This window comes from Lepidochelys kempii, chromosome 8 (genome assembly GCF_965140285.1).
Source record: "Lepidochelys kempii isolate rLepKem1 chromosome 8, rLepKem1.hap1, whole genome shotgun sequence".
NCBI classification, from domain to species: Eukaryota; Metazoa; Chordata; order Testudines; family Cheloniidae; genus Lepidochelys; species Lepidochelys kempii.
The window spans coordinates 53981099-54051799 of NC_136387.1; the positions used below are offsets into that span (position 1 = coordinate 53981099).

A 70701-nucleotide genomic window follows, 5' to 3' on the forward strand; every position below is an offset into this window, starting at 1 on the left:
CTGCCATGTAAGCTGTATAGTTCCCTCAGTACAAACTCTCCCCTTGGCTTCAATGAAGCTAGTTTCATAAATCCTTTCCTTGTGCAATGCCATTGGACTGTGAGGTTTAAACTGGATGGCAGTGGAGGTGTTTTCTGTCAAAGGTCCTTGACTCTGAAATTTACACACCCGCGGTGGTCTAACAGCACCCATGGTCTGTTGTGATAATTGAGTCTACAGCTTTACCTTCATTGTGAGTTTAAGCAGTGAGTGAAAGTTTATAAGATGTAACAATAACTTATAGCAACAAATGTTGATCGGAAAAGTATGAAAGGGAGACAGAGACTGAGTTAGTCCAAACAAAAAGGCCTCCTGATAAAATTCAAGGACTGTGTTAAGATCATGCCTGGTAAACAGGAAAAGTGTGGAACTAGAAATCAGTGAATCAAAATTGGTGTGTCGGAAACTAGGCCTAATTGGCGGACAAATTAATGAGGGGATGGGCTATTCCACCCACCACTCCCCTTTTGGGGTCCTTAAAGGAAGACTTTGGGGAGAAAAATTAGCACTGGAGTGAGCTTCACCATCATGGCTGCCACCCCAACTGTCTCCTAGGACCCCAGACCTTCCTCATCCTAAGCCTGAGAGATGTCTGAGCAGCCCAGGTCAGCGAGAGGCACCCAGATGACATCAACACCTCTACCTGCTCTGGCCGAATCCCAAACACCACCTCGGATGAAACAGGACTGGACTTCAATCACAGCACCAGCAACAACCGCAGCTCCAGTTTATCTCAGTTAACTTCTCTTTTTCCCCATAGGATGGTTATTGCCATCTTTGTTATCATCTAAGAGACTGTGAGACACGGGGCTTTGCCTTCAAAAACTCTCTTCAGCCCAAGGAAAAGGGAACAAGGCTTGTTGTTAAAATGAAAGCCTCACTTAATACTTTACCTGTCAAAAGCTTTACTGTTTTCCCTTCTTTTCTTTACCTTTAATAAGAAGTTAAAATAATTTGTAAAAGTGTGTTTGCCACGGTGCTAAGCAATATGAGGTCTCTATAGACCAAACCCCAAATGTTGTTTAATGTTGGACAGTGACTGTGCTATGTTAACCCCTTTGGCCCAAATACTCCAAGGAAATTCATACAAAATTTTTGGGTTCCCAATGTGGGACCCAAAGGGTTAAATACATAAGCAGAAGCTGGCACCTTGGCAAACAAGCAATTGTTTCCAAAGTTAGTTTAAAACAAAAGTTTGTTTTAAAATTCTTAAATGTGTTGAGTTTGTTTGAGATAAGCATGCAAAACAAACTGTTAACATTTTTGCTTGAAAAAAGAGAGGGTTAACAATTGTTTTATAGTTATTTAAAAAAAAAATCTTGTAAAATGCTTTGGTTTGTTTTTTTCCCCTGGTGTTTTGAGGTGGGTAGTTTCTGTGATTGGTAATTTTTAAGAAAAAGCAATAGTAATAATGAGTCGTTTTAAAATTGTTGAAGATTAAGTGGCTTAAGCAGACTTCTTGAAATAACATCTTGGGTAACTCTCTTCTTAATAAAATGCCAGCTTTATTCCGGCCTGCTATTTGCATTCACTGTGAATTAAATCTCAAACCACCGGAACCAAGGGTTCTTGCAGCACCAAACGGTTTGTGGGTTTTTTGGTGATTGTTTTGGTTTTGCAATGTTTTTTCCTTGTTGTTTTTGTGCTTTAGCAGAGGTTTTTCCCCCTCCCACTTTTGTTTTTTTTTATGTGGATGATTTCTGTTATTGTTCTCTGCAAATGAGACAGCAGCACAGTGCTAGTGTTGTAGCTCAGATCCCCAGAATGGGCTAAGTTTAGGGTGACCAGATGTCCCGATTTATAGGGACAATCCCAATTTTTGGGTCTTTGTCTTATATTGGGTCCTATTACCCCCCCACCCTCTGTCCTGATTTTTCACATTTGCTGTCTGGTCAACCTAGCTGAGTTGCCAGGATAGCCATGTTGTCCTCACAAAGGGTGGTGGTAAAACGCATGCGCAAGGTCTATCATAGACTAAAAATGTCTGAATTTTTACCAGCGTTGCTCATGGATGCAAAAGTGGTTCCAAAAGAACATCGTTTTGTTGCTTCTTTTTAAAGGAGGCGACACACTTGGTTAAAAATGCCCTCAGAGCTAAAGTTTTTCTCCAAGTGAGCAATCTTAACCTCTAATGGATAAAATCTTCCTGGGTTGTGTAAATGTACAGCCTTTACTGTGTAAACAGCGACGGGCGGGGGGAGGAGCTCTTTCCATTGTTACCCACCCTGGGAATACAGCCAAAAAGTGAGAAGAGCTGGTTTGTTCTTAAATGTCTTACAAACATCTGACAGCAACGGTTCTAAATTTTGTTTTCATTACAAATGAAATGAGTTATAAGTTCTTAAACGTTTCAGATGTTAACAAAGCGTACCTGTAATCTTTGCAATATTTGATCAAGTAAGATTTGCAAATCCTGAACTTGGGATAAGGAATTTGCTAACATTAAAATATATCCAAGGACCTTTTTTCTTTGCCTTTTTTGAAATGCTTAAACTAAAATAAGGTGTTTCTTTGTAATTGTGATTTTAAGAACAGATGTCTGATCCTAGGTGGAATTGGTTCATAAAAGAGAGGGATTATGTTGTGATAATTGGGCCTACACACTTACCCTAGGTGTGAGTTTAACTGTAAGAAGTTAATAAAAGTTTATAAGATGTAACAATAACTTATAATGACAAATGTTGATAGGAAAAGACATGAAAGGGAGACAGAGACTAAATTAATCCAAACAAAAAGGTCTCCTCAGATAACTCAAGGACTGTGTTAAAATCACTCCTGGTAAACAAGAGAAGTGTGGAACTAGAAATCAGTGAACCAACAACAGCTCCAGCCGGAGGTGCGGGAACTCAGGTTTCTGAGGGTGCAGAAGCACCCCCTGGCTTGAAGTGGTTTCTATCATATGCAGTTTTGTTCACTGATTCTCAGCACCCCCACTGTTCCAACACCACTGTCTGCAGCTCATCTCAGCTATCTTCTTCTCTTTTCCCAGAAAGGACAGTTATCACATGTTTGAGACTGTCAGACAAGGGGGCTTTTCCTTCTAAAAACTCTCTCCAGCTCCAGGGAAAAGGAACAAGGGATGTTGTTAAAATGAAAGCCTGCCTTAGCAATTTACATTTCAAATGCCTTCAGTGTTTTTCCTTCTTTTATTTATCTTTAGTAAAAGGTTAAAGATGTTTAATGGTGTGTGTGCCATGATGGTGAAGTCTCTGTAGACCATATCTGAATGTTATCTAACACTGTTTAATGTTGGTCAGTAACTGGGTTATGCTAACACCTTTGGCCCATATATTCCGTCTAAATTAATACAACATGCTCCAGTCCTGTAAGGAGCACCATGCATTCATATAGCTCCTTGCTGGATCAGGGTCCAAGTGTGCTGGCTGCCAGGCCATGCTGCTGGACCAAGCTTTTTCCAGAGGCTTTTCCTGAAATAGAGAGAGGGGCAAGATTGGTTAACATGGCTGTTGGGCTGATAATGACTTTCATATGTTGATTTTAAATGGATCATTACACTGGCCTTGAGGTTTGGAGAGATGCATTTCAAAAACCAGAAATCAATGCACTTGAAATATTCTGTATCATTTTGCTTGCTATTCACCCACTGAGGGCAAGATTAAAAGAAAGATGCAAAAGAATTGGAAGTCAGCCTTTAAAAACTATTCTTAAAAAGTTAATAAACCTCATGACCTAGTACTTTGTTTAAAATTAAACTCATTAATTTTAACAAAACATCAGTTTTTTAGATATTAATGTATGAATGATTGGGTAAACAACTCTTGAGCTTCTAAGGAATGCATATCAGACTGTCCTGCGAGGGAATACTTTGTACTTGCACGGTCACCTTCCAAGAATTTTTGTGCTTTATAAAAAAAATAAACAAAACTGCTCTGCCTTGTAAGATCGTTGTGAGGGATATATACGGAGCACTTCATCCAGCACTGAAATGCAGTCAGCTCTGGAGCAGAACTCAGCAACGCTATAATAGTGGATAATTACAGTACATGGCAGATTATAGTAAAATATGAAATACACATGAAAGGTAAAGAAGAAACATGGGGAGGGAGAGGAGAGCAGCTAGTCAAGACATTAAAAACCTTTGCTTTCACTATGGTTTAGCACACAGCTCCCCCCTACCCACGCATGTGATGCTGCCTGTGCTCATATTTAGCTTGTACTCACACTGCACTAGATTGCTAAGAACTGAGAAAGGATTTGCAAGTCCAAGGCCTTTTAAAATCAGTCAATAAAATAACCAGCGGTGGGGGTAAAAGGGACCTCTCTCTGTGTCTCTATTTTTCCTCCCCAGCTTTCACTCCCCATCACTCATTGTATATGATTCCTTGTTCTTGCTTCTGCCACATGGGTCATCAAAATAACTGCTTCCATTTAGGCAGGCAGGCCCTTCTCTCTGCATCTTTCTGTGAGCTAATGGCACCATTGCACGGCTCCAACCCCCCCACCCTCCAAAGCTGGCAATCTGCCAATCCATGCTCCGTGCTCTAGCAAAGAGGTTTGTGAGTTTCTGGCCCCCTCCTCTATCCTCTGAAGAGGACACCAAATTTCTGGGTGACTCCTGATCAAGAGAAAGGGAAGCCAACTTTCTGGCTCCCTCTGCCTTCATGAAGAGACCTCTCCAGTTTCCAGTCAATCCTTCGGAGGTTCCCTCCTCCCACTCTGCTTCAACAATAGGGCCCTTAAGTATAACCTGAGGTGAAAACCATGCCCTGGAGCAACTTAAATGTGCTTTCATGATCTGAACCTCTCCAGCCATTCTGGCTTTATTATTTGTGTTAATACTACACTTGCATCTATAGGCCCCAGGTGACATCTGGGCCCCTTTGTGCTAGGCAGTGTAGACACATGGTTAGAAACAGTCCCCATCCTGTAGAGCTTGTGGCCTAAATAGACAAGACGCATGGGGAAATAAAGGTACAGAGAAGTTAAGTGACATGTCTAGGATCACACAGAAGGTCACAACCCAGGCCAGAACCTTGGTCTCCCAAGTTCTAAGCCATCACTTTGCCCTCTGGGCCACACTCTATTACAGGTCTGCAAATGCTGTTACACTGCTAGCCCTGAACTAGTCCCCAGATAGAGAGACAACAGCAACAAGCTGAATGTGGGGCCTGGAACTGACCAGAGTGAATGACCCAGCCTTGCCAGCCTCCCTGGAGCAAAGGGAACCAGTGCATAATTCCTCCCCCCAAGTTTTGTTTCCACAGGTATTGGGCCAACTGGGTTTAGAACAACAAGCCGAGGAGGGCGAGGGAAAGAAAACCTTGCATCTCCCTGGCTCCTGCGTGCCCTAGTCCATAGGAACTCTGCTGGCATTGCCTAGATGGGTGGCTGCCACTGCCATCCAGAATAGGATGGCTTTAGAAACCCTGTACTATTTTTCTCTTAGATAGCAGCCAATGTTGGCTACTTGATATCAGGAAAGGCTGTGATGAGCCTCGTATATGTGATGATGGATTTTTCGTGTTTGCCTAGTGATGGCTGGGCATGGTAGCCTCAGCAAAGCCCTGGTGTTTTTGGCAAGCGGTCTTTATCTTCCACTCTACAGTTCTGAACAAATGGCAAAGCAATGAACATCTCTAATGGAGCAGGCACAGCAGCTGCTTTGTTTCAGCAGTAATCAGTGCATTCAATAGAACCACACTTTAAACCAAAACCAGCATTTGGAATAGAATAAGAGCTTTTAGAGCAGGGCCAGTCTTTGTTTGGCTTTTTGCCATCCATAATGTCCCTCCCTCCGCGTTTATTTTCTTTTAATCCAGTGAGATATAAGGGCCAGAAATGGAAATTGTTCCCCCACCTCTTTTCCTTATCCTAATTTCAAACTGTGGGCCAAGCTTTCCAATAGTAACCAGTTGTAGTCAAGCAGTCATCAAGGGGTTAACTGGGCTGCTCAGCATATTATGGGTTGGACCCACTCTCCACCTCTCCGTAACTTCCTGTTTAGTTAGTGGGCCCTCCCCCCCACTTTCTGTTTGCCCACAGCGGAAGCAGCAGCTTGTTCCCAACCTGCAGAACTGTAAGTGTAACCCTTCTGCCCGTCAGAGTTGGCAGCAACAAGGGCCGGGTTCAATATCTAGGGGTTCCATTCCAATAACACAATGCAAACCGGCTCGAGCCCCCACCCAGTGACCTGGGACCAATATATACCACCCCCGCTGGGCACCTCCAAGAGGCGATACTTCCCCTCTCGCAAGCACATAGTCTGAGTGTAGCAAAAGTCTTTTAATAACAGAGAGAAACAATGTGGCATTATGTTGGGGAAACACCACCAACAGGATTCATAACACAACCCATGAGCAAAAACAACCCCACCCCAGGCAAATTGGGGCATGCCCTTTCCCTTTGGTTCTTGAGTCCAGCAACCCCAAATCACCCAAAGTCCCAAAAGTCCAATGCCCCAAAAGTCTCTGTCCCTGGTCAGGGCAGCCCCAGAGTTCGAAAGTTTATCGGCGGAGCTTTACCTCCCAACCTGGGTGGAAATGGGACGGGGGTAAGAGGCACCTTACGTGATCTGAAGCTGACCGCCCCATAGCTCCATAGCGGCGCTCCGCCAGCCGCCCCACGAACTCCTTCGCTCAGCTGCGCTCCGCTCCGCCAGCCGCCCCACGAACTCCTTCGCTCAGCTGCGCTCCGCTCCGCCAGCCGCCCCACGAACTCCTTCGCTCAGCTGCGCTCCGCTCCGCCAGCCGCCCCACGAACTCCTTCGCTCAGCTGCCCCACGAACTCAGCTCCACGGCCCACAAGCAGCTCCTGCCATCCACACACTGCTCCGCGTCGAACTGCTTCACCAGCCGTCCCGCAAACTGCTCCACAATATATCTTCAGGCTCCCCCACTACTTAACACAACACTCAGTGATTTCAGCTCTTAGGTGAATTCAGCTTATAGTAGGGGAGCCCCAGTGCTGGTGCACTGTCAGCCCAAAGTGAGCTCAGCAGCCTATAACTAGACTTCTAATGAAATCAAAATTAGCTCTGATATTCCACAGTGGAGAGAGGGGGAAGTGCAATCAGCATGTAAGGCCCTCACCACGGGGCCCATGCCACCAAGTACTACTACTTGTCCCCAGCCTCTCTCCATTCACACAGTTTTGGAACCCATGACCCTTGCCTAGCGAGTGCTACTTAGTTGATGGTGAATCCCTCCATCATAACAAAAGGCCACGTACAGTTCCAAGCACAGTTCCCATAATCAGGGTAATAACAATTTATTCTTCCTGCCCCAATAACAGAGACACTGGGGATCCCACAGCAGCCAAAGTGACCATTTGGGCAGCTATGGTCTCATTCTAGGCGTGGTGGGTGTGCCTATGCAAATGAGATCGGCCCCTGAAGTTCTTTTCCACAACTTGCCACACCTCACCACCAGATGTCAGGGTGGAGCTCATCCTGACACTGCTTACATCCTCCCCCCAGCCGAGACTTTGTCGTCCCGACAAATCACACTCCCTTTATACCAACTCATTGGTTTCCTCCAAAGGGCCTCAGGAAGCCCACTTTAGCTTCCACAAGCCTGTGTGCTAAATGTATTGGCTCCTCACTAGTCACCCCAGGTGCATCATAAGTTAACCGTTTCACTGGTCTTATCACCCTGTCTCGTCTATTGAGAATCTCTGTTGCCGAGGTAGGGGGAACATCCTCTTGAGTGACGGATGGAGAGGCTTCCCTGGAGGGTCCCTCGGCTACTGGCGTAGGCCCCTGCACTCCTAGTTCTAACGCTGGAGGGTCCAAGGTGCCCAGGACATCCTCTACCTGTCTGTCCCCATTGTCCAATAACCTGTGTGTGTCATCACAGGGGGGTCTCATCAGCAGCACCGGGGTATCAGAAATGGGCCTAAATAGTTCCGCCATTGGGTTTAGGGCGGAAGAGGGAAAACTCTCGTTTGGTTCAGCTGATCGAGACTGAAATCTTGTCTCCATCCCAGGATACACCAGGGTTGTGTCTTCCTCCTCAGACTCACTCTCAGATGTGCAGAATAGGGGTAAGTTAGCTGCAGGGGGCCCACTGTCTGTGTTGGATGGCGGCTTTGGTCTAGCACCTCTGTTCTGCCCGGCGGCCCTGCCGTGGCCCATCTCACAAGGGGTGCTTACCAATTCCCCCACAGGGAGCAAAAGGTTTCTATGCACCGTCTTTATTTGCCCTGGACCGTCTTCAGGTTTGATCTTGTAGACTGGCAGATCTCCCAGCTTTTCCATCACCAGGTAAGGTATTGCCTTCCATCTGTCAGCTATCTTGTGTTTGCCAGCAATACCCAAATTTCGCAGCAGGACTCTGTCCCCCGGCTGGAGCTCCTGCGAACGCACTCTAGCATCATATCGATGTTTGTTGCGGTCTGCGTTCTTCCGAGCCGCAGCGGTAGCTAAGCGATAAGCATCCCGCAGCTTTTCTCTTAGTCGGGATACATACTGCTGATGAGTTTCATAGCTATCTCCATCCTCTGATACACCAAAGCACAAGTCTATGGGTAATCTTGGTTCTCGCCCAAACATCAAGAGATATGGGGTGACTCCCGTAGCATCGTTCTTTGTGGCATTGTAAGCATGCACCAGAAATGCGACATGCTGGCTCCAGGTTGCCTTCTGCTCTGGTCGCAAAGTTCCCAACATATCTAATAGGGTTCGATTGAACCTCTCGGGCTGAGGATCACCTTGGGGGTGATAAGGCGTTGTCCTAGACTTTTTAATTCCTGCTATCTTCAGCACCTCCTTCAGAAGGTGACTCTCAAAATCCCGCCCCTGATCAGAGTGTATCCGAGCCGGGAATCCATAGACTGAGAAATATTTGTCCCACAATACTCGAGCAATGGTGGTGGCCCTCTGATCACGTGTGGGATATGCTTGTGCATACCGTGTAAAATGGTCAGTCACTACTAGAATGTTTCCAACATTCCTCTTGTCTACCTCCACAGACAAGAAATCAATGCATACCAACTCCAAAGGTTTGTTGCTGGTGATGTTCTTGAGATATGCAGCCCTCGTGGGCAGAGTTTTCCTTTGAACACATCGAGCGCAAGTCTCACATTTCCTGCGAACATCTTCAGCCATTCGGGGCCAATAGAACCTACTACAAATAAGTTCCAGGGTCCTCTCCATCCCTAAATGCCCAAAGTCATCATGCAGGGCCCTCATGGCCAGGGCTCTGTACTTTTTTGGCAGTACTAGTTGTGCTCGTTGTTTTTGTAAAGGGTCAGTGGTCATTCGGTGTAGCACTCCCTGAATCAGTTTTAGTTTGGTCCATTCTCTCAATAGTAGTTTACCCTCCGGGTTAGGTGGGACAACCGCAGCTGGGCTTCGCCCCTCCCTTTTGGCAAGTAGTGTATCACGAATGTCAATATCTTGCCGCTGGGCTTCTTGCCAGTCAGCCGCATTGAGCATGGGCAAAGGAGATTGGTCTAATGCAATATAGTTCACCGAAGCAGAAGGCATGCATTCAGGGGGCAGGCCCAAAGCTTCTGCAACACATCCCTGAAAGTCTTCACGGGCCTCTGGCTCTCGGCGACTCACACTGCAAATAGCTCTCACTCCATCTGTGGGTATCACAGCAACTTCTGGAGCCTGCGGACGCCTGGACAATGCATCTGCATCTACATTGCTTCTCCCTGATCGGTACTGAATGCTGAACTCATAGCTAGCCAAGGCGGCCACCCATCTCTGCCCTGTAGCATCCAGCTTAGCACTTGTTAACACATAAGTCAGTGGATTGTTGTCTGTCCACACCTGGAACTGAGCACCATACAAGTAGTCTCGAAATTTCTCAGTGATGGCCCATTTCAAGGCCAAAAACTCCAGCTTGTGGGTGGGATAGCGAGTTTCACTATCAGACAATCCTCGGCTGGCAAAGGCTACCGGTTTACATTTGCCTTCCACTTCCTGGTACAGGACTGCTCCCAGAGTTCGAAAGTTTATCGGCGGAGCTTTACCTCCCAACCTGGGTGGAAATGGGACGGGGGTAAGAGGCACCTTACGTGATCTGAAGCTGACCGCCCCATAGCTCCATAGCGGCGCTCCGCCAGCCGCCCCACGAACTCCTTCGCTCAGCTGCGCTCCGCTCCGCCAGCCGCCCCACAAACTCCTTCGCTCAGCTGCGCTCCGCTCCGCCAGCCGCCCCACGAACTCCTTCGCTCAGCTGCCCCACGAACTCAGCTCCACGGCCCACAAGCAGCTCCTGCCATCCACACACTGCTCCGCGTCGAACTGCTTCACCAGCCGTCCCGCAAACTGCTCCACAATATATCTTCAGGCTCCCCCACTACTTAACACAACACTCAGTGATTTCAGCTCTTAGGTGAATTCAGCTTATAGTAGGGGAGCCCCAGTGCTGGTGCACTGTCAGCCCAAAGTGAGCTCAGCAGCCTATAACTAGACTTCTAATGAAATCAAAATTAGCTCTGATATTCCACAGTGGAGAGAGGGGGAAGTGCAATCAGCATGTAAGGCCCTCACCACGGGGCCCATGCCACCAAGTACTACTACTTGTCCCCAGCCTCTCTCCATTCACACAGTTTTGGAACCCATGACCCTTGCCTAGCGAGTGCTACTTAGTTGATGGTGAATCCCTCCATCATAACAAAAGGCCACGTACAGTTCCAAGCACAGTTCCCATAATCAGGGTAATAACAATTTATTCTTCCTGCCCCAATAACAGAGACACTGGGGATCCCACAGCAGCCAAAGTGACCATTTGGGCAGCTATGGTCTCATTCTAGGCGTGGTGGGTGTGCCTATGCAAATGAGATCGGCCCCTGAAGTTCTTTTCCACAACTTGCCACACCTCACCACCAGATGTCAGGGTGGAGCTCATCCTGACACTGCTTACATAAGTAACGTGTATTCCTTGGGCACCCAGCGCTCCCTTTACACAGCTGGTGATGAGGATAAACTTAAGAATGGGCGACTGAGGAGTTTACTGCAGAAAATGAGGCTTGTCAGCAGTACATGGGAAAACTAGGCCACTGTTTTCTTGCAAATGAGATTATAGAGCAATTTTCCTGAGCATCTGTGGCAGTAAAACCTACCCCCTCTCAAGGAGTTGGGTACAGCCAAGGAAATCAGAAGATACACATTTAGAAGGCCTGCAAAAGGCCTTAACAGAACACTGCATGCCAAACGCCAACCACGTTGGGACATTGCAGAGCAGAACGAGAGGGGCAAAGGAAGCGTAGCCACGTGTGTGGCAGAGTGAAAAGGATGAAAGGACTGTGGTGCGCGCAGAAATGTCCTAGAGGATGTGCCAGGTGCCACATTGGTTTCTGGTAGTCACAATGAGAGAATTCAAAGGCAGTTGCTGGCAAAGGGGAACTTAATGTGGCCCAAAGCAGTAGAATTAGCAACAGCAATGGAAGCAACGGTAGAAAAACTTACCAGCCTTGCTCTTCGAGCGCAGAGCCCAGCAACCTGGCTCATGCCACCAAATGCAAAGCCAGTGGCAAGGGAGTGGGACTCCTGAGGGGTGTTTGCGGCTGCTGAGGAGGAGTTCATTGTGCATCAATGCCTCAGGGTGGGAAACGGAGCTAGAAAATGCAACGGTGATCGTCAAAGAGCATCTCAAGCCGGGAGCGTGACCTGCCCCCCAGAAAAAAAATTAAAAAAGGAAAAGGAAGACAGCAGAGGGCCTTTTCCCTTGAGGGGAAGAAAGATACAGAGGAGGAAGCACAGTATATGCTGTCTGAGGGGACCTTACGAAGTAACGGTGGAGTTAAACAGTCATTACAAATGTAAATAGATTCAGGGGCTTCAACTACCATGATCAAGCTACCAAACCAGTAATAGGGGATACTTCCATAGGTGGGCACCCAGCTGGAGATGCACCAAACAGAAAGTGCTAAGTACTCGACCCCAGATCCTCAAAGGTATTTAGGTGCCCAGTTCCTGCTGAGATCAATGGGAGTTAGGTGCCCATACGTCTTTAAATGGACTTCTCCCCCTGAAAATCAGGCCCCTTTAAGGTGTCAGGTCGGGCTCCCAAAGTCATTTTTGAACATCTTGGCTGTAGTCCATGACCTTCCCTCAAAGCAGTGGCGTAAAGGATGTAACCTCTTCTGCCTGTGTAATACTCAGTGCCTGTCTCCAATCCCACCAGCCCAGTACTGCTGAGCAAGCAGGGCTTGAAAGCTCCATTCACAAATGTTGTGGAATAAGCCAGACATTTACACAAATTATAAGCTTGCTTGCGCTTCCTCTCCCCCCACCCCAGTTGACTTTCTAGCCCTTAACGGTTGCAAAGATACACCCAAGAACAGAACTCCAGCCCAGGATTTGGCCCCAGTGGAATGAGTTAGTTTAGAAATAAATCTCCCAGCTGGTTTGCTAGCACAACCCATTGTATTCAAGGTGTCTGTTCTGAGTTAGATGCTAGAAGCTCAGTGACTTTACTGGTAAATGTGGCTGTCATATATGATGGCCTTGTTCCTGTGCTTGCTAGTGCACACAAGGCACTTGCAGGTGACCATCAGTGCCGGAACCACCGTGCTGTCTATACCTGCTCTGAGCGGGGTTAGGTAACACGTTGGTTAACACATCAGCTGCTGATAGGCAGTAGCACTCTCCCCATTTCTTTCACTAGCCCAAAAGCTATTCTAGACCCAGGGTCCAAGTTCTGGTGTGGAGCTTGAACTGCCAAATACGTGTCCCAGAGGCCAAAGTGTTACCAATGAGCTGATGACTCATCCTTGCTGGACCTGCTCACTGTAGCTTAAATTGGAAGAACATATTTTTCTCTGAGGAAGCCTATAAATAGGCATGGAAGGATTAGATTTTCATCAGTAGAGATCAGTAAACTTTGATTTCGCCGGAGGCATGCAAACCAAAATATTTTCATTGCTAATGATCAGAATTTACAGATAGACAAAGTAAGAAAAATGCTATTTGAAAACTTATTAGAATTTGGCTTCAGGATATTGACTCTGTATATGTTGACATACATATGGCTTTTAACTGTTATAAAGCCTTGACTTTTTTGAATCTCAGTATCTACGGTCATGAAATAATTATGGCCTGACCTCCTCCACAACTTCCCACAACTGTGAAAATTTAAATAGATACAATTTTTAAAAGATTACAGATAAACTCCCATAGCATCTGTTGAAATTATAAAGAATAAAATAAAAATCTGCCACGCCTGCTTATAAACTCTAGCTGTTCCCCTTGTCCAGCTCAGTGCAAAACCAAACACTACTGAAGTATATGATTATAATTTAGAAATATATGTATGTAAAGTTGAAAGACTCCTTATGTGGTCCATAAGGGGAGACAGTTTGATGCCAGGTAGTTTCATGTTTACATTAACCATAGTCAGCTATAGCTGTGCGGCCTCATTCTTGTCAGATCTTCCAAACAGAGGCAGGCCTGGTCAGTATTTGGATGGAGACCTCCAAGAAAAATAATCCAGGCTGCTGTAGGAGGCAAGTGATGTTGGGGATTGTTTAGGTAGCCCTCTTCCCTCTGATTCAATACTGGATCGATGTCCGGGTGTTGTACTGGAGGGTGCTGTATTGCTGGAAAGGCCAACTTTTGATAAGGTGTGAACTCTCTATCCCGACCATTTGTGATCCTCGAAGATCTGATGGCACTTTTCCCCAGAGGTAGGGTAACCTCAGTGTCATGAATGTTGTACGATTATCTCCTGAAAATCCTCTTGCAATGTCAACTGGATACAATCTTCATCTTGTAGCCTGAGCAGTGGTTGCATTTCTTCAGAGCGGTTAAATTGTGGCTGTGGTCCACCCCCCGGCAGGCAGCATTTCAGTGGTGGATGAAGTGATTCCTATGGGGCAGGAGGAGGGGGAGAGAGAATAAGAGAGAACGTCTGCACAACACAAAAAAACAACCCCGTGGAAGCAAGTCTCAGAGCCTGGGTCAGCTTACTTTGGCTCGTACTACAGGGCTAAAAACAGCATGTAGATGTTTGGGCTCAAGGTGGAGCCCGGATCTGAAACACAGTGAGGGGGGAAGGGTCTCAGAGCTGGCACAGGGGGTCCCTACATCCAGGTCTGACAGGCGGCAGGCATGTTGTTGTTGGAGCCATCGGGGTGGCTCCAGATGGAGTGAACAAGGAGCCTGAATGCTTCTCTGCTTAGAAGAGAGGGTCACACCAGGAGCAGGTCAGGGAAGGCGGCCTGGTCCTTTGTGGGAAGTCTGAATTGGCAGGGGCCCTAGTGTACAGCGTGTCCCTGTTCTGAGAGTATAAACAGTTTTGTAAAACCCTAGCCCCTAACAAGCCCTCAGCTTATCACTCCAGCCCATAAGCCCAGAGCTGACAGGCTCCCTGGTTTTGCAGCTGGCATGACATCTAATCTCTTCATTACCCTTTGGGTTTTCCTTCTGATCTCTTTTTTGATGACCCTTCTGCAGCACTTGCATAACCGGCCATTACTGTCCCCAGCACCTATCCAAGAGGTAATGACAGCTTGACAATGGCCGAGCGAGGTTGCTGTGAGAGAGTGGAGTGCTTTGAGAGGCAGCTCTGTTTGGAACTTGGCTCTGGGTTAAATGGAGGGCAAGCTGGACAAAGGACAAACTTGACACTTTAACGATTTTCCCACAGTGGGAGGCTCACAGAAACCCCAGTGCTGGAGAAGAAAAGGCAAAGATAACCATGGGCCTTGCTTGCCCTTATTAGATAGCTGTCTCCCTGCCAAGCTCAGAGAATAACCTCTCTGTAGGAAGGAAAGGTGGGACCATGGCTTGCTGTGGAGGTGGGTGGGTGGAAGGCAGAGCACATGCAATTATTTTAACGCTCCCTCGCCTGGCATTTAATTTCCTAACATGCTGAAAATTCACATACATAAAGTCTAGGGAACTCAGGCTTGTTTGCGACACAAACCAGCAGAGTTCTGCTGGGAATTACTTGCCAACCAGTGTTTAAAATTTTCACACAGAGGGAGGCATGCAGGAGAAAGAGAGCGCTCAGTTTCAGATGCACGTAAAACCCAGGGCGTTTTCGGAGTGGAGGGCAGTGAGTTCTGAGGATGGGGCCCCCAAGCTCAGCGTCAGGGATTTTGGAAAGGCCACAGTCACGTTATGTTATGGTCACTAGGCTGTGCCAACCGGTTGCCACATGCAAAAAAAGTGCCACTCCACTGCCCATGCATCCTAGCACTCATCAGGGAGCTGAGTTGGAATCACTGTGTGACCGCTGTCCGGGTAAGGTGAAGAACCAACACAGGCCCAGGAAATGTACAAGACTTAAAACTGCAACTGATTCTCTCTCTCTCTCTCTCTCTCTTTCACACACACACACACACACACACAGACCATATGTGTGGAGTCTCTCTCTCACACACACACACACACACACACACACACACAGACCATATGTGTGGAGTAAGGTTCTACAGGGGGCATTATGGAAGCCCTCAATGTGCGTGCAGGCCATTCACTATGCCTAGCCCTAGAGGAAAGGGGGCTCTTTCACAGAATTTGTGCATGATTCCCAGTTGTCTCTGTCTGTGCATGGTTATAGATTCTAATCTAGAAAGGACCATTGTGATCATCTAGTCTGATGATCAGGCCAGAGAACTTTCCCCAAATAATTCCTAGTGCAGATCTTTTAGAAAAACATCCAGTCTTGATTTTAAAATTGCCAGTGATGGAGAATCCACCACGACCCTCGGTAAATTGTTGCCATGGCTAATTGCCCTCACTGTTAAAAATTTTACACCTTATTTCAGTCTGAATTTGTCTAACTTCAACTTCCAACCACTGGATCGTGTTACACCTTCATCTGCCAGATTGAAGGGCTCATTATTAAATATTTGTTCCCCTTGTATGTACTTACAGACTGTAATCAAGTCACCCCTTAACCTTCTGTTTCTTAAGCTAAATAGATCGATCTCTTTGAGTCTGTCACTATAAGGCATGTTTTCTACTCCTTTAATCATTCTTGTGGCTCTTCTCTGAACCCTCTCCAATTTATCAACATCCTTCTTGAATTGTGGAACCAGAACTGGACACAGGATTCCACCAGTGCCAAATACAGAGGTAAAACAACCTGTCAGCTCCTACTTGAGATTCCCTTGTTTATGCATCCTAGGATTGCATTAGCCCTTTCAGCCCCAGTGTCACACTGGGAGCTCGTGTTCAGCTGATTATCTGCTATGACCCCCAAATCTTTTTCAGAGTCTCTGCTTCCCCTCATAGAGTCCCCCAACCTATAAGTATGGTCTGCAGTCTTTGTTCCTACATTGTCTACATTTATGGTAAGCCAAATTAAAATGCACATCCAGTTTGCCAAGCGCTCCAGACTGCTCTGTGTCAGGGACCTGTTCTCTTCCTTATTTACCACTCTCCCAATTTCTGTGTCCTCTGCAAACTTTACCACTGGTGATTTTGTGTTTTCTTTCAAGTCATTCATACAATTCTTAAATAGCAAAGGGCCAAGACCTGATCCCTGCAGGACCCTCTAGAAGCACACCTGTTCAATACTGATTCCCTGTTTACAGTTATATCCTGAGACCTATCCGTCAGCCAGTTTTAATTCCTGTAACCTGTGCCATGTTAATTGTATAGTGTTCCAGTTTGTTGTGTATTATGCGGGTCCTCCTTGCTATGGCATTAGGACCATCTCCCAGGCAGCAGGAGCCAGCGGAGGGGCTAATGCCAGTAGTGACCCGGTGGCTGGTTGAAAGGTCTCACAGCATGTATGGCCATGGGGGTGGTAACCACAGTGGAAGCACAGCAAGCCTGGCTCCTGTGTGTCACCCTCTCCCCGTCACCTCTCAGCCCATCACCTAGATGCATGAGGGTGTCGGTTTCAGTGTAACTGTGCCTGTAATCCCCCTCCATGATCCACCAAAGGCACCCGCTCTAGGCTCCCAGCTGTCACCTCTCTTGGGAGGAGACCCACATCCCAGTCCCTCCTGACCAGGGATTTTAAGGTGGCCCAGTTCCCTGCCTGTGCTGTGATATCCCCAGCAAGCCAGACTGACGAAACAGGCCAGCGGCTGTGCTTTGCTTTCTCTCTGAGGGCGATGGCCCCGTATTACCAGCAGTTACAAGTTATCACCTAGCTTCTTCTAAGTAAGCACCTTTATTCTTAAGGTGAACACATTATAGAGAAAACATACTAAAAATGATAAAAGAACCTGCACGCATGGTCACCTCCCAACTCCAGCCTAGGACTCTGTTGGTTTCAGACCTTCAAAACCCACAATTGGGTTTCCTCTGTGGTTACAAGTTTATCCCTCTTAGACCCAGAACAGACACTGGGCAGATCAGCCATTCCTTTACATAGCTCGGGCCTTTGATCTTGGCCTCCTGTAACAGCTAATCACCAACAATGACCCTCTTCCCCAGGGCCTAACTCCAAAAGGCTGGGTGTTTTAATAACTGGAGTTTGGGAATTTGCATTAACCACTCCCTAGGAATTCCATACGGGTCTGGCACATTTTTCAATGTAGTCTTTTGAACTCCCAGTTCTCTCATCGGTCACGTCTCCCTGCTAGAGAGGTTACATACAGTCCCAACCCACAATAATACATAAACTAGTCAGGTCCTCAATACAATAGGGTATCCCAAAGACGCTGCAGGAAGTTGCCTTCTCTGTCACAGATGGCTTCCAGGGTGAGCTGGTCCTGGTGGACAACCTGCCCTTCCAGAACAAGCCCTTTAACAACCGCTTGCTCTCTGATTCTCTCTGCATATTGGAATCAATCCATTCCATACACGCCCCCCACACCCCGTCTCTAGGGGTTTTGAGCTCAGTCTGCAGCGATGCTGTGCGAAGAGCAACCAACGAGTGGCTAGTGTCTGAGTGGCTTAATCTCTGCCTGCTGGTGTCATTCTGCCCCGGGCATGACTGGGATGGGAGCAGCCAGGCCTCTAAGGGCTGGATTTGAGAAGAGCGTCTCTCCCAGTGTGCACCCAACACAGTGAGCTCTCTGGAAAATCTGGGCTACAGAGTCGCCCCCCTCCAGCAGGAGCGGGTGCCGCAACTCAGCCAGGGTCTGTGAAGCGGGCACCGTGCACAGCTGTGGTGTGAGTGAGCATCCAGGACTAGAGCTGGCTGGGAAAAGGGGGAGGGTTTTCCAGGGAAAAGTTTAGGGGGAAAATGAATCTTTTCCCTTTTTCCTCCCTAAACTTTCTGTGGAATTTTTTCATTGAAAACCCCCAAATTTGTCTACTTTCAAAACCACGTTTGCACCACCTGTGGGGCTCTCATCAGCCAGGCCCTTCGAAGAGCAGCTGGGTCCCCTACTGAGGAGAGCTGGCGAGCAGTGCTGCCTGCCGCCCATGGCACCTGCGAAGGGCCGAGGCAGCTTGTCTCCTTCCTTGGCTTGCCGAGAGCCCCATGGCACCTGCCCGCACTCCTGCCTCAGCATCCAGAAGAAGCCCCTCTCCTTCTTTGGCCTTCAGGGAGGTTCCCATCTCCTCTGGCTGGGAGGGGCTGACAGCAGCCTCCCCTCTCCTCATTGGGGCGGGGGTGGAGGGTGGGATCAGGTGCCCTCAGGCCATGCCATCTCTTAATCTCCTCCCCACTATACTCATTAGACTGGCAGGAAACAGCTGACTCCCCCTTCCAGCTCCCACATGTGCAGCGGGGGGCAGCGCAGATGCAAAGGGGGAGCCAGCTGCCCTTACACTGGGAATGGTGCCCCAGCCGTGGGGGGAGGCCCTGTTCACAGGAGGAATGGGTAGAAACTCAGGGAGCTCCTCTTTGCCTTTGCGACAGGGCCTGCCAGGGCCTGCTTAGCAATCGGGGGCTTTTCAGGCTCCCGGGGCCTCCTGCTCAGTTGGGCAGCTTGCGGGAAGGGGGAGCGCAGGCTGCTCTACCTCTGCCTGTGCTGAGACCACCCTGGGCCAATGGGCAGATTGTGCAGGGTGTTTGTGTCTCCTCAGCGCAGGGGATGGGAAGCCCCTGGTGGAGGTGAGAACAGCCCTGCTGCAAGGATGCTGCAGTACTGGGGTTCAGGTCTGTCCCAGCCCCATGCTCTTCTGCACCCAATCGCCTCCTTCCCGCCTCTGCTCTGCCCTTAGCCTACCCTGCCTGGGGCTGCTGTGTACCTTCCCCTGAGGGACGTACACCTGCTTTTTGGCCCCTTGGTGCCAGCCTAGCCAGCACAGGAACAACTCAGGCCCTGAGACTGCAACCTCCAGGTCAGAAAGGACTGAAGATGGGTCTGTGCAGGCAGCTGTTTGGTCAAAGCCTTGAGCAGAGCCGGCTGCTTATGTAAGACTCTGGCAGCGGGGCCAGCCATGCGGAAGCACATCACTCTGCCAGCAGGGCGTAATCATCTTGGATTTCTCTGTTTGCTCAGCAGCTTTCATGTGGTCCGGGAGCAGAAAGAGGGGGTGGGATTCCTGCACACTGAACTCCTCTGTTCCTCTCAGCAGGATGAACCGAACATAAAACCGCCAGCCCAACAGCCAATGCAAACCTCCCGTGCAATGCAATGCACTGCCAGACCCACCCAGGAGCAGCCACGTGGGGCCCACCCTCTCCAGGGGGAACTCAGGCTCTGGGGTCAGTCCATCCTTAGCTGCTTGACACTGTCCCACCAGTGATCCCTGTCCCATGGTTAGCCGGGCTTGGATTTTCCCATGCCTTCCCCTGCCATCTTTGCAACCCCTGATGGCCACGCACCAATAACTGGCCCCCCATTGGTTATAGTCCTGGAAGTGCAGGGGTGCAGTGCCCTGCAAGTAGTCATTGAAGCATTGTAACTGGTGGATGCTGGGGATGAGTTGTGTTCTTAGGAGGGCTCCAGATTCCTAACGGCCCAGTCTGCTTCCCAATAACTGTGAATGGGGAGGACACCCTCTGTTGGGTCAGAGGAGGGAAACCAGCCCCCACGCTGAGTCCTGGAGGGCTGCTTTAAAAAACAGCTTCGTGGAACTTTGGTCCTTTTGTGCCTGTCCTTTTTGAGGTCAGCTAGAGCACTGTGGGGTGGTCAGGGACAGGTCAAAGGCACCCAGGAATTCAATCAGCAGGTCTCAGAAGGCCCAGAGAAGGAGGCTGTGCTCTGCACAGACTAGTACCCCTATACTTGTTGGCTCAGGAAGAAGAGGAAGCGTGCGTTCCCCGTTCTGAACATAGCAAAACTCAGAAAGTCATTTCTGCAGCAGTCCCTTCAGCATGTTGTTAGCATTTAGGTCCGGATTGTGACCTGCCCCAATGTGTCCATGCTAGGGAGGCACACCCCTGCCCCCATGCAGCTGTGTTAGCATTCCCCAGAGCACATCTGCAGGCATAGTAGAGAAATGAGGGGCTCTGCACCCCGCCCGCCTGAGAAGATGGGCAGAGAGGGGAGGAAGATGGGCAGGGAATGGGCCCAGCTGTGGTCCACCCCACCCACCCATGTGCCAGCCGGCAGTGCTGAGCCAGTGTGATGGAAGCTGTAAGACGCATGCTGGAAAGCAACGTCCCTTCAGAGCAATGTGTGGGGAATTGAGGCTCAGTTCCTTCCTTTCACCAGCTCAAGCACCATGGGCTACACACTGCCCATAAACCAGGGTTGGCGCTAGGGCTTAACCTGTCCCTTAGTTTGTATAATCTCTGTTTATGCCCCATTTACTAAAGAATATTCATTATCTTGCAGTGGAGGGATAATTTCCCCAGATCTGCCCTCCTTTGAGCTCCCCAGCCCGGGTCTCACTAAGTACTGGACAGTGAGTCTGTGATTGCAGATTAGCTCCCTGGAAATCAGCTCTTTCCTGAGATGGTTGTTGGCTAAGCTCCAGAGGTGAAATCTTGGCCCTAGTGAAATCAACTGGCACCACACCCTTTGATTTCCGGAGGGCCCGGATTCCACCGCTGGAGTCTGCCTGGGTCGTGCAGGGGCCAGTGCCTGGTGGGGAGTCTGCCTGTTGCTTTTTTTTGAATAGCTCAGCGGATTTGCGAGCACCCCGCTGCCCTCTCAACTCTCATTTATTTCAGCTCCAAATGTAGCTAAATTCACGTAAACCTCCCATCAGCTCCTGTAGTGATGTATTCCTGAGAGCTGAACGCTGAGCTTTGCTGAAGTGGCCAGCACAGGAAAACGTTACTGAAGATAAAGAACTATACCCCAGTCCCACACCATTTTGCTTCGCTAATGATGCTCTTGTGTCTCATATTCTCTGTGCCACGTGGTGGCCCATGCTTGGTCCTTTGTAGGTACAGCAACACTGCCTGAGTCTAAGAAAGCTATAATTCTGCAGGTGAGCAGAACCCATCTGAAGCTTGATGTCATCCCAAAAGGATCTGCAAATGCAGCCCCTTTCACTGTGGCTGCACCCCTTCTTCAACATCCCCCCTCCCCTGCTCCAATGTTTCCGGCAAAAGAAACCTCATTGGAGTGAAAAATCCTTCCCTAAAAGAATCATTTTACTACCAGCAGGAGGTGAGATGCAAGGAGGAAAGTCAAGGGGATTTAGACTCCTAAATTCCATTAGGTCCTTTTGAGACTCCCAGCCCAAATATATATGACTGGCTACTAATATCCTATTCAGTGACTATTCATTCCCCTGCTACGCCTGCAAGGACACTGTCAAAGTATTTTTCAGAACTAGTTTTGGTTGTTTATAGTCAGGATGAGGGGGAAAGGGCAGAACATCTGAAGGCTAAGCTCAAATATTTGCCCTAGACCCCATTCTGCAAATGTTCAACCAAAATAACCTGCCCAAGGAGCCTAAATGCTACGTCACATACAAATAGCTCTGCTGAAATGTAGCCACCACCAGGTAGCATACTGCATAACAGTGGGGAGAAGGGGACATATGGCCAAGGATAGCAAGGCAAAGCCCTACTGTTTTGAGATGAGCTATAAGATTTTTAATGTCCACAAACAAGTGTGGAAGTGAGCACAGCTGAGCCTCTCAGCTGCTTATCCGAAGCTCTTGGGCTGGGGTTTTGTGAGAACTGGCTTTCTCATGGGATTTCCAGTGTTTGCTCACTGGGCTGGAATCCTCACAAGAGCAGCCTTTGCTCATGGCATTTGGGCATTTCCACGGCTGGCCCTGGTCAACGCTAGGAAGTGCCGAAGCACAGGGGATACTGTAGAAAACAAAAACCCAAAAAGGAAATGAAACCCATTCGAGCCTCCAAAACATTTCCATTTCAGGTGAGGGCTTTGTTCTTTCCTCTGTGTGTTCAATGGTTTGTCCAGCCCTTATGAATCAATGCAGTGTTATGCAGTGTCCCATCCAGTGAAGAGCTAGGATTCCATTGTAATGACTATGAAGGGGGTCTGGCTCCTGGACACAGACAACACCACATGGTTCCCTCTGGCTGTCTACCTTCCAGACTAACCAGATGGAGCTTGTGATGCTTATTGTACCCACATAGGGTCTCCCTCAGCCTGGGCCTGGACAGAGCAGTCGTGAAAGGGACTGCTGATCCCATTACCTCTGGCATATATACAAACAGATCAGTAGCAGAGGTGGACCTCCACTGCAAAGTGTAGAGTGGATCTAAACTTTCCTACTGTTCAGAGTGTTTGGATGTGGAGATTTTGCCCAGCCTTTCATAGAGATGCAGCCAACCAGGAACTTCTGATTTGGATCCAAACTTCCCCAAAGTTTGGGCTGTTTGGGCGATGACGCTGAGGGGTTAATCCAGATCCCATTTCTAATGAATGCTGAAGATCTGATTTATGTATGAATTGATATATATTAGTGATGTGGTCACGTGGAACAATGGAACAATCTGGCTGAGGCTCTAACTTCCATCTTCTCTGTATGTATATATATCTCTTCCTGCTATATGTTCCATTCTATGCAGCCGATGAAGTGGGCTGTAGCCCACAAGAGCTTATGCTCTAATAAATTTGTTAGTCTCTAAGGTGCCACAAGTACTCCTGTTCTTTTTGCGAATAACTCCATGGATTTTGTGAAAAGATCTGAAGAGAAAAAGATAGCTTGGCTTCTGATCTTCTCAACCTTGGATGGGTACTTCTGAAAAAAATGTAATTTTCAGTACTGCAGATTATGGGTTGTGTCAAGCAGGAAATCTTCTGGTTTTGAGCAAAAAATCAAGACACACTTTAAACCATGGCACCATTTGAGCTATAGACCAAACACAGACATAGCACTGAAGCAGCAGCCTTGACTCTTGTGATTATTGAGTGAATGGATTCCTTGCATTCTTTAATAGACATGAACCTGAGCTGCAAAGTGTGAACATGAGAGGAGCCTGCTCTCAGATTCAGGGCTGATCAGATCCAGGCTTTCAGTTGAGGTCAATCTCAACTGTTTAAAAATACTGCTCAAGCTACCAGCCGGAGATCTCTCCACTGCCATGTATCTAACCAGCATACATAAGCAGCTTCATTGAATTTGCTGGAAGGACTAGTTCCTCGTAAGTGAGAGGGCAGAATTAGGTTGTGAGATAATTATAATCAATGCAGTGGAACTGGATGGCTCTGGGGACTGGCTATTGGAGATAGTACTTTTTGCCTCTAGGTCACTGATCCAAGTCCAACACAGGTTGGTCCTGATTGGAAGTTGTTACCGTCTGTGGTTAAGCATCTTCGGTGTGAAGAATTGTCTACAATACACAAAGAACAGAGTCACAACTGGCTCTAACTGGCCTCCTTTTCAGCACTCTCAGCAGAAAGGCCAGAAGATAATCGAATGGGCCTGAAGACTGAGCTACTGTTCCATGCCTTGAGGTGGTCTCAGGGTTGATGCAGTGCAGTACAGTTATGCCATGCAGAACCTGTTCTGTGGAGAACTAAATTTGCCAGGTCTGTCAGCCAGGCATCTGTCACAAAAATTCACACCAAAAATTAAACACAAAACCCAGAATCCAGCCTGAGACCCCCCAAACGATGAGATGAGAATGCCTTTAAAAACTTGCAAGTTAGCACGCTACATTGCAAGTAAACCATAGGCATCGGACAAACTGGCAGGTGAAGGATGTGGGGTCTATAATATATTAATCCCATAATGCACTGGTTATTAGGGTTCTCTGTGTTCTTGCACTCTTAGTTTTAGCAACACAGCGAGGCCTTGTAGCAGACCATGTCATGGAAAACATTAAGAAACGCGTACACAGCTGCCAGGGAAGCGTGGTGGCTCTGCATGATATCTGTTCTCCACAAATGTTGGAGATGAGCGTTGGAGGAAGAATAGTAATTAATGGGAGGAGGTGAGGAGTTTCTTTCTTTTTCTCTGTGAGTGCTTAGTGATTGGTTTTCCAAGGTGAGTGTTGGTTCTAAACTCCAGATTGAGTGGATCTGCTTTGGAGCAGATACCACTCCATGAAGATGCCCCCCAAGAGCTAGAGAGATGCCTGACCAATCCATGGGTGCAATAAGCTTGAGGCTGACAACAGTCATGCCTCCCCACATTTCACCTTTAAAACTGGCAGCCACAGGCTCTGGACCCAATTCCCACAGGGAGAACAGCCCCATAACCAGAAAGGGAAAATGTTCTTCTGATTTCTTCTTGATGATGATTAATATCTCTGGGTGTCCTAGCTAGGAAAGAACATTCTTCTTCCTGGTGCTAATGTTCCCAGCTCTCGCCCTAGAGGGTTACGTGAGCCAACAGGACATTTATTTCTCTGAGAGTCTATTTGTTCAGTAATTAATACATAAAACACCCACCCCAGCTTCAAAGAGGTTTAATTAAAATCCTTTGGCTTTGGCCAGGTTGCAGGGTGAGTGAGAGGGGGTACGAGAGGGGGAGAAGGAAGAGGTCATGCTCACATGTCCTCCCAGGTGACTGACCACAGGGGTTTTCCTGAAGCAATCCAATTTGCATCTCAATGCAAATGAGTGAAGGGAAGGGAACATTTCTTAATTTTGTGGGACCTTTTTTTTCCTTTAGAAACTGAATCAAAAACTTGAATTGATTCAACTCCCTCCTCCTCTTCTTCTTCCTAGTCTCTCTGCTGCGGCCAAGCAGAAGATTATGAACTAATGAGGGGCTCAGATCCTGCCAACCAGAATTTGGGAGAGCTCCACAGGTTGTTTGTGTCCTAATGAGAAACCATGAATAGAAAGCTCAAGACCAAACACATATCTAAAATACCCTGTCCCGGTCCTAATGAGCAAACTCTGTGGACACCTTGATTTGTTTTCAAATTTATACAAATGTGCTGATTGTTACCTCTTCCCAAGGAGACTCCCAGTCACCATGACACATATCAGCCACCTGTCCTGTCTTCCCCTCTGGCCACAGGTGACCTTCCGTAAGATTTCTCATGCTTGCAAGTTTCATACTGTGATTTTTCACTGCCTTTAATTTACTCCTGAGGGCATTCTGAGCTAAAAAATTAAAAATTCTGTGCCAAAAAATTAACAATTATGAACACAATATTTTAAAATTCTGCGAGTTTTATTTGTCAATAAATAAATGCGGAGGCTCCAGCATGGCAGTGGGGAGCACAGGCCACTGGCTGCATGAAGGTGGGAGATCACCCTGCAGCCCCACCACCCCTGGGACACAGACTCAGTGGTGAGGCTGCACCCGACTCTGACTCAGCACAAGGCCTGGGCCTGCCCCAGAAACACCCTGGGGCCCTGCACCAGGTGTGAGGCAGGAAGGCTCAACCAGGCAGGATCCAAGTGTGAAGGGGCTCCGTGTGGGGTGAGAGGATCCTGTGTGGGACAATTTGGTTGCAGGCAGCTCAGTGCAGGGGGGTCTAGGTGTGGGGGGATCTGGCTGCACAGAGGCTCATTGCGGGGGTTCCAGGTGCAGGGGCCATGGGACTCTGTGGGAGCTTCCAGGTGAAGGTAGTTGGGGCTCTGTGGAGGGATCTGGTTGTGGGGGGTCCCAGTGGGGGGTTCTGGGTGCTGGGGGAGTGGGGCTTGGTGGGGTGGGGGTCTGGGTGCAGTTAGTTGGGGGTCAGTGGTGTGGTGTGGGAGTCTGGATGTGGGGGCTCAGAGTGGTCCAGGGGGTGGAGCATCAGGGGTGCGGGTTTGAGTGCAGGGAGCTCAGTGGGCGGTATGGAGGCAGGGGCTCCAGATGCAGGGGGCTGCAGATGCAGGGGTTGAGGTTCAGTGGGGTGGGGTTAAGGTATGGAGGGTTGGGGGTTCTGGATGTACCCAGTGAGGCTTGGCAGGGGTGTCTGGGTATGGGAGGTCTGGATGAGCAGGGGTTGGGTGGATGGGGGAGCAGCTCCCTGTACAGTGACCCCTCCCCCCAGAGTTGAGGCGTGATAGGGGCAGGATGCTGAGCTTCCTGCAGCAGGGGGAGGTTTCTGGGGTCTGATACAGCCCCAGACACTCCTTGCTGGGGAAGAGGAAGTCCTGTCCTCTTCTGCCTCCAGCCCCACGGGGGCTAGCAGCTGATCCCAGCTCAGGGGAGGAGCCCCTGCCTGGGGTGTTGCGTCTCCACCGGCTTTACCTCTCCACCGGCTGCTCTGGGTGCCTGAAATGTTGTGACTGCACGGCTAGGGAGTGGTGTGTGACTGCTCTTGCAGATTCCCTTTGCTTCCCTATCAGAAAGTCATTTTTCTGCAAGAAAGCAAAGAAGTCTGTGGGGGATATGAATTCTGCACATGCCCAGTGGTGCAGAATTTTCCCAGGAGTAATTAATTTAATGTATGGGGCAACCATGCAGGGACAGTGCAGAAGTGTTGCTGTGTGTTAGCTCCTACATGGGAACATGGTGTGATGAATCAATGACTATGTACATAGACACACCATGCTCACCAGCTAAAGCTAAATCATACATATGCAGAATGTGGAATACATTGTCTGCTCTCATTATAACTAAGCTTCTAAATGAGCTAAAGGAGGCTGTCAAGGAGTTATCACTAACAAGGATTGGAGCTTTCTGAGAGGATGCCATAAACCCCAAACACTTAAGCGGGTCTGATATTCCAGCCAGCACAGGGAAGTGCATGAATCATGGGATTCATGTATGACAGCTAATAGGAATTGCCATTCCTGAATAGATCAATGGTTCATCCAGTCCAGCCTCCTGCCTGAGAACCTGGTCAGGCTGGGTGCTTCAGATGATATAACTGAGAGCCTGCAGAGAGAGGTAAATAGCACAATTACAGGACACTGTTTGGATCCAAGAGGGAAATTTGTATTGGGATTCTGGCCTGTTTCTTACCCATTCTGTGCCTGCACTTTCTAAAACCCTTTCCCCATTGCAGTTAGTCTTGGGCCTTGTCTTATAGGGGGTCAGTCCTGCACCATCAAAATCAGGGGGAGTTTGATCCCAATTGGGGGCTGCTTCTGAATTGATGACCCTATAGCCATCCATGTCTTAGAAATCACATGAAGGAGGATGGCACATGGTCTGGCTAATGCGGAGCTAACTAACAGATTGACAATGAGTGTGATCCTGTGTACTCTATTAGCTTATTTCTTCAGGGTGCTTCTGCACTAATAATAATTAATAATAATTTATTATACTTAGGGCCAGCGTTTTCAAACTAGGACTCCTGTCATAAATATAAAGGGAAGGGTAACCACCTTTCTGTATACAGTGCTATAAAATCCCTCCTGGCCAGAGGCAAAACCCTTTCACCTGTAAAGAGTTAAGAAGCTAAGGTTACCTAGCTGGCACCTGACCCAAAATGACCAATGAGAGGACAAAATACTTTCAAATCTGGAGTGAGGAGGGAACAAAGGGTTCTGTCTGTCTGTGTGATGCTTTTGCCAGGAACAGATCAGAAATGCAAACTTTCCAACTTCTGTTAAATTAGTCAGTAATCTAGCTAGAAAATGCGTTAGATTTTCTTTTGTTTAATGGCTGGTAAACTAAGCTGTGCTGGATGGAATGTATATTCCTGTTTTTGTGTCTTTTTGTAACTTAAGGTTTTGCCTAGAGGGATTCTCTATGTTTTGAATCTGATTACCCTGTAAGGTATTTACCATCCTGATTTTACAGAGGTGATCCTTTTACCTTTTCTTTAATTAAAATTCTTCTTTTAAGAACCTGATTGATTTTTCATTGTTCTTAAGATCCAAGGGTTTGGGTCTGTGTTCATCTGTACAAATTGGTGAGGACTCTTATCAAGCCTTCCACAGGAAAGACGGTGTAGGGCTTGGGGGGATATTTTGGGGGAAGACATCTCCAAGTGGTCTCTTTCCCTGTTCTTTGTTTAAAACGCTTGGTGGTGGCAGTATACTGTTCAAGGACAAGGCAAAGATTGTATCTTGGGGAAGTTTTTAATCTAAGTTGGTAAGAATAAGCTTGGGGGGGGGTCTTTCATGCAGGTCCCCACATCTGTACCCTAGAATTCAGAGTGGGGAAGGAACCTTGACAACTCCTAAAATTATTTAGGCCCCATTCCTCCAATCACCTCTGGAGTCACAGGGGCAGACCCTTGTGCTCAAATGGAGCCTCACTGTTGTTAATTGAGTCTGCCTGCAGGGAACAACTTGCCCAATGGGGGCCTGAGATTGTAAGCCCTTAAGAGCAGGGACCGGTTCTTCCTAGGTGTTTGTACAGCACCTGGCACAACAGGGCCCTGATCTCAGCTTTGCTATGAGCAGCCATGTAAGAAGCAATCTTAAGAGACGGAGGTTATCATCCCCTTAAGGCAAACCTTCTCTAAACCATCACCCAAAACATACAGTGACCTCATGTTATTTTTGGAGGTTCACAATTTTCCAACTAAATATTTCCCCACAAGATTTCATTTCTGAGCTGCCTCTGCCCTCACAGATTCTGTCTGGAAGGAGAAATGCCCAAACACTGGGGGCAAGCTAGTTCTTATGGTATTTTCAGACAATCCGAAGTAATCTCACAAGGATATCTCTTCTTCCAAAACCTCCAGCCCAGGTTGGAATCCAAGTAGTTTGGCCGTGTGTAAGCATGGCAACTTTGCACCTCTGTAGTCCTGTCAACCCCAAGCGGATAAAATCATGAGCTGGGTTTAAAAGTGATATTTAAAAAAAAATTGGAGTTTCTTTTCTTTGCCTTTTGGTTTCTGAGCCTTTCGGGTGCACTCAGGTCATGTTTTCAATTTTTTCTCTGGAACCATGAGGGTTAGAAATTTTACTTTAAAAAAAAGAAGCTAAGATTCTCCCAAAATCACAGAATTCCAGGAGCTGGGGCTTTAATTAAAAACACCAAATATTGCAAGACACTCAATGAAATCATGGGCGTTGGCAACACTGAAGTCTCTGCAGCCTCTAAACTTTTGCATGCTTATGAGACAGGACCCAAGCAGGTCTTTCCATCATTTCTCTCTTCCCTGTGTTGCTATGCAGAAAAGGAAAGGGAAAGGGCTAATTCATGCCAATAGAGTCTAGTCTTGGCAGGGAAAATGTAAAGGACATTAAATAGCAACCCTGAATGAAAAAAACAAGGCACCTTCTCCATTAACCATGTCAGTGCCAATAGAAGGCGCCAACGCAGGAGCATGCTGAAGCTCTGGACCTTTAACACTGATGACTGGGAAAATTTATGAGCAATAAACCCAAATAAACTCGCCCCCCCTCCCCCGTAGGAGTGTAGTGAGGATTAATGGGACAGATCCTCAGCTGGTGTAAATCAGTGTAATGCCACTGACATCAATACAGGTACTTAGAGCCGGTGGAAAGTGGCTTTTTGAATGAAATGAACGTTTTCCTGGGAGAAAGTTTGTTTCACTGAAAAATTTTCATTTTTTTGACAAAAGCAAAAAACAAAAGCTGAAAGTGACTCTTTAGTTTGTGTTTCTCCCTTTCTTTCCCGTTCCCTTTTCCCCTCTTCTCAGTGGCAGCACTTTTGGTTTTCATTTTTTTGTTCAAAACCCGACTTTTCTGTTGGCAGAAAATCAAAGAGAATTTTTCCCAAAAAGTGTGTGTGTGGGAGGGGGAATCTTTCCACCCCTGTCCCATTAGCTACACTCGTCCCCACCAGTTATGGATATGGCCCCGTGTCTGCAGAGAGCTTGGAAGGAGGTCAGCGGTAGATATGAAAGTGTGATTGTTCTACTTCCAGCCACCACCCTAACACACAATAGCGACATTCAGCAGCACAATAGTCAGCAGGCCCCTTGTTCCCCAGAAAGATCCCCCCTCCCCCAAGTTCCTGCCATCTCCATGTCCTAAATTATGATCATAGGACCCGAGCAGCTGACACTCTGTCCCAGAACTCCGGAAGAGGCAAACTGGAATCCCAGAGCACAAAACAAGTGCTGTACATGTTCCAGCCCTGCCACCCCCCAAAACTCCTCACCCCCACCCCATTAATGTATTTCAAGTCTGCCCGGTAACAGTTAAACCGCCTCTCTTTCCCTCCACCATCCAATCAGCTTGCAGCCAGCACCCCGGGGCCTTTGTGTCCCAAGATGTATAATGCAAGCAGTTCTGGCGAAGCTTTGCAGGGAACAACATGTTTTCCTCCAGCTTTGCTTGTTTTCTTCAGCGAGGGGGAAGGAGGGGGCTGTGTGAAGTTGGAAGCAGCCCACATGTCCCTCCCCCCAGCCAGCTTCAGTCAGCCATTCTTTTGAGTTCTACACAGAAACTTCCCAATCTCCTTTTGAAATCAAGCAGGGACCGCAGCCAGATCTGTGTTCCCTGTTTATGAATTGACTCAGCAAGAGCCAGGGCCAGCACTGGGGGAGCGGGGAGGAGAGATTGAAAGAGGAAGGCAGGGATTGGCTCTCACCAGTTCTGCATCTGACCAGATCTTTAAGACTTTCCTGCCTGCTGTAGTCACCCCCCCACCACCTCCTGACTTTGCTGAACAGTCATTCTCTCGTCGCCAGCCTGGCACCGGCAGTAGGAATTGCTGCTCCCTCAGTAAACATCCCAGCATATAAACACACAGAGGGCCAGATCTTCAGCTGCTGTAAATCAACAGACTTCACCAAAGCTAGAGAGACTTACAGCAGCCAAGGGATCTGGCCTGGAAGCATATCATAGAAGTGTAGGACTGGAAGGGATCTCAAGAGGTTATGTAGTCCAGACCCCTGCACCCAAGGCAGGGCTATGTAATAACTAAACCATTCCTGACAGGTGTTTGTTCTTAAGAACCTCCAGTGATGGACATTTCACAGCATCTCTAGGCAATTTATTTCAGTGCTTAACTATCCTGACAATTGGGAAGTTTGTCCTAATGTCCAACCTCCTTTGCTACAATTTAAGCCCATTACTTCTTGTCCTAGCCTCGGAGGTTAAGGAGAACAATTTTTTACCCTCCTCCTTGTAACAACCTGTTATGTACTTGAAAGCTGTTACCATGTCTGTAGACCCAGGATCAGATATTAAGGTACACTTCTGCCTTCCCCACTTCCAATTCCTATGGCAGGGGAATGACATTCCGAGGTTGGAATACACACCAATGCCTAGGTTGTCTTTCCCAATAAACCAGAATTAGAAGTGGGGACCAGATCCTGAGCTGGCTTGAATTGGCAAAGCTCCACTGACTTCCTAGGAGTTCTGCTGGTTTCCACCAGCTCAGAATCTAGCCCCAGATATTAAGGTGCAGGCCTGAGTTCTTGTGAAGGATGAATAATAATCAGGTGTTATGAGGTACAGGTCTTTTGTGGGGAATGTGAACCTATACATACTGCATGTGCATCCAGACCTGAGCCTTATCCACCCTCACTCTATCAGGAACTAAGAGCTGGACATTTGGGAGCTGTGGCTGCCACTGATTTGGAAATTTCCACTGAAGTCATGGCATCGTATTTGCTGAGATGAGGAATTAATTGGGACTGGGAGAGCCCATATGCAACAATGTTCGTGTGTGATTGGGTTGTTTGTTTTTCTTAACTTTGGCAAGCGTAGCAGAGGGAAATAATTCTTGGATGTCAGAGAGCAGATTTTGTGTCTCTTATTTCCAGGCTAGCCAGTGGGTATGTGATCTGTATACAAGCCCTGGTGTCCTAGCTATGTGTTGATTTATGTCCCCACACCCTCCCTGTTCCCTCTGGGAGTTTGAAACAGGCTGTGCCCCTTGCTGTTCTGATGGGTAATTTAGGGCCAGTGTTAGGCAACTCCCATTACTTACGTTTGCAGGAGGTTCCGGCTAACTCCACTGAGGTGGCCACTCATTCGGGAAGTCACAGGATGTCCTGATTTCTGTGGGTCTCTCCCAGGGGGCAGTTAAGTCCCCCAAATCATTTTGGATGCCGTATTTTGTCAGCATGATGTAACGGTGTTGGGTCAATGCCTGGAGATACAAACATCACAGTTATTCTAGGAGAGGGCTGGATTTAGGGACCCAATGCTAATCTGAATAGGGGGAGACCAGAACCCTAAGGACCCTGCCTCCTGAGGCTGTTCTAGCTCTTGATCTGAGGTAACGGGCTGAGGAGGGTGCTGAGAAGGTAGATCCATTCCTGGATGATACCCCAGGAGCCTTGCGCCCTCCAGATGACGCCAACCCGACTGAAGTAGTAACTCCTGTGTACTGTGAAACAGCTACACAGGAAATCGGTAGACACATTACGTGCCGCACACAGGAAAGGGCGGGGGGAGTTTTGTAGGGGCTGCATGTGGAGTGCATAGAGAGGTGATGGGAAACCACAGTATTGCCATGTGGCTGATGTTGGGAATGACAAGAGCAGTAGGATAGGCTGTCCTCTGCCATCTTCTCTGGCTGCAGGTGGATGGATAGGGAAGGGATGTACTTGTGTCTGATATCTAACTATTCTCTCTTTACTAGTGAGCACTGACAATTGCTACATCTCTTTGCAGGCTGCAATATTGTGCCCGAGCAACAATGTTTCCTCTTCAGCAGTTCTTAGAAGTCAGTATCCATAAGTCTGTTTTCCAGTCAGCAAAACTCGGGTGCTTCCTGCTGCAATGCTCTTCCTCCTGTTGGTGCTTGTCTCTCTGCTTTCAACCCAGCACTGCCTGTTCAGATGAGCCCCCCACCAGCCAGCAGGGAGCCTCCTGCTGCGATATCTCACTCTGGTGTTAGGTAAGAGCTGTGTGTGGATTTTGTTTTCATAAGAGTGACACACCAAGAGGACTGGCCCCAGTCAGGGTGAGTGCAGGACCCAGACAGGCTCTGGTCACACATATCTTCCCCATCTCTGAAACACCCATGCCAGTCCAGTCCTGGGTTCCCTCCCACATGGCTGTTTTTGAATCTGAATCCTAACTTACAGAATGCTCCTGATATTCCAGTTCTGGGCTTCTGTGCAGCTCTGCAAAGGCTGACCTGGGTCTCTGACCAAGGACCAACCACAGCCCAGACCATGCCAGGAGAGCCCCTCGTAGGTTTTCCATCAGACCCCATATGGTACGTGCTGCAATGGGGCAGGGTGGACATTCAGTTAGCTGAGTAGATGTGCTCCTTAAAGTTGCCCGTGCTGGACCCAAACCTGCACCCACAGAAGTCAATGGGAGTTTGCTCTTGACTTAGACGGGAGCAGGATCAGGCCCACAGAGCACAAGATATTAACTAAGTAAAGGCTCCTCTGCAAGCTGAGAGGCAAGTGTCCTCTCCTAAAATATTTCTCCCCTCCCTGTGCGGCTGATGTAGCCTGACAGATGTGCACGCTTGTGTTAAAGTCACTTGAGCAGCACGCCCCCAGCCAGAAGGAGGGGCGTCTGGCACAGCCAGCTTGTGTTATATAAACTGTTTGTGTAGCATGTGCATGAGGCAGTGAAGTGGCCTGGAGGGATGAATTAGTTCAGTATGTTCCAAGTCAGCATTCCTGGTACTTCTCTGTCCCACACAAGTCCCATATGTTGGAATGTGTTTTGCCCCAGCTTTCTCTGCAAACAGGAAACAACAGTTCTGCTGCAGCCCTGTGGTGTGAAAGCTTATTGCCAGGAAGAGGAGGTAAAGTGCCTTCTTCAGTACAGTTAACACCCCGTCATATACCTCTCTTGTCAGGATGGTGGGCCTTGGTCAGCGTTTCCCCTGAGCGAGCAGGTTTCTCAAAGCTGTGCTTAGTGACAGGGTGAATACAACCTTTGCCAGCTCTCATTTTTTGATACTTGTGGGCTGTTTTCTCCTGGGTCCTGCCACTCCTGGTCCTTTTCCCCATGTTCCACCCTGCTGGTCTCTTTCTCCATGTCCCACTAAATGCCCCCTGCGCCCCCCTTCGTTGGAGGGAACATTGGCTTCTCCCCACCCCCTCCAGAACCCCGAGGATACACCCACCCCATTCTAGAACACATTTCCCCGACCCTTCACACCCACCCACCCCACCCACCATTCTAGAACACATTTCTACACACACACACACCATTCCAGAACACATTTCTACACACCCACCCACACCATTCTAGAACACATTTCTACACACCCACCCACCATTCTAGAACACATTTCTACACACACACACACCATTCTAGCACACATTTCTACACACCCACCCACACCATTCTAGAACACATTTCTACACACCCACCCACCATTCTAGAACACATTTCCCCGACCCTTCACACCCACCCACACCATTCTAGCACACATTTCTACACACCCACCCACCCACCATTCTAGAACACATTTACACACACCCACCCACCATTCTAGAACACATTTCCCCCATCCTTGAGCTCTCTCCTATTGTTCCTCATCCTTCAGCCACAAACGTTACTTTCTTTGGAACCCCTGAATGCTCTCCTGAATCAGCCAGAAGAGGGTGCTGTGAAGCAATGAGAAGCGCTCCCTCCACCTATGGACTGAACACACTGCCTGCACGTATCCCCCCCACCCCCTGGCCAGGATCCAGAAGGGAACACGAGATAGGGATAGGGACTGGGAATTCAACTGGCATTTCCTGTGGAAACACTGAGACCACCATCAAAGCTGACCCAGCAATTTCACCATTAAAACTGCTGTCCCGCTTCTTCTGCTGCCTCTCTAGCCTGTTTATGCAGTGCCGGTTGACATTGTGCAAATGAGTATGACTGAGGCGTGTTAGTGAGTGCTGGTGTAATAGTGAGATCTCACCAAAACCCAATTAACAGGAGAGAAAAGCAAGCTCAGGCTGACTCCTGATAGCAGCAAAGCAAAACAGCAGCAGTGAAAACCCCCAGCTGCTGAATCCCAGAAGCCTCTGGCCTTGGATTCTGATCTGATGATGATGGCAGCCTCTGAGTCCCATTCTTGCCTTTGTCCTGGGCTCCTGTTCTAATAGGCTGGTTTCCTGGTGTATACCATTTGCCCTGGTAACCCGACCCTGCCTTCAAAGGGGAAAAGAAAGAAAGAGCTTGAATTGCCACTATCGAGGAAACCACAGCAATAAATACCCACGGCGCTAATGCAATTCCTGTTTGTCACAACAGTATGATGGGTCAGGAGTGCTGGCCCGTCTTACCATTTTCCAGTGTAGACTGGGCCAGATGCTGAGATTCTTTTCAAGTTGCTGAACATTCCCCCTCGGCTTGGGTGAGTGGATCAATGAGCGGGAGTCCAGGGGGCAGAATCTCTCCAGCTTTTTGGTATGAGGATTACACAGCATGCATGTGCATTGGCCCAGCAAGCTGGTGCTGGCTATTTCATCACTGATGTTAAATTCTTCACTACCCGCATGCCAGATGAACCGTGTGTGCAGCGTTAGGTATGAATCATAGAATCATAGGACTGGAAAGGACCTTGAGAGGTCATGAAGCCTAGTGGTGGATCGCTGAGATGGGTCAGGGCATGGGGGAGGGACCCAGATGTTGTAGGTGTGTGTGTGGGGACCATGTCAGAAGGCTAGTATGGTGTGAGTGGGATAGGGCCCACTCTGTCATCGACTCCCACGGGCAAGGCACTTAGGCTGAGATTTTCAGTGCTTTTTTGCATAGGTCCAGGTCCTGTTCCAGCCTACTGGATGATGAGAGGAGAGTCCCTTTTGCTCATATGATCCCCTGCCTGGGCTCTCTCCTTCCACAAGACCAGGGACTCTCCCTGCCCGCGGTGGCCACAGATCAAGGCTCCCTGTACAGACTACGGCCCTCACTCAGCCTACCCACAATAGTAAGAAATCTGGGGACTCTGAAAGTTCTGGACCAGCTCAGGCATTATATTGCTAAGGCCAGGTTTACACTAGACTTATGTTGGTATAACTGTGTCAGTCAGGGGTGTGAAAAATCCCACCTAACCCCTGAGTGATGTAGTTATACCGTCCTAAGCCCCGGAGTAGACAGCGCTATGTTGGCGGGAAAGCTACCACCTCTTGCAGAGGTGGATTAACTACGCCGACGGGGGAAGAAGCATTTTAAGTGTAGACCTGCCCTAACAGGGAGGCTGGCTTTCCAGACACACTGTGGCATGCAGCATCCTATAGTGATGGCAGAAGTTATAGGCAAGGCACACAGGGTTTAATTCTGATCTCACCCCGTTTTACATCAGTGTAACACCTGTGGCTGCGATGGAGTTACTCCAGATGTACACAGTGGTGGGAGTGAGAGGAGAATCAGGTCTAACACCCTTGACCCGTTTCTCTTCTGCTGGCCATTGTCGGTCAATGCCCACCATCTTTGCTTCTTGTAACCATAAAGGGTTCTCTTTGGCATCCGGTGCGGCATGCCATGAGTGGAGAGCAAGGTCATGGAGAAGGTGATAGACCTAGGTCTGGAGAGAAATCAACGGGTTAATCTGGGAGAAGGTGAGGAGGGTGGCAGCTGAATGCAGAAATGGCTAGTGCTGTAGCTGTGGGTGACAGGAAAAAGGCTGCACCAGAAGGAAACACGTGAAAGGTTTACAAATGAAGGCAAACTTTCCCCTTCCCAGCCCTCTCAGGAGAGCAGCTGGATGGGAGCTGCAGCAAACTGGGTTTCCATGGAGTCATGTGGACAATTCTTATTCTCAGCCATTAACCCAGTTCAGGGTCCGACCGGAAGAGTGGAATCAGGGCCCATTTCTGTGGCCAGAGCCCTCCGTAAGAATGAGGTTTAGCAAAGGAGCAGTTCTATTCCTCTGAAAAGTCAGCATTGCCATGGCAACTCACTGTTCCCTTCCTGCCACCAGCTTGCTGCTGGTTGAACTTTCTGGAGAGATCCAACCTGTATTCTGGTGGTGAGATAGTGATTTAAAGGGGACAGCCACCTTGCTCTGGGCCAGCTATCGCACATCAAAAGGGGAGAGCTGGGAAACCAAACCCAGCTGTGTTTATAGTAGGGTGCCCTACCTATAAGAGTTAAATGGAATGGTACCTGTAGCAACCGTAACCCTAACTCCAAGTACCCTACCCCTAGGAACCCTAGCCCTACCCATAGGACCCCTAACCATAGAGGGGGACCCTAAGCTAGGGCAGAGAGACCTACCCCTGGGAACCCTAATCCTAGGACAGGAAGCTCTACCCATATTAGCCCTAACCCTAGGGCTGGGAGCCCTGCCCACAGAAACCCTTACCCTAGTTCCAAGTACCCTACCCAGGGGAACCCTAACCTTAGGGCGTGGAGCCGTATCCATATCAACCCTAACCCTCTCTCCAATTACCCTACACATGCAAACTCTAACCCTAGCTCAGGGTACCCTATCTAGGGGAACCCTAACCCTAGGGCTGGGAATCCTACCCGTATGAACCCTAACTCTAGCTCCAAGTACCCTACTCAGAGGTACCTTAACCTTAGGGTGCTGTGCCCTACCCATAGGAATCTGAACCCTATGGCTGGGTGCCTATACGCCAGCCCTGCACCCTGTGGTGTATTTCAGGTACAGTGAGCACCTCGGGGTGCGGTATTATCAGTTATTAGTTATTATTATTCCTGTTATTTTAGTTCCGAGGAGCCCTAGGTACAGACCAGGACCCCATTGAGGTAGGCGCGGTATCTTCTTTTGTGCACTGTCTAGCAGTGTGCCCCGTTTGCAGTATCAAGGAGATGTTCGCCATTTCACACAGTCATTCTTTACACGCTGCAGATAAAGATTTTCCATTTTCTTAAAATTGCCCCCTTTTGCAGTGGTTACAGCAGCGGAACCCACTGCGGCCCTGCCTGATAGAGAGAATGGAGCCCTGTGTCCGTGCCCAGCCCACTGAGCTGGTTTCGGTCTGTCGACTCTAGCTAGGTATCTGTGCAATGTTCCTCACAGCGGTGTCTGAGCATCCTGCCGTCTGGCTGTCTGACTGACACTGACCAGTGACTTGCTGGAGACTCCCACTGCAGCTGAAGCTGCAGAGAGCTGGGGAGGTCCAGCTGCACCCTACTGGGAGGGGAGGCCTGGCCTTGCAGAACCCTACTGGCATTGACGGGAGGCCTGGACCTCGCCCTTTGGATAAAAGAGATTTTTTTTGCATTCAGTTCCTCTCCTGCTGTACGAGGAAGGCAACCACCTTGATCCACCAACCGTGGAACTTTCCATTCCCTTCAGTGGCTTTGGATTAAGCCCACAGTGGAGGAGTAATAATTATTGGAGAAGAAGAGCCCTGGCCCTGCCCTCCAAGAACTAACCATTGGCGGGGGGTAGGGCCCCTGCTCACCCCCCAGTCTTCCCTGACACCCTCCTCAGGGCGCAGTGGTGGCAGGCCCTCCCCCACTTGCATTCTGGGAGTGTAAGCTGCTTGCTGGCAGCCTCCAACGTCTGGAGGGCTGCATGGGGAAGGCTGTCATGGGTCTTCTCTCTCCCCCAGCCACCCACACAGGGGCAACTATGATGGCTCCTGGTATAAACCGGCCTCACGGATGCTGGTTGGATCCTTTACTCTGTGAGACACAGGAAGGCACCGGGCCTGCGTGAGGTTCTTAATAACTGTTATACCTGTAAGCAGAGTCAGGATGAGCTCCACCCTGACATCTGGTGGTGAGTTGTGGCAAGTTGTGGAAAAGAACTTCAGGGGCTGATCTCATTTGCATAGGCACACCCACCCCGCCTAGAATGAGGCCATAACTGCCCAAATGGTCACTTTGGCTGCTGTGGGATCCCCAGTGTCTCTGTTATTGGGGCGGGAAGAATAAATTGTTATTACCCTGATTATGGGAACTGTGCTTGGAATTGTACTTGGCCTTTTGTTATGATGGAGGGACTCACCATCAAATAAGTAGCACTTGCTAGGCAAGGGACATGGGTCCCAAAACTCTGTGAATTGAGAGGGGCTTGAGACAGGTGTTAGTACCTGGTGGTGTGGGCCCCTTTGTGAGGGCCTGAAACACCAATTGCACCTCTGTCTCTCTCCACTGTGGAATGTCAGTGCTAATTTTGGGTCTATTAAGAGTCTTGCTACAGGTACTGGGCTGAATTCACTTTGGCCTTATGGTGCACCAGCACTAAGGCTTCCACTACTATAAGCTGGAATCACTGAGAGCTGGAATCACTGAGCACTGTGTCAAGTAGTGGGGAGCTGGAAGATCTAGAGTGCAGTGGTGCTGTTCGTGGCTAGGCTGGCGGAGTGTTCGTGAGACGGTGCGGTGAGCTGTGCAGAGCGGAGCCGTTTGTGAGACAGCGGAGTGTTTGTGAGACGGCGAGCTGTGCAGAGCGGAGCCTGTCGTGGTGGAGCGGAACTGTTCGTGAGACAGCAGAGCAGAGCCCTGTGGGGCAGTCAGCTTCAGGACACGTAAGGTGCCCCTTACCTCTTTCCCCCACACACAGGCACATTTTAGCCAGACTGGGGAGTAACACTATGCAGATGAACTTTTGAACTCTGGGGCTGGACTTTTTGGACTTTGGGTGATTTGTGGATTGCTGGACTCAGGAGACGTTTGGGTTCTGGGACTCAAGAACCCCAGGGAAAGGATGTGGCCCAATTTGCTGGGGTGGGTCTTTGCTCATGGTTTGGTTAATGAACACTAGTTGTGGTGTTTCCCCAATTTAATGCTGATGTCGTTTACCTCATGTTATTAAAGATTCTCTGCTACACCGAGACTCTGTGCTTGCGAGAGGGGAAGTATTGCCTCTTTGAGGCGCCCAGGGGGTGTGTAAGATTTTCCCAGATCACTGGGTGGGGGCTCGAGCCAGTTTTGCATTTGCTTTGATGAGAGGGAATCCCTGTGTACTGAACCCGGCCCTTGCTGCTATCAACTTGGCCTGGCGGAAGGGTTACATACCCTTAGAGCTGGTATCTTCGGAGGAATCCTAGCAAGAACATAACTGAACCTCAGGTCAGTGTTGTTCACCCCCACAACCCTCTTCCTGTGAAAGATAGAGACAGGTGTCCCATCCTGAGACTGCTTCCCTGGTTGCCCTGCAGTGAAGGCTGTATTTGAGATCACCGGTCTGCCACTTACCCGCCCCAAGCAAGAACTTTCACTGCTGGGTTGGTCTCTGGTCAGGTTTGTACAGCTCTGTGAGGGCAGCCGGCGGGTTAGATTTCCAACAGTTACTTTTGCATGCAGCCCATTTTCCACAGGGCTTGGTCAAATAAATCCAGAAGAAGAGGAGCAGGCTTCCCTGGCTCGTTAAGGAATAAGAGAGCATCTGCTTGCAGACTTACAAGCAGCACCCACTACCAATGCCCCAGCTACCAGTCAGATGATTGTTCTGAGTGGTTGTTAAACAGTCAAAGGAACAATTGAAAAGAAGTGGGAGAGAGGTAGCTTTGCCTTGTGCCCATTTGTAATCCAAAGGTGGGTGACATTAAAAGAGCTGTTAGGAATGTGCAACAAGTACCCCTCACCAGGGAACTTAAGGGAACAGGAAGTGGTTACCCAGAGTTGGAATTTGGCCAAGATGCTAGAGAGATCAACTCTCATTCTGGCCAAAAGTATCACGGTGGAAGGGTAGAGGTTGCCTGGTTGCCATGTAGCCACCATGGGGTGGGGAAGAGAGGTGGATAATGAATGTGTCCTGCAGATGTCCATGGCCAGTGATATGTGATTCCATGCACCCACAAGGACATTGCCAAGACCACTTGGGGGCTGGGTGGGTGCAGAAGGGGCTGTCAGCCACTGAGTTGCAGATGGCTAGGCAGCTGGCTGGTCCTGAGAAGCCAATTAGAGCTGCTACTATCAACCGGTATCCATAGCTGGCATGTGATTAATGGATTCCACCTGTCAGGACGGGCCCTCAGCAAGCTATAACTATAACTGAAATACATTCACACCAGCAAAGGATCTGGCCCCCTGTTTTTCTTGCTTCTTGCAGCACAGGATAGCTCTCTGCTAGAGTTGGGAGAGTCCCTCCCACCTCCATGGTTTTAAACACACACTCCCTTTGCCCCCATATCCCTGTGTCATGGGCCCTTTCTGTCTGACTGGACTGACCAGCTGCCCCTTTGGCTCTTGGCTATGCCCCTCCTGAATCAGCTGGAGGGAACCGCCGAGCCATGTGACAGCACAGCTCCATCATACTGCAGCTAGGCGTTGCTGCTTGGTGCTATGTACAACCTCTGGGCCCTGAGTCTGACCTCACAACAGTCTTAGACCCAAGTAACTCTATGGACAAGAGTGGAGATACTCCTGATTTACACCTGGCTCAGTGAGCTCAGAATCAGGCTTACAGCTCACATGAAATAGGTTTTGTCCTATCTTTATTGTTATTATTTAACATTTACGTTGGCACTGTACAAACATATAACAAATGATCTTCCCTTCCCCATGCCCTTCCTTATATCATTCTGGACCCAGCATAAGTTAGACCAACCTAAGGGCTGCTCTAGTTAATGCCCAGCTGCCCATGTCCCCACAGGACTCCTCCCAGCAGCTGGGGATCACCAGGTTTCAGGGACACTCTGGCACTTCCCTTTTTTCACAGGAATGCCCTCTACCTTGGGGTTGGGAGGGGCCCTACCCAGCCCTAGGCCTGGTGGGGAATTCCCTCACACAGGAGGAATAGTCAGGAAGCCAGTGAAGCTGGCAAAGCAGCAGAGCAGACCCATGAATCAGGCAAGATGTGTAACACCAGTCTAATTTACATGCTGAAGGTACAGAAGGGGTAGAGGACAGAGCAGGAGAAGACACGTACAGGAGGATATAAGATAAAGTTGGTCGTGCTGCTTTAACTTATTTCTGCTCCATCCCCTGCATCCCCAGGATCAAACTGGACCCTGGTGTAAGCAGGTGCAATCACCACTGACTTCAGAGACAGGTGTACCCTCTTAAATCAGGAGCTGGCCCCCAGAGAATAACAAAGCAGGGTGAGATTCTCAGCTGGTGTAAATCAGCAAAGCTCTGTTGAACTCAATAGAGGTACCCTGATTAATCACACCAGCTGAGACCTGGGTTTGGGGGCTATTTTTGCCACATAGATACCAATCACACTACTCCCACCTATGTGCTTCTCCCCATGCGCTGGCCACCTTGACACCCAGCAGGTAGCTTACACCATTATTGACATCACTGCTGGACTTGGCCCTGTGTCAATGAGTATGGTGGACATAAGCTTCCTGCACGCTGAACTCAGCTGCCCTAACTTGTTGCATGACAGGGTGATGGCATTTGCATGCTCCTAACAAGGCTCTGAGTAAGGGACCATGAGAGGGGTGGGAGGTGCAGTATCAAATGGGAAAGCAGTGTGAGCAGACAGGCCGGAGGAGCTGCCTCCAGATGGAGCAGTGGAGACTCCTGCTCAGTGCTTCTGGCTGGCTTCTCAGCCAAAGGGTTATTTTCACTGTAGGTAAAACCCTGCAGTGTTCGTTTCTGGCTAGCTGGAATGTGGGCGAAGAGGACAAAGCACGTGGCCTGGAAACACAGATGACGTCACACTTAAAAGGCTTCAAATAAGGGAATACACCAAGCTATAAGAGCTGAGAGGCTAGTGCATTGGGGCTGGGTCTCTTCACCAGACGGCGGCTGGTAAGCACCCCGGCCTGAAACATGACACAGATCACATGGAGGGGGTAAAGATCTAAGCTAAGCAAAGAGACCCTCCTCTGGGATTAACAGACCCAGCTCTGGCATCTTAAAACAGGAGTCAAGAGTTAGGGTCCATTACTTGGGACAGCTCTACGGAGCATGCACCTAGGAGTTCCATACTGGGAATGCAGACCTGGGCTATCGCCCTGAGTTCTCCTTTAAGAAGAGCCACTGGCAGCGTCTGCGCTGAGGTACCCTTCTGAGAACATGCACCCTGGGTCATCTCCCTTAGGAACACATGCTTGAAATAGCTTTTACAAATGTGGCTGACAGAGCATGGATCTGTCACTAAATCAGTGGGTCTAAGCACAGCGATCCCAACAGCAGGGAACACACACCTGGAAAATAGCAACTCACTCCATAGCGCATGTGACCCAGGTGCAGACAAATCCAAGCTTGACTAAGGCCATAAAATAAATCTTCCAGCAGATTTTGCTCATGTCTACTGGCACATAGTGGCAGATAAAAGCACAAAGAGCTGTTCCCTCCCGCCTAACATGGGTGATAGAGTCTATACTCAAACCAACAGGATGGGACACAGTGGGCCACAGTGGGCCACCACTCCCACTTGGGAGCCTTGAGGTACCACTACAATGCACATAATAAATAATGGTATCCAGACTTTTTCAGGCCCCCAAGGTGACTTGAGCTTTGAGCAATGGGTTGGTTCAGTTCTCACTGTATCCAAGTGAGTTCTCCCCATAAAGCTTTGGCTTCTTTGGTCACCAAAGCGTGAAGTCAATTTGAAACCCATTCTGATTTCCTGGGTTTTTTTCATCTCGGCCCTCTTCCAGCAAAAGAGTTGTATTGTATCTACTTTTATGTCTAGAAGTCCCTTTTGGAATCAGTTCTTTGTCTCTTTAGTGGTGCGCCAAGTGCTTTGGAATTATGTCAAGTCATGGGAAGAAAGCAGGAAGCAGGCGGCTGCATGAGTCGCTGGGAGGGAGCGAGCGGCATGGATGAGTAGCTCAGATGTGCTAGACAGAGAGAGAGATCCATCCACCGCGGCTTTGGTAAGCAGAACTCTCCCCTCCGTTAGTCACAAAATCCAGGAACCAGATCCCAACTCTCCTCCGGTTCCTGACTTTAGAAGGGCCCCTGTCTTGCCCAGACCTCTTGTGAGCACCATGGAAGCCTCCAAGGCATCTCTACTTGTCGTCATCATCCCAGGAACAGGGTTGCACACTGCGTGCTTGCAGACCATACGGAGCAGGAAAGGGGAAATGGCAGGAGGGGTCTCATCATCATGTGACAGCCAGGGGAAAAACAAAAACAGATCAGAATATGGATGTCAGCACAGTCCAATTTGACTGGAAACTGCTGTAAAAAATTATGAAGTCAAATCTAATTTAGGCACTCAATTAGGAGCTAAACAGGAAACACCAGGTTCAGCTTGGCATATCCATAAAGACAGGACTCCATGGGCTGTGCCAGACAATTTGCACGAGGCAACTGTCAAGCAGGAAGTGGTTGAAGGGATATGCAGCATCCACTGTGCTTTTATCAAACAGAATTCTCATTTAATTCCCTCTTGTTTTTCACAGCCTCTTGGAAGTGGGGCAATGGAATTTCACTTCTTTCCCTGCCCATGTTTCCTTGGCTTCCTCTGATCAATGTGCCTGACTTGTTTCTTGTTTCACTCCCTGCACACCAGCAAGATGGGTGATATAAGAAGCAGTGGGTATAGCTCCAGGAACAGTATTTGTTCACTAGCTGCTTGATGCAGAGGAATCAAGGGAGGGGTAGCCAATGCACATAGTTTTGGGTGTGCTACACAAAAATGATGGCTGTTGGATTGAGTGGGAGAGGGGTTGGTGGGTTTTACTTTCTCAACAACAAAGTGGCGGATCTGTTAAAACACATTTTAAAAGATGTAGAGAATCCAGAGGATGTGCCTTATCAGAATGTAACAGTTGAACGTAGGTCAAGTTTTCAGCTCACCCAAGTCTCCTCTTGTAGTACTGGTTGATCTGTGCTTCGTATCCCTCCCCCTTGCAATCATTCCTTTTCAGTAGCAACCACCACTGTAGGACCTATGAATATCCCGCATCAGGCCATGGTTTCAGTGTCCCAGTGTCTCTGATCTCCTTTTATACCCACCTCTGAGTATCCACCCCAGGGCCTAGACCAGAATCTGTTCAGATTCTGAAGTCCAATAAAGCAATAAAGGGGAAAGCAAAAGGAATTCTGGGAACTGTTCTGCTTGTCAGTGCTCATATTTAGGTGGATAGTATATACCATAGCTCGTATATCATGGCTGCTCAATGAAAAAAAGAGGGAAAGGTGAGAAGAAGGTAGAACATACTGCTGTGTGGAGGGTAATTTATTTATTCTCTGTTCAGGGAACATGCTATCCCTTTGCCTTAAAAATTCACACCTGGCTGCTAGGGAAAGGCTCTTCAAGCAGCATTTTTATGGCAAATCCAGAGTGTAGTTTCCAGAGACGTGCGGGGAAAAAAACACGTCAATTCAAGTGTGTGGGTGGGTGGGTGTAGCTGAGATAGAAAGGGACATCTTAAAAAATTGCCACAAAGTCTGAACACATTTCCCTTCTTGGGCACCTCCCTCTTCACTGGCTTTCCTCTCTGCCCATGCAGTATATTCACATACACGCGTTACCCCTAATTGGATAATTTGTGACTAGTCAGTAAGTATTGCCTAATGTACAAGCCAGTTCAGTGAATCTGCCCATTGTGTGAAATACTCAGAAGGACTTGTCTGTTATACAGAACTAGCTGAGCCCTGCCATATGATAGGGTGAATCAGTAAATCATATGCAAATTGTAGATATTCTGCATGCTAAGTTGTACGTCTACATTTCAGTGCCCAGTCTGTTACAGTGTGTTAGGATGTCTTTGTTGTTGTACCCTTCTGCTTCCTCGAAGCCAAGAATGAAATTCACCTCCTTGGAGAGGGCCTATGCACCACGTTGGCCCTGTTTTGCATGATTGAGTGGGATGTAAGTGGTGCAGAGGCATTGTTCTGGCCCTCTGCTTAGGGGTAAATTTCACGCATAGAGCAGTTTTCATTCTTAGCTGCTAGCAGTTGCAAGAAAATGAAGTTTTTTCAATTTCCAGCAAAAGGAGATCTGCGAGGAATGACGCAACAGAAAATTCCACTTCCTAAATACCCACTGCCATCTACTGCTTTTCTAGGAAAAGCATGCTTAGACGAGATACGTAAAGGAAAGAAATTGCCTTTCCTGTAGGAAATCCACATGACCAGCTGATTGTGCCAGTTAGACCCATTTTGAAAAACCAAAGCCTCTTGGTACATGCTAAGTCTAGATTGTTTGTTTAATAAGGAAACCATTTTTCGACGGAGAACTAATCAGAGACCGATTTTATTATTAAATAGGCTGCAATGCGTGACCTGTTGTGCAAAATTGGAAACAGGGTCTTGCCCATTTGGGAGCTCACCCAGCACCTAGAGAAAGCTACAACAAAGCTCCCATTGACATCTGTGGGCACTGGAGTAGGTCTTTGTTGAACGGTCACATGGTTACGCTCAATTTCACAATTTTGAAACTGCTGCTAAAGTAGATTGAATATTCGCACCCTTTGAAACTCATCTTAACAGCAGTGTAAGTCTCGCTGGTTTTTTATTGTATCTGTGGCATGAACCGATTGATTACATAGAATGTTTCAACTTTTAATGGTTCAAAAAATATTTCACATTATGTGCCACATTATTTTGCTATCTGAACATACAAAGTACTATGCACCGGTGGAGGGGGAAATACATTGGTTTAAGTGCCGAAGTTTTTATTCAGATTTTTATTCAATCTTGTCTCGAGCAAACTCTCCTCCTGGGCCTGACTATCATTTACACTAAGAGACAAGATGTAGGAGGTAATATATTTTATTGGACCAACTTTTGAGCTTACACAGAGCTCTACTTCCGGTCTGGGAAACATACCCAGAGTGTCAGATACATGCTAAATACAAAGTGGTACCGATTGTTTTAATATATGTAGTTAACACAGATTTCAAGGGACCATTCAAGGTGAAGTGGTCCATTAACAGCACTCCAGTCATAGGGGGAAAAGGAAGGAGCGGGGGAGGCAGAGCGGGTTGTTAGTGGAGTACAGATTGTTATAATAAGCCATAAATCCAGTGTTTTTATTCAGACAATGATTTTTAATGTCTAGCAAAGTTATGAGTTTAAGCTCCCAGGCTTGTCTTTTGAAGATGGTGTGTAGGTTTCCTTTGAGGATGAGGACTGAGAAGTTAGATAGAGTGATTGTTTTGTGAAAAGCATTCACCCACAGGTGATCTGGTGTTTTTTGACTTTTATCATTTTCCTATGTGAGTTCATTTGAGAGCGTAGTGACTGTCTGGTTTCAGCCACATAGTTGTTATGGGGGGGTTTAGTGCGCTTGAAGAGGTACACCACATGTTGTGATAGGCATGTGTAGGACTCATGGATCTTGAAAGGTGTCCTGTGGGGGGTGTTGAACATAGTAGCCGTGGAGATCTGTCTGCAGGTTTTACATCTGTTGTTCTGACAGGGTCTGGTGCCACGTTGATTTGGAGTGTCCTGGTCTGTGGGCAACTTGCTTCTGATGATGCACTTGGAGAGGCTGGGGGGTTGATTGAAGGCCAGAAGTGGGGGTTCAGGAAAGATGTCTTTCAGGATGGGGTCCCCATGGTATATGGGTTGTAAGTGTTTGATTATATCCCGTACAGGTTCCAGTGTGGGGTGGTAAGTGACAAGTAGGGGTGTGCAGTCAGGATGGTGGTGGTTATTTCTGTATTGAAACAGGTTCTCTCAGGGTATTTGCATGGCCTGTTCTATGATGCAATCCACCTCTCTGGTGGACTGTCCTTGTTTGGTGAAGGCAGTTTTCAGTGTGCTAACATGTATGCCCCGGACTTTCTCCTTGGAACATATTCTGTGGTATCTGAGTGCGTGGCTGTAGCTAGCAGATAACTTGGTGTGTTTTGGATGGTTACTGGATCTGTGAAAGTAAGTGTGGTGGTCCATGGGTTTCTTGTATATAGCTGTTTCTTTGCACTGCTGTGACAGTGTAAAAGGGCCTTAGTGTAAATGAAAATGAGGCGCAGAGAAGTCAATAGGATTTGTTCCTTGTTAAGCACTAAGTAAAATCAGAGCAGGTATTTCCAGGTTTGCCCCAATTAATTTTCTAACAGGTTTTCCATAATTAGCAGGGACCCCTGAACTATTGGATTAGTGATTTTACTTAACTGGGTCAGAGCAACATAGAGTAATAATAATGAAAAGTGCTGACACTTGTAGGGGTAGAGAATTAAATAATACCATTTAGCTCCTCAGCTGGTGTAAATTAGGCTAGCTTCATCTAGAGCTGCCCTGACTTACACCAGCTGAGCATTTGGCCCCGAACCTCTTTTAATAACTACTACACTATCCATGGGATTTCCTCAATGCATCTTACTTTTAAAGACAATGTTACTTATTAATGCAAATAAATAATTTGCCCCTGGAAACACACATCCACTTCTATGTCAGTGTGAGGAAAGAGGCAGTTCTCAATGTACTTTTACTTCTCCAATTTAAAATAGATTTGCGTTTATTTCAGTTTATTTAAAAAAAGAGAGAGGAAAACGTAAAAGGAACTATACTCCAAATAAATACACGGAGTGGTGAGCAGGGCTGTAGTCGGACAGCTAGCCTGTACCACTGCCCATGCCACTGTGGCTACTCTGCTATTGTTAGCTTTGATTGAACTAGCTCACTAACTCGAGAATGTCTATACCTGCTGCAGTCGCTGTAATGGAATGCTAAACTATTATATTGTTTAGCCACTAGGTGGTGCCATGTGTCAAATACCCTATTTAAAGCTAACCTTAGCCATACCTGGCAGAGCATTAAATAATCTTATCATGAACACAGTTGGTGTGTATAAACAAGATCTGTGGCTAGTCCATATCCGGTACAGAAGTACATGACTGGGGTCAGGAGTAAACTAACTACAGTGAATAAACCACTGAATAAACTGTTAAAGTCCTATACATCTTGGCTATGGGTGCCAAATCAAGACTTTGCCTTCGAAAAGGTAAAGGAAAGGATTTCAACAGCAAGGAAAGAGAACTCTCAGGCTAAGAGGGACAAATTACAGCCAGAGGCACATGGTGTAATAAATGCATGAAATATGGACATTTTACAGCTGTTTGCTGCTCCAAAGCAGTCAGGGAGTTAATTTACCTTACAGGCAATCAAGAGCCGTTATTTCTGGGATCTATCACTTGTGATGACTTAGAGCCTGCCTGGAGAGTGAAAGTGAATATTCATGGCAAGACTATTGACTTTAAAACTGACTCAGGAGCTGATGTCTCAATCCTCTCAGAAGGGGCTTTCAGTCACCTTCAAACCCTCCCAGAGCTGAAGTCACCTTACACAGCTTTGACTAGCCCTGGAGATATACTGAACTGCTTGGGCTAGTTCACCACTTACACAGATAAAGCTATGCATTCAGAGTCTATGCGATCACAGGACCACAGCCTTCTCAGCCTTCTCAGCAGCAGCATGGCAGCCAAGATGGGCCTAGCGAGAAAGGTGAAAGAACTCGATAGAATATTTGGTGATACTGGACTTTTGAAAGGAGATCCTATGCAAATAATCTTAAGAGAAGATGCTGGACCATATAGTGTACCTACACCTCACAGGATTCCTATCCCATTACTTCTTAAAGTGGAAACTGAGTTAAAGAGAATGGAACAGATTGGCATAATCGAGAAAATCTCTGAGCCAATAGCTGAGACATATACTGGGGATGGTAAATGGTAGGAATGTAGAATTTAAAGGGGGAGATGTAATGCAGGGGTTCTCAGACTTTTGTACTGGTGACCCCTTTCACACAGCAAGCCTCTGAGTGCGACCCCCCTTATACATTAAAAACACTTTTTTATATATTTAACATATATAACATATATTTAACACATTATAAATGCTGGAGGCAAAGCGGGGTTTGGGGTGGAGGCTGACAGCTCATGCGACCTCCCACGTAATAACCTCGTGACCCGCTGAGGGGGTCCTGACCCCCAGTTTGAGAACCCCTGTGGAATGGTAAATTGTATTATATTATTCAGCCACTTGATGGCGTTGTGTGTAAAAATACCTTATTTAAAGCTAACCTCAGCCATGCCTGGCAGAGCATTAAAGGATCTTATGATGAACACAGTTGGGGTATAGAAGCAAGCTTTGTGACCAGTCCACATAGAAAAGGAAATACTTGTGCAGCGTTCATTATAGGTAGCCCCCCTCGCCCCCAGTACTTATATAGCACTTTTACAAACATTGGCTCATTAATCCTCATCCTGCCATTTTACAGACAGGGAAACAGAGACATGGTGACTCACTCAAGATGACACAGTGAGTCGGTGACAAAGGAAAATTTGAAACTCAGAAGGGCCTGTGCTCAATTCCCTCGACCACACTGCCTCCTATTCTACTCTAAGGTCACCTTGGCCCCTCCCACTCTTCTTGCTAGCCCATAAACAACCTCAGTTCTGCTGAAAGCTCTGAACTGGAGCAGAGTATGGCAGCCTCTGCTGGTGTGAGCTAGTTGTTTTATAATTCTCACTTATACAAACACAGCTGTGGCTGGCAAGAAAGTCCCTCCTTACTCTACGTGCATCGAGATGGCCCAAGGTGGGTCTGTTTCGTTTTGGCAGCAGGTGGTGTTGTGACACTACCAAAGGCATTTTAAAAAAGCCCATGAAAAAAAGCATTTCATTTGTAAATTGACACCACCTTGGCCTTATGTAAAGCAGCTGGTCTCTCCTATACCAGCCTGCTCCAACACGTTTCTTTGAACATGGTGTTTGCACATTCAACTGAAACCCTCAGTCATTCGGACAGAGTGTGTTGTGTCTGGGAAAGTTAAAAAAATGGCTGCATGCTAGCTGCACAGCATTCATGGCAATGTAAACTCACAGGCGCCCAGTCTGAGCTCCTCCATTCATGTCCTTGGAACTGGGATTGGGAGGGGACACAGGGGTCTTTAAGCTCCTTTTGTCCTCTCTGCATTCTGGGATTGGTTAAACTGGGAGCCTACTAGGGCCCAGCTGTGAATTAGAACAGCCTCTGGGCTGCTCTTATTTACACTTTACTTCCACATGCCCTGGGAAGCAGTAAACGGCCATAGCATGGTGTGTTCTCACACCCTTCCCCTCCCCAGCTCTCCTTCTCCTGTCCTCAGTCCAGCCCGGCCCAGCAGCTGGGATCAGTGCTAGTGGGTGTTCTGTACCGCCATTTCCTCAAGGAGTTCTACACACACATTTATACAAGCATGAGCAATCAAGCAAGCAAACCCAGCCCCATAGTTAATTAAGCTAGTTCCCCTCACTGTGAGAAGGAGAAGAGAGAGGCTGTTTTGCTGAGCCAGTGATATGCTAATGGCCTGTCCCTTGATGACAGCTCACGAAGCCAGAGGTGCTGAGCTTGTGAGCTCATGTAGAACTTTGCCTTGGGTTCATTCCAGCACACTAGAGATTCTGAGCCAAATACTACACACAATTCTGGGCCTTCACGTAGGCCAGGAGGTGTAGACCCAATGACATCATAGACAACTAGAGTGGCTGAGCCAGTGACCTCACAAAGTCTTGAAGGCTGGAGGTATTGACCACGGTTTAAAGTAAAGGGGAACTTGTGAGAGCTCAGCTTCCCATCCCCAGGTGAGTCTTTAGATGAAGACATGTCTCACTCGGTGTTGCTGGTTTTCATGACACTGTGGTACAATTGGCTGAGCCCTGTAGTCGTAACTGCAGCTCCACCACTGATGAAAACAGGTACTACATTTCCTAGTGTAGCCACGGTTGTGTCCCCCTCCTGTCCTGCTTTCTCTCTCCCCTTTAATCCCTGAGGCCTGTTTCCTTGGAGGACCTTGGTGAAGGTACATTGATCCCCTTTCCAGGATCAGGATTAAAAAATTCTCCAATTCCCAAGGAATGGCTAACTTTAGATGACAGCTATAACTCCTCTCAGCACATACTCTTGGCCATCACACTCTGTCAAGCTTCTCTGGCCTTATAGAGCAGGTTGGGGCCTCATCGACCCATTACTTTACCCTTCTTGGATACTTAAGAACGAGTCCTTAGTGACTCTTTTAGACAGTTTTTCACAGAGTTGAGGCAGGGACAATTCTAACTGAAACGGAGACCCACCTCTTTGGGCGGCCTATTGTCAGAGGTTTTAGTGAAGCCCTTTAAAGGTTCCTGAGCTGCTGGAACTGCAAAGAAGCCTTTTATCCTGTCACATGTGGGGTGGGCACACACACAGCTGAGAGGAAGTCTGCGAATTAAAAGGGCGGGGAAATAAACTGGGATAATGCTAGAGAGGGTCTGGCCTTCAGGTGCATCACAATGCTGAGAAGGCTCTTAAAGCTCAGTGCTCGACGAGGAACTCCTGCCCTTCAGACGTTGTACAGAACCAGCGAAGAAACACTGGCTGCTTAGGGCTGCCCGGGGAAAGAGTAGTATGTTCCAGTTGCTGCCTGTTCTATAACCTGCAGCAGTGAGACGGGGGATGGGGCCTAACCGCCTGTCCACTCCTGGTTCCAGCTCTGTTCCAGCTGCATGTACATTTAAGCTAGTGTTCTAGATCCCAGGCCATTTGCTGGCTGCTGTTGGTAGAAGATGGGGAGGAGTTGAGCCCTCTGAAATTCACTGATCATGCTGCATCGGGAGACTGGAATCCTGAGAGTTAGACTCAGAAGCACATCCAGGTTCCACAGCTTGGGAGAGTCCAGAAAGCCATCCTCTGCGGGGGAATTGGAATGGGATTTTCCAAAGAGCTCAGCCTTGGCCTATCTCCACGGCACTCTATGTCAATAGTAAAACTCCCATTGGATTTAATGGAAGCAGCGTTAGGCCAGTGATGAGCGCTTCTGAAAACCCCACCCTGGCACTTGCCTGCTTTGACGACTGGGGCTGGAGCTTTCTCTCTTTTCTTGCATGTGATTGTGGAGAGGAGCAGGCTGCTTACTGCCCATCCTCCCCCAGTGTGAAGACACCTTCAAACAGACCCTCTACAGCTTGTGGCTCGGACCCCCTGGACATCAGCACACTCAGGCAGCTGTCTGGCTTCAATTCTGCCTCTGTCCCATTGTCTTCCCTGTCCTCGTGGGGCTTCATTGGTACTTTTACAATCCATCTGCAGGGAGATTCTTTTTAAAGCGTGTGAATAGTGTTTGCTAGTAAGGAGATCTCTCCGGAGTTGCAGTTCTATGCAAATTCCTGTTGCCTGAAGCCATGGCTTATTTGGCTCCTTGGTAAAGGCTTGACTGTTTAGCTCTGGTTATTATGACTACGGTAAATGTTTTCCTTGCTGTTGGCCAAAGTCCATCTTCCTTTTCAACAGTGCAGATTACACCCCTAGACTGTGCTAGAATCAGGCTGTTCCTCACCCTTCATTCAGCAATGGTGCAGCCTCACTGATGCTATCATAGTATAAGCTCCTATGACCAGGCAAGAGCATTTTTACCCAACAACAGGGAGGTGTCATGTCCTCTAACTCTGGGTTATGGTTTTCCCAACCAGTGTATACAGGGCTAGATGACTCTGTTGAAAACACGTGTGCCTGGTGCAGCTTACATTCTTGGAACCCCCAAAGCAGCTGCAATGTAGCCGAGAAACAGGTTAGATATGTCCTAGTTTAGACACATCCTTGGCTACGCTAGGGAATTTTACCCTCAAATATTCCCAGCCCTTCAGAGCCAGCACAGGTTCAACTGGTGTCTGCACAACGGGAAGCCCTGGTGACGGAGCCACTGGTTTCACCTGCAGAATTCCGTTTTGCATTTAAAGCAGGATTTCAACCTCTTTGTTTTATATGAATAATGCAGCGTCTCCTCCCCAGACCTACAGCACTTACTCTCTGAGTCCAGAAGGGATTTTCTCAGAATTTACAAGGAACGCTGTAATTAGTTTATGAATTAAAATGAACAAAATATCGCTCCTTTACGAAATTTAGCACCCTTGTCAGTATTTTCTTTGTCCTGAATTATCTTAACAAGGGAATAATGCTGACCCTTCACCCCGTCCATATAATTAAAATTCGTTGCAATCTTGTACATAGACTATATTGAAAGAACTTAAGTTGCAATTAACCTAAGTTACTAATGGTTGTTGTATCTAATTGTTCTGATTATACAGGCAACAGTTTCTCATTCACACCTTCCCATTGCTGGAGAATGGCTGCTTAAGTAAGTGATAGCCCACTTGGCTTTGTTAATACCTGTCTGGGGTTGCCAGTTTGTCTTTGTCTCTCAAAAACTGGTTTGGGCCTGCCTTTCTAAGGGCACGTCTACAGACATTAACACAGGCTGGTCCAGAAAGGTGCATGACGCATGCATCTTTCGGAACCCTGTCCTGTTCAAGAAGCTGCAAGCAGGGATTTTCTTCCCAGATCAGAAGATCACCATAGGGGAAGTTGAAATGCCCATTGTGATCCTGGGAGACCCCCACCTACCCCTTAATGCCGTGGCTTATGAAGCCTTACACAGGGCAGCTTGACAGCAGCAAGGAGCGATTCAACAACAGGCTGAGCAAGTGCAGAATGACTGTTGAGTGTACATTTGGCCATTTAAAAGCCTGCTGGTGATGTCTGTATGGGAAGCTGCACGTGACTGATGACAGTATTCCTATGCTTATAGCCATGTGCTGTGCGCTTCATAATATTTGTGAAGGGAAGAGTAAAAGCTTCACTCTTGGGCTGGACCGCAAAGGCTTAGCGCCTGGAGGCTGAGTTTGAACAGCCAGAGACCAGGGCTATTAGAGGGGCACAGCACTGGGCCATTAGGATCAGGGATGCCTTGAGGCAGCAATTTCAAGCTGAAAGCCACTAATATTTGTTGCTATGCTCGGGATTGCAGTGCTTGTAATGCTAGGAGGTAATTGGTGCACATGATGCAAGAAGGGGCCTTAACATAATTGTATGTTGCTTTCCTGTGCTCTTTTTACTTTCACTTAGAATAAATATTGCTTTCAAACAAACACAATTATTTTATTAAAAGACAACAACCAGAGGAGAGAGTCAAATGAAAAAATTCATCAGCAAGGAGGGAGATGGGAAGGTCTCATGAGGAGGAGGGGTCCCGGGATGGCTACAGATTTGTGTATGTCCAGGGATCATACCCAACCTTCTCCTTTGGAGTTCGATGCAGCGGGTACTGTACTTCAGCAGGGCCAAACTGCAGAGGGATGGGTGTTGAGTGCAGTGGGTAGTGGGAGTCCGCAGTGCTGGACTGGGAGGAGTGGAATGCTGTGGGTAGGGAGTGGAGCCAGGAGGTTGATAAGAGTGTGTTGGCGATATGTGCGGGGGCCGCATAGGAAAGAGTTTTGTGACAGCGGCTGAAGGGGGGGGGGGGGCGCGGAGCTGCTCGGTTTGCAGAGCTAGTGTCGCCTGGAGCGTGTCCACTTGGCACTCCATAACATTTAAGAGACACTCCGTGGCTTCTTTCTGGTGTGCCACGTTCTCCTTTTGATCCCTCTTCTTACTGTCCTGCCACTCCTTCAATTCCTGTTTCTCGGTGGCGGAGAGCATTATAACCTCACGGAAAAAGTCCTCCTTAGTTTTGCTTGGCCGCTTTCTAATTCCGCGCAGCCATTCTGCCGCCGATAACAAAGAGGGAGGCTGGGCTCCCAAGGTCATCTCTGTGAAGTTGAAATGCAACATTTTACAGAAGCAGTATTATTTGCAACACAGACAACACTGATTCAGTGCTTTAAAACACAGCCCCTATTCACACACCCGTCACTAACTGTCTGACCCCAAGCAAGCACACATGAGCCACAAGACCCTCAAAATGGTGAGTAGCTACAGGGGGAAGGGAAAATCAGTCTTCCCGGACCTTGCTGTACACTGGGCATGTGGCTCTTGGGAGAGCCAGCACTGTAGGGGGGCCTGATAATAATTCCTGTCCCACACTTTCCACAGCATGTGATCATTATGGAAGATACATCACTGCTGAGGGTGAGCAGGGAATCAAGGGAGGGTCTTCTCCAAGCCTGCAGCTTCCGCCCTGGTCCCTATGTGGCTCGCCTGTGTGCAGCAATGGTTCCCCCCCTCCACACTCCCGTGACAGCACAGTGGCGCAGGAAAGTTACTGTTAATGGGGCAAGAAACAAAGCAGCTCTGCTAAGGAACCTGCGGCAGCGGATTGGCCAGTATCTCCACGAGAGTTTCCTGGAGATCTCTGAGAGAGATTCCCATTAAGTAAGGGAATCGATCAACAGCCTGTTCCACCGCTGAGACTAGGCATGCGGTGGGAGATGAGCCTGCTTTCTGCAACCCTCCTGTTGCCGGCACCCAGTGCCGAGAGGCAAAACAACAGCAGGGGTTGGTTCGCTACCCGGTGTGCGTCACCCAATAATCACAACGGGGTGGAGAAGCAGAAAAGTTTATTTGCAGCTGCAAACAAGGTACAGGGAGATTAGAATCTCAAATCCGGCACACACAGCAGGAAGTTACACAGGCTTTTATACATCCTTTCTTCAGCATACTTATCCAATAGCAAGCTGCCCTAAGTATCCATATAGCCAGCCAATCCAGTTACCAGCTAGTTCCCTTGTTTTTTGTATCATTTGTTAAACTATACATAAAGCTGCTTTATTCAGCATTGTTCTTCCATATCTGCCCTGTTTGGCCTTGTTTCGTTTCAGGCAGTCTGACTCTGCAACATATTGTTGCAGATCCTCAGCATAACTGCTGTGAGTGCCTCCAGGCGGGGGGCCAAGGACACTTGGGCCTAGTACGCATAGTTGCTGCGAGTGCCTCCAGACAGGCGGGGGAGGCCAAGGACACTTGGGCCTAGTGCGAGGGGGCTTCATTGACACTCGTGGTCTTCCATCCCCTTGAGTTACCTAGTGGCCATGCCCCAGCGTCCCCAACAACTCCCTCCTTTGAGAACACTCAACAGCCTTCGCTCTGAGTTTTCTCACTTGGGCTACTTATTTCTTTACAATAGGACTTTGCATAAGCACTTTGTGATAGCCCTGAAGAGAATGACTTATTAACTTTTGCAAAAGGGTCCTGATACATGATACTGCACAGCATAATACCATTAATACAAGCAATACAGGAAAGAGAAGTTTCAATAACAGGCTAAATAAACCACCAAGCCAAAACGACAAACCCCAGCCTGAAAACAAGGTTTGCAACCAATCGCTCTCAGGGGCAGTATAGGCAATCTGTGCTCTGGCTCGGGCATGGGCCTCAGTCTGTACCACCTTTTCATAGATTTCATAACTACTATCATTTACATATACATAACATCGGGGCCCGATGAGGGCACAAACCCCTCCTTGGGATGCCAAGAGATAGTCCAAAGCCAGCCTGTTTTGGAGGGAAAACGTCCTGTGCTGCTGTACCTCTTTATTTAATGTTTTTACTGCTGACCCTAAATCATTAACCGAGTCCTCTAACTCTAAGGCAACTTTCTCAAGCACCATTTGCAACCTTACAGTATAGCGGCCTATGCATGCCAGGGCTGGCCTGGTAAACAGTGGCGCTATTTCCAGTACAGAGCACCCTACAAGCTTTTCGGTTGTGAGGGAATTTTTTTATATTGCCCCTCCAATGCCGTAGCCAGTCACCGCAGGGTCTTTTCTCGTGACTCAACAGAGGTGTCTCGGGCATTTCTAATCTTTCCTTTGGGCAGTGTGGCAGTTATTGACAGATGAGGAACTCCATGAGCTATATAACAGCTACCTGTCCAGTTGGCTGGCAGCACCTTGTAAGTCTTTCGGCCACATACAAAATAGTGACCCTGTAGGGCCCAGTAAGGACTGTTTCTTAAGGGGATTCCTGGGATATTTAAGGCTGCTTGTCCAAACAGTTTATATGCCCCTAAGGGGGCATCCCATCCTCCTGATTGGGTACAAGTGGGGGTGATTCTAATTGTGCCGTTCAAATTACACTCGCCATAGGGACCACTACAAACCCACCATTGGCTTGCTACATTGGAGATATTAACTGGATGACAAGTTATATTTCCAAACCCCTTTTTTGTGGTAAGATTATTTGTAAGAGTTTCCCTAAAAGGGGAGGAACCATTACACCCACACTGCTGGCCTCCCCTTTTGGTCTTTATCCAATACCCATCAGCCCACTGTGTAACAACACAGGAGCTTTTTCCCACAGGATGCCCATAGTAATCAGATTGGTTTCGGGTAAAACATAACACTCCCTCAGTGAGTACTGCAGCTGAATACTCCTGGTCCTGATAGGTGGCTTGCTGTAAAGAGGTCTTATTCCAGAATGGCGAGTCCGTTCTTTCCTGCTCTTTGGTGGTGGCTAATTCTGCTAGGGTCAGGGGCAGCATGTCAAGGGGCATTCCCGTTTTTGGGGGACAGGGGAGTCGGAGCACATACCCAGCAATCAGTCTGGTTTGTTAAAGTAGCAATATGGTGCGCAAGCGAAACAAAGGAGTTATGCTCCCGATATGCACAGTTTGGAAATACCAATACAGAGAATAACAATGTTTCCCAATTAATTATCACCAGAGTCTTCCCAACCCAGGGTCTCCAGTACCTGGGTGGGCCCATTTTAGCATTAAGGTGCCCGCTATTTGTGTCTTTTAAACAGTAGCTTTAGCCCGAGATCGTCACTAGATGAGGAGTCAGCAGGTTGGACGGTCCACTGTTCTGCTGACGAGGGGCCGGGTACTGCCTTCAGACGAGAATGATGGATCCAGTTTTTGTGTCCCTCGATCTTTGCCACTGTATGGGAGATCAGCAGGACGGTATAGGGTCCTCTCCACTTTTCCTGGAGAGGCTCATCTTTCCAGGTACGAACAAGCACGGAGTCACCGGGCTTTAAGGAGTGGACGGGAGAGCCCAAGGGGAGAGGCTGGGAATCCTTGGTATACCTGTGAAGAGACAAGAGAACAGCAGACAGGGAACACATATACTGTGACAAAAAACCATTACCCAACTCCCATTCCCCTGACAGAACCGGGGTGCCATTCATAGGCCATGCCCTTCCGAACATAATTTCAAAGGGACTAAGCCCTTTGGGAGAACGCGGATACGGAGTAGGACGAGGGGCAAAGCATCAGGCCATCGCAGTGAGGCTTCTTGGCACACTTTTGAGAGATGCCGTTTAAGGGTCTGATTGGTCCGCTCCACTACACCACTGGCTTGCGGTCTCCAGGGCGTATGGAGTTTCCAGGGGATCCGTAAGGCATGTGAGATGCTTTGAATGATTTTTGACGTGAAGTGTGTCCCGTTGTCAGATTCCATCCACAGGGGGAGTCCAAAACAAGGAATGATCTCCTTAACAAACTTGGGGGACACTGTTCTGGCAGTGCAGTTACAGCATGGGAAGGGTTCTGGCCATCTGCTGAACCGATCCACTATGACAAGGAGATATTTGAACCCTTGGGTCCAGGGAAACTCAGTAAAGTCTATTTCCCACACTTGTCCGGGGCCTGGAGTGGGTTCTAGGGCGGCTGGTGGCATAGGATGTCCCGGTCGGGGGTTATTCTTTTGGCAGACTAAGCAGTCCGCTTGTACCTGGGCAGCCAGGGGTCGGAGTCCGGAAGTGATAAAGTATTTTCCCATTAGCTGGATAAGTGCTTCCCTGCCAGCATGAGTGGTTTGATGTAGTTTCTGCAGCACCGGCTGGATCAGGCCCTTTGGTAGGAGGACCTTCCCTTCCGGGGAATGGAGCCATCCCTCCTTTTCCCGGAGACCGAGTTTGTTAGTTAGCTGTCTCTCCTCCCCAGAGTACTGAGGGGTTGAAAGCTCCCCTACTGATGGGTTAAGGGCATGCATATGGGTGTTCTCAGTCTGAGGGGATGGCAGGGGGGCAGCATGCTTAGCCTCTCTATTTGCCCTAGCATTACCTCTGGCCACATCTTGATCTTCCCTTTGATGGGCTTTACAGTGTATCACCACCACTTCCAAGGGAAGTTGTACGGCTTCTAAGAGCCGGAGGATTTGGGGCCTGTACTTGACTGGGGAACCTTGGGCTGTCAGCATTCCCCTTTGCTTCCATAGGCCAGCATGAGCATGCAGCACACCAAAAGCATGCTTTGAATCAGTAAAAATGTTGACCTGCTTTCCTTTTGACAGTTCAAGTGAGCGGGTCAGGGCTATTAGTTCGGCAAGCTGGGCAGAGGTCCCAGCAGGCAAACCTTCAGCTTCCACAGTGTCATGGAGGGTCACAACAGCATAACCCGCCCTCCTTTGCCCATCTATTACAGTACCGCTACCATCAGTGTACCACTCATAATCTGCATTTGAGAGGGGTACATCCTTTAAATCCGGACGGCTGGAGTACTGGGCATCTATGATCTCTAAACAGTCATGTTTCTGTTCCTCTGTTTCTGGCAAGAGGGTGGCTGGGTTAAGGGAGGGGTAAGGTGACTTCAGAGTTCTCTAAAGCTTAGCCTGATACCGAGCAATCCGAGCCTGGGTGAGCCAAAGCCCTCCCTTTGCATCCAATAAGGCTTGGACCATATGGGGAGTACAGATTTGCATAACCCCTCCCAATGTTAGCTTTTCGGCTTCCTTAAGCACTAGGGCAGTAGCTGCGACCGCCCGTAAACATGCCGGCCAACCCTTTGCAACCTGATCCAGTTGCTTAGAAAAATAAGCCACGGGATGTCTCCATGCTCCTAACAACTGTGTGAGCACTCCTTGGGCCACCCCCTTTCGTTCATGTACATACAACTGAAATGGCTTAGAGAGATCCGGCAGGCCCAGTGCCGGGGCTTCCATCAATTTTCTTTTCAGGATTTTAAATGCCCTGTCAGCCGCTGGGGTCCAATAGAAGGGGTCATGATCTGCTCCTTTTACACAGTCGTACAGGGGTTTAGCCCACAGTCCAAACTCTGGGATCCATATCCTGCAAAAGCCTGCCATACCCAGAAATGCCCTGAGCCACTTACGATTACTTGGGGTAGGAACTTGACAGATAGCTTCCTTTCTTTTTTTTTTTTTTCGTTTGAAAGCTGACGCTCCCCTTGCCTTAGCTGTAACCTGATTCCGCTCTACCTCAGACAACAGGGTTCTCAGGAGGATATTACAGTTGTCTCAATCTGGCTTGTGACTACTGAGGCACCACTCAAAGACTGAAATAAACCGGCTTGGGTTCATGGAGAATTCCCCAGCCTGTGTTTTAAAAGTTGCTAGGTCTATGGGATTGAATGGCACATGGGTGTAAACTTGCATAGTGGTAGCCTGACGTCCGTCTGCCCCTGGGCAAGCCACAACAGTCTCGGTAATCAAAGGATAGAGTCCCACCGAGGGGTCAATCTCTGTAACCCGAGGCATCCTACCCTTATAAGGTGGGGGTGTGGGGGCCGAAGGGGACACCGGCTCTGCCATTACATTGGGGGTGGGGGTTTGGGGACTAACATTAGCTACTACCGAACCAGTCGGAGTCAAATTACAGCTCTGCAGAATTACAGCTCTGTTCTATTTCTTAAAGCCATAAACGCTTGTGCATACAAATGTTCATTCCATTTACCCATTCACTGACAAAACAAAACTAATTGGAGGATTGTGTTGTAATTAATTGACCCTCCTGGTGGCCACCACTCCTGGTCCTCTAGTTGATATTGAGGCCAGTCAACTGTACAGAATCGTTTTAACTGGCTCTTAGTCATCGGATCCGCACCAAATACCTTCCAGTTTGCTAGAATGCACTCTAGGGGCATACACCATGCCCTAACTCCCGAGCTCTGTCCCTGTCCCATACCTACAGGGTAACTCTGGGCGTCCCCAGGTTCCAACAGAGCATACAATCTGGATTTCAAAAGGTTCCTACCTTATCCAAGGGACCGGTTCCTCACCGTCGCCCACAGCTGCTCCTCACCTATGTCCAAGGAACCGGTTCCTCACCGTCGCCCACAGCTGCTTCTCCACTATATGAGTGCGTTGCACCGTTGTGCCCTCTGGGGTCGATCAAATCACATCTCCTTCGAGGCCCCCAATGAACTCACCGGTGCGCGCCGGGCGTCGGTTCTCGCTGCAATCCTCAACTTCCAGGAGGGGTCTGGGCAAGGCTAAATAGCAGCCTCGTTGCCCACCCAGGGATGCCAAAAGCTGTTGCCGGCACCCAGTGCCGAGAGGCAAAACAACAGCAGGGGTTGGTTCGCTACCCGGTGTGCGTCACCCAATAATCACAACGGGGTGGAGAAGCAGAAAAGTTTATTTGCAGCTGCAAACAAGGTACAGGGAGATTAGAATCTCAAATCCTGCACACACAGCAGGAAGTTACACAGGCTTTTATACATCCTTTCTTCAGCATACTTATCCAATAGCAAGCTGCCCTAAGTATCCATATAGCCAACCAATCCAGTTACCAGCTAGTTCCCTTGTTTTTTGTATCATTTGTTAAACTATACATAAAGCTGCTTTATTCAGCATTGTTCTTCCATATCTGCCCTGTTTGGCCTTGTTTCGTTTCAGGCAGTCTGACTCTGCAGCATATTGTTGCAGATCCTCAGCATAACTGCTGTGAGTGCCTCCAGGCGGGGGGCCAAGGACACTTGGGCCTAGTACGCATAGCTGCTGCGAGTGCCTCCAGGCGGGTGGGGGAGGCCAAGGACACTTGGCCTAGTGTGAGGGGGCTTCATCGACACTCGTGGTCTTCCATCCCCTCGAGTTACCTAGTGGCCATGCCCCAGTGTCCCCAACACTCCTGCCCCGAACAGCTCGTGTCAGCGATTCCCCAAATCAGATCCACTTACCGGGGCCTCCTCTCCTGTTTGCGCTTTGCCAAGATCTGACAGCTGTGACTGGCTAGTCTCCTCCAGGGTAGAAAAGAGCTCCTGACTGCATGCATCTCTGGCCTCTAAGTCCCCCTCCCCCATTTCGTCCAAGATGTCCTTCACCTGGCTCGGTCCAGTCTTTACTGGCACGCGAGCCAACGAAGTATCCACAGGGTCCTTTGCAGTGGAGGTGGGGTCACCACCGAGTATCGTGTCCAGTTCTTTGTAGAACCGGCAGCTCATGGGCGCAGCACTGGAGCAGCAGTTTGCCTCCCGTGCCTTGTGGTAGGTGTTCCGCAGCTCCTTCACTTTTACCCTGTACTGCAATGTGTCCTGGTCATGGCCGCTTTCTGTCCTGCATTGTGAAATCTGTCCGTAGGTATCATAATTGCTACATCTGGAGCGCAGCTGGGACTGGACAGCCTCCTCTCCCCAAATGCCGATGAGGTCCAGCAGCTCGGCATTGCTCCAAGCGGGGGATCGCCTGGTGCATGGAGCAGGCATAATCACCTGGAAAGCTGCACTGAGACCACTGCACACATCACCGAGCAAACAGGAAGGCGACTTTTAAATTTTCAAAGGAATGTACGGAGTGGGGCTGACGATTGGTCACCCGAGGGCAGGGCAGTAGAGTTCAAACCAATGACCAGAGAGGTGAGAACAGGCATTGTGGGACACCACCCGGAGGCCAGATGCAGCGCTGTAATCGACCATGGTGTTTACACTGACACCGCGGCGTGTAGTCCCGGCACAGAAAGCTGTATGCCTCTAGTCGGGGTGGTTTTTTTACAGCGCTGCATCTGTGCAGTTTCTGCACACTAAGTGGCTTGGCAGTGTGTACATCGCGGGAGTTATGGTGCAGAAAGCTGCTTTACTGTTCAGAAACTTGCCAGTGTAGACAGGGCCTAACTCTGGGACATGTTACAGTAATGTTAGAGAGTAGACACTTATAATTTTACATACAGTGTTGATACACATATTTTACCAGGGCAGTAATGTTCAGCAGATTGAGTTTTCAAAAAATATTTCCCAAGGCATACTTTGTACAAAATTTATCATAGTCTTGTAAAAGTGGTGAACATAAAAGTATAGACCAGAGGTTCTCAAACTGGGGGGGACCTGAGGGGCCATGAAATGTATTGGGGGTGTGTGTGAGAAGCTTTAGGAAAAAACCCTTAGTGCGCACATTTTACCCGTAGCAATGAATAACTAGCAAAACAGATTCCTCCAGACATATCAGGTCCTCAGGTGGCGCTGTGCCTTTGATTCTAGATGGCGCTGTGCATTTTGACGGGTTTCTGGTAAGCCTGCCTAGCATTCTGCAGAGTCGTGCCATCTGTACGTTAATCCATTTGCTACGACGCTGGGTGCACCTTTCATTGTAAGCATCGACCACAATTGCAGTGTTGCTTTTGCTCTTATGACAATGGATCATTGGCTCTGTTTGAGTGAATGCCTTACTGTTTTTCATATTTAGTGAGAGTTGCAAGTTGATTTTATTTTTATCAGTATAGGTACTGGTGTAGCAGGAGGAGTGTGTGTGTAAACTACTACAGACAGGGCCATCCCTAGCTATTCTGGGGCCCAACACAGCCGCCCTGCAGGGGGAATGTGTGGGGCCCCCAAGCCTCTGCGGGGGGATGGGGTGGGGTGGTGAGGGGCTGGCTTGGGGGACAGAGAGGAACCGCCCTCCAGCACTCACTGGTGGTATGGCTGGGGCCGGGTCGCTGCACTTCCTGCCTCTGGTAAGTGCAGGTCTGACCCTGCTGCAGTCCTCGGGGAGGTGGGGGCGGAGCTGGATCGGAGCAGGGGTGGGAAGAGGCGGGGCTGGGGCTTTGGGGAAGGGGTGGAGTGGGGGCGGGGCTGGGATGGAGCAGGGGTGGGAAGAGGCGGGGCTGGGGCGGAGCAAGGGTGGGGGCCATGGGGAAGAGGTGGGGCAGGGGGTGGAGCAGCATGCAGCTGTGCAGGGCACCAGAAAATGTGGTACCCCACGCAGCTGTGTACTTTGCGTATGGGTAGGGACGGCCCTGACTGCAGACACAACGAAGGGCAGCATGATCAAATACATTTGAGAACCATTGGTATAGACCATCACACCCATTGAAACCCACAGACTCTCTGCTGAGATGATTAACACATCTCCCCTCACCCACTTCCCAGAGCCCTGCTCCCCAAGGCGAGAAGGAGCAAGCAGTCTCCCAAAGGCAGTGATCACAGTGTGTGACCACCACCTAACCACACTGATGGAGTTGGGGGGTCCTCGCTAGCCCCTCTCCCCTGTATAGTGACTGTGGCTCATGGTCCAGCCCTGAGTGAGGTTTGTGGTGTTATGTTTCATGGCATACAAACAGAGAAGTAGATAAAAACAGAAATACTCTTGCTGGCAGGTGGCAATGAAACATGACTTTATTTCTGAGAATTCAGACCAATAACACACAAGAACCCAAAAGCAGAGAGAAAACAGGTTGTTCCCTCAGGCAGCGAGCCACAACTCTCCCACCTTGCTTTAAGCTGGCTCTTTCCAGAATGATTCCTCATGCACTTTGCTACAGAGCTCTCTAGCCAGCCAGCAGAACCAGGAAATTCGCACCCCCTCCACACCCTCTTACAGTGATAAATTGCAATTGCAACACAGTCCTCAAAACACCACACTTGCTCTGATGAATGTGATGATTCTGTCCTGGCCTCTCACAATTTCTCTTTCTCATGTTTTGATCCTCTTCACCCTGAGATCAGAATCATTGTAGCTCCAACCTGGTTGTTGCTCGCAGGATTCTCCCACAGATCCCCCTGAGCAATGCATGGGCAATGCATGATTATATTTACATGAGACAAACAGGACTAGACACTAACTCCTAGAGTATCTATAATGTGGCACTTCGACAAAAAGCATGGCTGGCCTCCACTGCTCATGGAGACCACAGAACCAGCCACATGATCCACAACCAGGCTTCAACAATCCATTAATATGGAACAAAACTCTCAGAACAGAGAGCTCTTTGCTTGGATCACAAGCTTTGTTAGTTAAATGGAGACATTTCATCAGACAAAGGGATCCCAGGGCAGGCCCAGTTCTGATGGAATTAAATCAGGTGTTGCCCTGCCATTTTAATTTGGGACCAACACCGTAGAAACGACATAGAATCATAGGACTGGAAGGGACCTTGAGAGGTCATCTAGTCCAGTCCCTTATACTCATCACAGGACTAAGTATTATCTAGAGTAGACCATCCCTGACAAGTGTTTGTCTGACCTGCTCTTAAAAATCTCCAATGATGGAGATTTCACAACCTCCCTAGGCAATTTGTTTTAGTACTTAACTACCCTGACAGTTAGGAAGTTTTTCCTAATGTCCAACCTCAACCTCCCTTGCTGTAATTTAAACCCATTGCTTGTCCTAGCCTCAGAGGTTAAAAAGAACAATTTTTCTCCCTTCTCCTTGTAACAACCTTTTATGTACTGAAAAACTGTTATCATATCCCCTCCTAGTCTTCTCTTTTCCAGACTAAACAAACCCAGTTTTTTCAATCATCCCTCGTAGGTCATGTTTTCTAGATCTTTAATAATTTTTGTTGCTCTTCTCTGGACTTTCTCCAATCTGTCCACATCTTTCCTGAAATGTGGCACCCGGAACTGGACACAATACTTCAGTTGAGGCCTAATCAGCGCAGAGTAGAACGGAAGAATTACTTCTTGTGTCTTGCTTACAACCCTCCTACTAATACATCCCAGAATGATGTTTGCTTTTTTTTGCAAGTGCTACACTGTTGACTCATAGTTAGCTTGTGATCCACTATGACCCCAGATCCCTTTCCGCAGTACTCCTTCCTAGGCAGTCATCTCCCATTTTGTACGTGTGCAACTGATTGTTCCTTCCGAAGTGGAATACTTTGCATTTGTCCTGTTTGAATTTCATCCTACTTCAGATATCAAGACATCAAGGAGATCAAATGAAAGCAGGAGGGGGACAAGGAGGAGAATGATCTAGGACCAGTTTTTCAAAGGACCCAGCTCCTATTTTGGCACCAATGTAATTTGGCCAGATTTTCCAAAGAGCTCAGCACACGGAGTGCACATTGTGGGGCTCAGCACATTGGCTGTGAGTGTCACCAAGGAAGCTGCTGGATGCTGAGCACTGGAAAATCTGGCACTTCTTTTGTTGCCTAAATGGGAGCTGAACTCTTAAAAATCTGATCCCAGCTGTGGGTGGGGAGCTCTTGGAAATCCACACCAGGAGGGTTAACCTCCTGCAGAATTGCTAGGGGAAAACCAGGATTTGCACTGGCTAGAGAAAAAGTGACTAAGGGAAGGATATGATTGAACTCTTCAAGATGCTAAAGAGGAGGCAAGGGGTTGGGGGATGGGGTGGTGACCTAGATAAACCCTTTGATCTAATGATAAACTCCAGAACTCAAGCCCATGAGCTAAAAATAAGGAAACAGCAGGCAAATAAATAAATACAACTGGTTAGAGCCAAAGGGCTGGAGTGTGACACAGGCGAATGCAGTGCTTAACTCTGACTAAGCCCCTTATTCATCGTTTGACCTTGGATGTTGTAATTGACCTTTTTGGGTCTCAGATTCACCCAGCTGAAAAAACTGGGTAAAGGAAAAAGCAGGACGCGGGTGGACAGCCAGATGCTGAGTCCAGCTTTGCCTGCCCAGATAAATTACTGGGGGGAAAGAAGTTGGTCATGCTACAAAATGGGCTTGTCGTCTTAGAGAACGAAGCCATGTTTGCAGGGCTCCCCCGTGTACCAGGCCCTGGGAATGTTGCAGATACTCAGGTAACAAAGCGGGGCTGTTTTTCTCTGTTGCCAACGCAGTGGCATGCAGACAGTGAAGAATCTCTGGGCCCCACGGCAACACTAGCAGGAATGAACACGTTTAAAAGAAGTGCTGGACTGGCACCAAATGCGGTGTAGGTATCAGACGCCAGAATCCAGCGAGGCAGTTTTCAGGAGTCTGATCACCCTTCAGGAGAGGTATCTGTGCTCCTGTTCAAACGACTGCTGCTCAGCCCTGCTGGGCCGCAGGACAAGCCTGTCTGACCAAACTGAAAAGCTGAATTCTCGTCAGTGGGTGCAGCTGGTAAGGCCTGACGTGCTGCCGCCTGTCCCCAAGTTTACACCATTCTTGTGTACAAAAGATAAGCCCAGATAAGCCTAGATCCTGAGAGATGTCGCAAACGCACTTGCAGTCCAGGGCGAGGGGTGCAAAGGGGTAACCTAGGGGCTGCTCCAACTCACAGCAGCCGCCCTGGGTGTGCTGGTGGGCCTCACAGTAACTCAACCCCCACCCTAGTACTGAGTGTTGCAGACATGCCCCATCCTGGCCCTGGCCCCAGTTCCTTCTCTGGGGTTTGTGAGGATCTACACTTATGTCAGTCCCACTCAGTGCCTGCCCCAAGGGAAAGCTCCCACGCCCCCCTGTGGCTCATTTACAGCCCCGTGTGCACCTGAGTGGCATCTAGTGGCTGGAATGGGGGCTCCTGAGGATACCTCCCCTCCTCCCAACAGTCACACCAGCACATGCAGACAAGAATGGATGAAATTTTTTCCAGTCGGTTGGGTTTGATAAAGGGCCCAATTCACTGCTGGCCTGTGCCTTGTGCCGTCTTGCCCTGGTGAAAAGTGCATATAGCATTGACATAAAAGGCGAGCACGTCAGAGCAGTAGCATTTCACTCTCGCTGCGCTGTCATGCAAACGACTGTTCAAACTGCAAAGGTGGATCAGGCCCAAGGCGCTGGAAGTGAGTGACAGCTGCAGATAGACACTGGAGCATGCACGCTGGGAAGGCTCGAGCAGAGTGATGGCGTGGGAAGAACATACAGATGGTTTCCACATCAGGGTCAGAACCGGTAGCTCAGTGACGCTGGAGATGCAGTGGGTAAGTGACACACAGCATGGTCCCATTTCCCCTAGAGCCATGCAGCTGTCTCACTTGCACTGGGAAGCCGGAGGCACCTCTGTGATGGCTGGAAAGATGGGCTTGCGGTGAAGACGAGGGTCTGGGCTGCACAAAGGCTTAAGTTCTGTCCTGGGCTCTGTTATTGATTCCCTGTGTGACTCTGGGAAGTCACTTATCTCTCTGTGCCTCAGTTTCCCCACCTGTAAAATGAGGATGTTAATCCTGGGCCTACCTGCCATGGGTGCTGGGAGGAAAAATGAATTAATGACAGTGATAGAGCTAGCTGCCTGGTGATAAGTGCTATACAAAAGCTTATAAATAAATGCCGGTCCTACTGTGTGTTCGGCAAGATTTCAGCAGAGGTGCATTATTAAGATCAGCTCATTCCTCTCTATTGTTCCTTCCTCTCTATTGTTTCAGCTGAGCGACACCAAATTATCCTGAGGTGGAGGCAGAGCCTGCAGCTGCTGACTCCAGGCTAGGCTGGAAGATGATCCCAGACCCCAGGGGGCGCTGCCAGCTGTTTCCATATCTGCAGCCCTTCTCTGGCCAGGCTGCACCCAGACATTTTGTTGAGCTGTGGTAAAGTCAGCTGAAGCCACCCACAGATTCTGACCTGCTCATTCCCCAGGGGCAAACACTAGGCGAATGGAAATGTGTCAAGTCAGTTGTGATTTACAAGCTTGAGGTTATCCCAATGCAATGGTTCCAGGGGAGGGCATGCGCCCATCAGCCCAGTATTTGCGCCAACTTGGAGATTGAGAAAAGGGAACCCTCCTTCCCTGGACTCCATCCCCAGGTGGTCTCCCTGTAATTCAGCCAGTCCCCGGCTGGAGCCCCTGTGTGCGGAATGATCCAAAGTGATCTTTGGGACGTGAGCCATCGGAGAGCTGCTCGTATGAAGTGCCTCCTCCCACAGCGCCGGTCACTATCTCTTCTCTTACACAACCGGCTGGATGGACCCACGGGACTGGGAGAGCAGCGGCTGATCAGACCCCTTCAAAACAGCCAGCACTTGTGTGTGCAGCCCTGAAACCTGGAGGGCAGCTTGAAATGTAAAGGAGCAATGAGGTAAGCCCCCAAATGAAGAGCAAGAGAGAGAGAAATTCCCACTTGGCTTCCTCTGGCATGCTTGGCAGGCACCAGGAAGGAAGAGTAACTGAGAGCTCACCCTCGGGTGGGCAAGGGGAAAGCTGCATTCTGGGGACTTGCAGGGAGGGAGGCAGGGGCTTGGCCTGGGCAGATCATGTCCAAGGTTAATGCTTTGGGTCTTTGCCAGGTGCACACATAAAAAGCATGGAGGGTGGGGGGGCAGCTGGAGTGGAGAGGATGGTGTCCTGAATACCACAAATAGCTCTCAGAGTAGCAGCTGTGTTAGTCTGTATCCGCAAAAAGAAAAGGAGGACTTGTGGCACCTTAGAGACTAACCAATTTATTTGAGCATAGGCTTTCGTGAGCTACAGCTCACTTCATCGGATGCATGCCGTGGAAAACACAGTGGGGAGATTTATATACACAGAGAACATGAAACAATGGGTGTTACCATACACACTGTAACAAGAGTGATCAGGTAAGGTGAGCTATTACCAGCAGGAGAGCGGGGGTCGGGAGGGAACCTTTTGTAATGATAATCAAGGTGGGCCATTTCCAGCAGTTGACAAGAACATCTGAGGAACAGCGGGGTGGGGGGGAATAAACATGGGGAAATATGCCATCATATGCCAGCAATGCCCCTCTGCCATGTACACTGGCCAAACTGGATAGTCTCTATGTAAAAGAATAAATGGACACAAATCAGATGTCAAGAATTATAACATCCAAAAACAGTTGGAGAACACTTCAATCTCTTTGGTCACTCAACTACAGACCTAAAAGTGGCAATTCTTCAACAAAAAAACTTCAAAAACAGACTCCAACGAGAGACTGCTGAATTGGAATTAATTTGCAAACTGGATACAATTAATTTAGGCTTGAATAAAGACTGGGAATGGATGGGTCATTACACAAAGTAAAACTATTTCCCCCTGTTTGTTCCCCCTTCCCCCCCCTCCCCGCCACTGTTCCTCAGATGTTCTTGTCAACTGCTGGAAATGGCCCACCTTGATTATCACTACAAAGGTGTTCCTTCCTTCCCCCCCCCCCCGCTCTCCTGCTGGTAATAGCTCACCTTACCTGATCACTCTCGTTACAGTGTGTATGGTAACACCCATTGTTTCATGTTCTCTGTGTATATAAATCTCCCCACTGTATTTTCCACTGCATGCATCCGACGAAGTGAGCTGTAGCTCACGAACACTTATGCTCAAATAAATTTGTTAGTCTCTAAGGTGCCACAAGTCCTCCTTTTCTTTTTACAAATAGCTCTGACTCCTGAGCCTTTACCCTGCTGCTCACAGCTCGCTGCTGACCTGATGCAATGCAAGGGCCCAGTCAGGCCCTGTCGACACACAAAAGTTACGATACCGGTATAGTTAAAGCAGGAGAACCCGCTAGTGTGGATGCAGTTCTACCAGCATAAAGCACTATTATCTTGGTG

General features: G+C 48.5%; 1 long non-coding RNA gene across 1 annotated transcript; it reads left to right on the plus strand.

Moving 5' to 3' along the window:
• The first annotated feature begins 6018 nt into the window (after window positions 1–6018).
• LOC140915935 (uncharacterized) lies at window positions 6019–34875 on the plus strand. Its single transcript, XR_012160327.1, has 3 exons — window positions 6019–6076; window positions 32575–32800; window positions 34421–34875. It is a non-coding gene; the product is annotated as an uncharacterized LOC140915935 (long non-coding RNA).
• Window positions 34876–70701: the final 35826 nt, after the last annotated feature.